The following is a 72,089-nucleotide window of genomic DNA, read 5'->3' on the forward strand; positions in this document are numbered from 1 at the left end:
TTGTTCTGTGGTACACTCCAGTTGGCTCCGCCTACCTGGGGAAGTATAAAGGTCACTGCACTGCCTGGTGACCCTTTAGTCTGGGATTGTATTGTATATAGTGTGCTCCATTCTTGTTAGTAATAAAAGCCTTTATTTCCCAGGTACAATCTAGCCTCCTGAGTGATTTAATCGCACATCACTGAGGATGAGCACAATGTTATGTAGCTGCAAATGCACAGCTTCCAAAATGAATAACCCATGTGGTCCTTATACCTAAGGTATTAAATATCTGCTAAGGAAGATTATATGTGGTGATTGTCCCTTTAAGGATCCATCTGCAGCGTAAGGGTCACATGACCCAGGGAACCAATCAGGGAGCAGTGGGGGGATCACCCTGGTGAACTCAAGCATGAGGCTGCAAGCCTGGTATTATAGTTAAATATATAATGAACATTGCAGTTTACCTGTTGAACAGGAATTATTACAATATGTAAAATCTTAGTGCTGTCTAGCGATATCTATACGTAATTTGACTAAACATTATTTTATTCTATAAAACTAAATGAATAGGTCACAGGAAAAAAGTTGATTGTAACTTTAGGGTTGGGATTTTCCGGCCGTGCTCGCCCCAAGACTGGAAAATCCCATCCAAGGTTAACGGACCTTTGCATGGTCCGACTCCAGCACCCCACCCCCCCTCCCCCGGGATGGGAAAATTCTGCCCTAGGTGCACATTAGGGCGGCACGGTAGCACAGTGGTTAGCACTGCTGCTTCACAGCTCCAGGGTCCCGGGTTCGATTCCCGGCTCGGGTCACTGTCTGTGTGGAGTTTGCACATTCTCCTCGTGTCTGCATGGGTTTCCTCCGGATGCTCCGGTTTCCTCCCACAGACCAAAGATGTGCAGGTTAGGTTGATTAGCCAGGTTAAAAATTGCCCCTTAGAGTCCTAAGATGCGTAAGTGAGAGGGATTAGCGGGTAAATATGTGGGGGTAGGGCCTGGGTGGGATTGTGGTCGGTGCAGACTCGATGGGCCGAATGGCCTCCTTCTGCACTGTAGGGTTTCTATGATTCTATGATAGATGGAAGGCATAAAATGCAACTGTACGGGTACATCCTTGCTGAGAGGCCTGAGCTATTAACATGGCTGGACTTTATTTTAATATGCACAATGAGCTGCGAGCTCTGAATCAAAGGTCACAGGTCAGTTCACCATTCAGCTGGAAGGCAGGCAGTCTGGCGGCTATTAACCAAAGCTGAACCAGAAATGCTAACATAAATTGGGAAGGCAAATGTGGGAGGCATGTAGAGAGGGGCCCTGTGTGGCGAGTAAGATTTTTTCAGGACATAAGGAGGCTCCTGGCTCTAAAATAAACCTTTAAGATTTACCTTTCCCATTTTTCTGAGCAAACGGTGGCAGTCCCTGTAAGGATCACCAGTTAGACCACACGACATGAGGTATCTATGGAGCATAATCGGTGATCTTTTGGGAATGGATAACTCAAAATTGCACTGGATTCCAACATGTGTCATAGAATACCAATTCGCTTATGACCAGTAAACCACTGCCTGAAACAGCCAGAGGCCAGGCATGCTACTGTAAAGATTCCAAGTAAAATGGCAGCTGAAGGAATGGAGTCAAGGATGGGGCATTATGTTCAAAGAACAAAGAACAATACAGCACAGGAGCAGGCCCTTTGGCCCTCCAAGCCCGCACCGCTCCCTGGTCCAAACTAGACCATTCTTTTGTATCCCTCCATTCCCACTCCATTCATGTGGCTATCTAGATAAGTCTTAAACGTTCCCAGTGTGCCCGCCTCCACCACCTTGCCTGTCATGATTTTAAGAACACTGTTTCTTTGAATGTTGCCTGATGAAGGTCATGAAAATCAACTCTTATTTTTGATATTAATTAACATTCTTAGTCCAGTGACTTGACCCTCAACAACTAGCACAAGGCAGATTGTAAAAGTGGCTGCCTAGTTAACGGATCAATGGAAGGCATTCGGGGAGCTAACAGTTCAGGTGCAAACTAAGCATATTCCTTTGAAGGGAAAAGATTGAGCTTCCAAAGATAATGTACCATGACTGACAAAGGAATGAAAAGTTAGTATAAAACAGAAAAAGGATACTTATGATAAATGTCAGAAGCAAGATTCAGTTAATAAGCAAGAAGATTATGGAAAGTATGGAGAGAATTGAAATTGCCAATGCTGAAGTTACAAGAAAAGGCAACGACAAATTGAATTCTAAAACATTTTACAAACAATAAAAATGGAAACATTAGATACCCGCAGCATCCATAATTTTGCTACAGCAGCCACTTTGCTTCCAAAGTGGTGTCCATGTCCTATGCACACACTTCTGGTATGCCCTGTGTTGAGCACTATGTTTGTGAAGGCATTAGGGTGGGTGATGTAAGTATAACACTGACTTGATGCCAATGTTGCTATTTTGACCTCACCACTCCAGTGAATGCCCTTCCTTATTCACTAGCTGGAAGGAACCCTTCCATGCCTCTTTCTCTGCTCCTCTCGCGATTAAATCAGTATCTTATAAGTAAATAGTAGATCAGGATCTCTTCCTGTCCCCTTCCTGCGACACTTCTTGGCAATGGTTCTCCACTCCCCGTCACATGACTGGGATTTTGTGCCTTTATTTTTGCACAGGCACACTGGGCCTGTGTCCTTAGCCTGAAAGACTTTGAATGTTGTACTGTGCATGTGCAGCCCGCTCCCGGTCTGTGCATGTGTGGAAACTCCCAAAGTGTGCTGGGAGCTGTAATTCTCAGCCTCCCAATGACAAGATAAGTCTGGATCTCATAATCAAAAGATACTCAACCACTTTCAGGTTAGTTGCTGATTAATTTCTATTGGCTCTCTTTGACTGTGTAGAGGCGCTTAGTGGTTTTCAAAACTGTTCAACATTGGTGAGATCAGCAGGAAATGGTGCTGTAAGTGAAGAAGGCCTTAGTTTTTATTTCAAGGGTCCTGGTCAGACTACCTGCTCCTGGTTGCTGTAGTTGCCACCCCCTTGGCCTGTAATTTGAGTAAGAAGTCTCACAACACCAGGTTAAAGTCCAACAGGTTTATTTGGTAGCACAAGCCACTAGCTTTCGGAGTGCTGCTCCTTCATCAGGTGAGGAGCAGGGCTCTGGCTTGTGCTACCAAATAAACCTGTTGGACTTTAACCTGGTGTTGTGAGACTTCTTACTGAGTTTACCCCAGTCCAACGCCGGCATCTCCACATCATGGCTGTAATTTGAGAACAGGGCAGCACAGCAGAGAACAAGGAGGGGGAAGAGAGGGAGAAAATCTCTGAATGGGAAGGTCTTCTTTGACCTATCACTGTCCATTTATGTCTTTCCATTCATCATCAAACAACTAAAAAGGCCACTTACCAAACAGCAACAAAGTATGAGCAAGACAGTAAAGTGAATTAATAAGTAAAGTAAAGTTGATTTATTAAGTGTCACAAGTAGGCTTACATTCACACTGCAATGAAGTTACTGTGAAAATCCACACTCCGACGCCTGTTCAGGCACACTGAGGGAGAATTTAGCATGGCCAATGCGCCTAACCTGCACATCTTTGGATTGGGTCTTTGGAAACTGGAGCATCCGGAGGAAACCCATGCAGGCACGGGGAGAACGTGCAAACTGCACACAGACAGTGACCCAAGCCGGGAATCAAACCCGGGTCCCTGGTGCAGTACAGATCCTTGTGCAGCTAAAATATTTAATCATCCTTTTCTAACCACAGCTCGGTAGTGCATCCTCTGTGGCTTCAGTAGAGCTAGAGGCAGGCTGTTCAGATCTCTGACTGCTGAGATGTTCTTAGCCAAAGTTCTCTGAGTCTTGGAGCCCAAGGAGGTCCCTTCAAGAACTGCTTCGTTTGCACCCATGAAGGAACAAATTGGAACACAAAGCAGCTTGTGGGCTTTTGAACATAGGAATTTGTAGCAGAAGTAGGAAAAATCAGCCCTTCGAGTCTGCTCTGCCATTCAATCAGATCATCGCTGATCTCTCCCTCGTGTCAAATCCACCTCCCCACTTGTTCCCCATTTCCCCTTATTCCTTTTTTATTAGTAATATATCTATCTCCTTCTTGAAACCATTCAACAATTCAGACTCCACCGTGCTAAGGGGCAGCAAATTCCACAAATTCACCACCCTCTGCGAGAAGTCATTCTTCCTCATCTCAGTTTTGAATATATCGCCTCTCAACCTATACCTGTGACCGCTTGTTCTAGATTGCCCCTTAAGAGGAAACATTTGGTCTACATTTACTTTATAAATCCCTTTTAAAATTTTATATACCTCAATCAGATCCCTTCTCATTGTTTTAAACTTCAGCGAGTATAAGGCCAAACTGTTCAACCTCTCCTCATATGTCAACACTTTCATCCCGGGAATCAATCTGGTGAAGCTCCTCTGAACTGCCCGCAATGCCACCACATCCTTCTTCAAATAAGGAGACCAAAACTGGACACAATACTCCAGATGTGGTCTCACCAACACCTTATACAATTGCAGCAACATTTCTCTACTTTTATACTTCTGATTGGAGAGAGTGGGGGGAGGTGCAGCAACAGGTTGGCACTTTTGCGCATACAGTCATAGAGGTTTACAGCATGGAAACAGGTCCTTCAGCCCAACTTGTCCATGCCGCCCTTTTTTTAAACCCCTAAGCTAGTCCCAATTGCCTGCATTTGGCCCATAAGCCTCTATATCCATCTTACCCATTTAACTGTCTAAATGCTTCTTAAAAGACAAAATTGTACCCGCCTCTACTACTACCTCTGGCATCTTGTTCCAGACACTCACCACCCTCAGTGTGAAAAAATTACCCCTCTGGACTCTTTTGTATTTCTCCCCTCTCACCTTAAACCTATGCCTTCTAGTTTTAGACCCCACTACGTTTGGGAAAAGATATTGACTATCGAGTTGATCTATGCCCCTCATTATTTTATAAACCTCTATAAGATCACCTTTTAGCCTTCTACTTCCAGAGAAAAAAGTCCCAGTCTATCAAGCCTCTCTGTATAACTCAAACCATCAAGTCCCAGTAGCATCCTAGTAAATCTTTTCTGCACTCTTTCTAGTTTAATAATATCCTTTCTATAATAGGGTGACCAGAACTGTACACAGTAACCCAAGTGTGGCCTAAAACTTTGCTCCACATTATGGGTTCTGAACAGCCAAGGCTAGAGTATCATTCATCCGATTTAATGCCAAGGTCTGAAACTATTTAAGGTGATATCTAGTGTTTGCAAACACTGCACTGGGGGAGGCACAGTGGCACAGTGGTTAGCACTGCTGCCTCACAGCACCAGGGTTCCAGGTTCCATTCCGGCCTCAGGTCACTGTCTGTGTGGAGTTTGCACATTCTCCCCGTGTCTGTGTATGTTTCCTCAGGGTGCTACGGTTTCCTCCAGCACTCCAAAGATGTGCGGGTTAGGTGAATTGGCCATGCTAAATTGCCCTTGGTATCAGTGGGATTAGTGGGGTAAATGCGTGAGGTTGTGGGGATAGTGCCTGGGTGGGATTGTTGTCGGTGCAGGCTTGATGGGCTGAATAGCCTCCTTCTGCACTGTAGGGATTCTATAATTCTATGAAACCACTGCTGATAGCCTGCATGCACTAAGTACAATTACCTGCCGGTTGCTTTATGCCAAATTGCTTCAGCATTTTCTGCAAACTACAGTGACAAACAAGTTGTGCTGTATACTCTTACCACAGAACAGCAAGTGGTGAACATCAAGTCCTGAACTGCTGAATGGCCAAACCTCAGAAGGTTTACTAGCAAATAACAAAAGAGTGATTTTACGAACTCAAATGATGGTTATTATATACCTTCCAAATCAATTTTCAGCATAGTAACAGGAATTTAAAATGTATCTTTAATGCAAAATGTGAGAACAGAACAAACAGTATGGTAATTGATGCAATTTCGTGAAGATGTTGTTCAGCACGGTACAAAAGAGCAGTCATGCCTAGATACCACTGCCACATATCTTTGTAATATTGCTGCCTCTGCTCTGCAGTTTTTTTTATTTATTGGGCATTATTAGGTAAGTCAAAGTCATCTTCGGCAGTTTCAGAGTCTGTTTTCTTTAGCTGTTTAGTACTTCACGGCTTATGTTATTAGATTTTAAAGTTGTTCTGAATAAGCTTTCACTATTGTCATTTTGCATCGTTTGATTTTGCTTTTTTTCCCCTGAATCGGTTACGGTGAACTTGGAAGGTCTCTTCACTCTCCATGTCAAGTTGAACTTTTTCATTTAATTCTCTTTGCCAGAGGCTTTTATCCATATTTACAAATATATTATTTTCCATTTTGATATTGAATTTTAATGAGCTATTTCTTTTTTGGAGGGAGAAGACCTTTACTTTGAAAAAAAATCTCCTGATTCAATTGCCAATTACTCGTACAGTTTCAATTGGCTCTGAAGTTGTCATGGCTGTGATTGCAGAGATTGATTGGTTACATTAAAAAGTGTGGCAGATTGGTGGCAATGTGGTTGCTAAGGGAACATTTATTATTTAGAACAACATTTCACCAGTAGTCAGAGGTTAATCTTTGAGCGTGTTCTGTCACACTCAAATGGACAAAACGAATTTCCTTGTGCGTTTGGTGAAATAAAATTATAAAATTAATAAAGAATAGGTTTACAATGTAGTTACATATATCACACAGAGGGAATCTTTTCCCATTGGGAATAAAAATATTCCAGTGAAAATTGATTATGTTGAGCATCATTTTATGGAGTTGAATAATGTCATCCACAATTGAATTCATGTAGATTTCTATATAGTTATAGAATATTTATTTATCATTCTATAGATTTCCCCAGGCAACATAAGATAGTGACATTTGAAAAAGTAAGTGGCACTGTGAAGCCTTTATTTAAATGGAAATACAAAATCTACGGGCGATTTTCCTAAAAAAAATTGTAAGTGCAGAATTCACGTGAAAACTGGAGTGACTCCTGCTGATTATTTTTTTTAGCGTGATTTTCAGAATGAATCTCACACTCTGAGCACTGCAGAGTGCCCTAGTATTTTTCTCTCTGAAAATCAGGGGGCTTGGCCTATTCCCGCTGGAGAGGCCTGCAGTATAGCGCTGAGTGGGTCACTGCGAATGTGCCGATCTGTCAGAGCAGAGACCGGGGTATGCGCACTGGCCCCACACTGTCAGCCTCCCAATTGCTGGCCAGCTTGATCGCCAATTACTGCGATTACTGGCCTCACAGACCTTTCCGGGCAAGCCCCAATGTCCCAACCCCCTCCGGCCAGCCCCGATCTCCCCAATAGCTGACCTATTTCCCTTTAGTGGGGAGCTGTTGTAAACCCTGCTGGATGGAGCCATTTCTGCTGGGGTAGGTTTGTGGGGGGAGACGCTAGCAGGCCTGGGACTGAAGTCGCTACTTTATAAACCCGCTAATGGTATTTAAATGTGGATTTAAATATTGAAATCAGCTCCGCACTACTAGAGCAGCACAATGTCCTGGGAGAATCGTCCCCCGAGTCCTGAACTTCACCCTCCATTAGTTTCTAATGATTACAGCTAATAAGGGGACTATAAAATGACTTGTCCACTGTAATTTTTACAGGAATCCTCATTCTCGTGGTTCAGAAATAAAATCATGTCACTAAAATGTGTTGTTTAATGAATATTTCTGATCCTATCAGCTTTCCATCTGCTAGTGTCTGTTCTTTATGGTCCCTTATTAATTGCATTATTTTTCTCTTGTTTGTTCAAATTCTGTGTGCAATAATATCAACACGTTTATAAACAATCAGCTGTGAATAAAGCCTAATTACCAAGAGCTCCAAACGCATTGCCATTTTAGGAGAAGCAGAGAAATCTCCTGAAGTTTGCAAGCTTAAGTATGTTTAGGAGGAGGCTACTCAAGTTGACCATGACTAAAAAGTAATCATTTGGGATCTTTGAGAATGTCGCCTCAGTGTTGCACAAGTTTGAGATCTTCAAATTGAAGTTGAAATGTACCTACTAAGAACTACTAAAGTGCAAGAAACAAAAAGAAAGTTATCATTCAGTACCCAAAATCCTCCATAATGCCATGTAATAAATTTATATACAAACAAATTCTGATAACTGGTAATTGCCTCATTTCAGGATTGCTGGCCATTTTCTTTCTCCTGCAAAGGGTTTTGGGATTGAATTTTACTTTTTAGTTGTGTTTTAAAATAAAAATAGAGAGACTTGCATTGATATAACACCTATCACAACATCAGGACCTCTCAAAGCACTTTACAGCTAATTAAGTATTTTATTTTAAAGAATAGCATGTAATCACGTTTCAGAAATACCTCAATGCACTTCATTGGGGAAGTTTTATTTGGAAGGTTATTCACCTTTAATGAAATGAGTTGGGAAATATGGGAGCATGTTGTGGATGGCAATTAGTGTGCGTGTGAAATGAAACAAAAGTGACAGTGATTTTAAGAAGAAAAATAATAATGGATGGAGGTCAGAGAATATGATCAGAGTAAATATACACCAGGGACGGAAGATACAGACCAGACCTGCTGAAAGGTCAAAACCTGAGGCTCATTTAGAAGTCAGCAAAACTTCGAAGGTCAATCAGGGACAAAGGTAATTGCAAAATTGCAAGTAACCTTCAAAACTGTGGGAATAACTAGGACAAGCTGTGTATCAACTTGGTTCCTGAGTGTAATGATGCAATTTCATAGACTTGATTAGAAATACAAAAGGTATTTATTAATAAGAAAAACTGTACAGAGGCCAGCAGCCACATGGCTACTGGTAGGTCCCTCCATGTCTGCTGCCTAGGAGAGGACTCCACCCCCTTGGGGTGATTATCCCCTGGGGTGATTACCCACTCTATGTCCTAATTGTTCCCCCAAACCAGATGACCCTTACTCTGCTGTGTTGCCCATAAAGAGACAATCACCAAAAATCACCAAGTTAAGATTTGAAGATTAACCTATGAGGAGCATTGACTAAATTGGCTTGTACTCCATGGTGTTACAAAGAATGAACGGTGATCTAATTGAAATTATTCAAGTTTCTGAGAAGGTTTGACACCCTAAATGCCGAGAGAATATTTCCTATTGTAGGGGCGTCTTGAACTAAGAATCGAGGGAAGAATTCTCCGACCGTTGATGCTGGTGGGATTATCCGGTCCTGCCGGCAATGCACCCCTCCCATGGGTTTCCCGCCAGCATAGGATGATGTCAGTGGGAATTCCCATTGACAGTGGTGGGACCAGAGAATCCCACTGCGAGCAAACAACACGCCACCTCCCGCCAGCAGGAAGCATGTGGCTGGGAGGCTGGAGAATTCCGGCCTTATTCCCACAATAAGGGGTAGGCCATTTAGGACTGTGATAAGAAGAAATTCCACCACTCGGAGAGCTGTGATTTTTTTTAACTCTTTACCCAGGAAGTTGGTGAGGGTGAAATCTTGGCGGGTGTACCCCGATATACACATCTTCCAATTGATGAGCTTCCTCTTACTTCCCGTCTTTTCAAAAAAGCCTTTCAAAAATGGCCTTTTAATTTTGGCCCACCTGCCACTGCCCAGCGTTTTATGCCAGTGGAAGTGGATTAATGCCCCTAATTGGGCAGTTAAGGACCTCAATTGGTCCATGGGTGGATGGCCTAGTTGATGTCTTACCACCTCCCCCCCCCCCTCCCCCCCCCCCCCCCCCCATTTTATGGGGAACAATCAGGAATGGGCAAGAAGGAGGTGGGCTGGACACCTGGCATATTTTAACAGTGTTCATCAAAAATATGCCCAGCAGGGGACCATAAAATCCAGCTCCACATTTGAAAGCAGTGTTCTGAGGCAGCATAACCACTGCTGAAATCTGGGCAGCAAATCTAGCTCTCAAGCGAAAGAAAAGGATTGAAATGTCAAATATGGACCAGAAATTCTTGAACCAAAAAAATCTAATAACTGAGAGCAACATTCTGGTACCTTTAACAGTTGGAGATAAATCAGTGAGATTTTTTTTATCTTACTGATACACTATTTTATAATACTCGGAGCATTATACCATAAAATAGCCTAACCACTTGCCCAAGATTTCCAATGATTTTATGATTGCTGAATGTCCAACCATCAACATACCAGGGTCACTGTTGACCGGAGCTGAACTGATCAGGGTCATTAACATTGGGTTGGAATTTATGTCCCTAAATGGGGCGGGCTGCCCCTTACTGCGCTGACGGAAAATCTGCCGTGGTGACCTCAGGCCGGCCACCCAATATCATCATACCAATCTCCCATAATATGGGAGGCGCATGGGCACCCAAAATGGGCAGCTCACCCCACCATTTTGTAAGTATTAACTAACAAGCTGTTAACAGCCCAAACAGCTACAATTTTTCATTACCTGCTGCATTGTTTACAGGTCAAATGTTAAAGCTATTGGCAGTTTTTTACGTCAGCCAAAATGAAGCCGCACAAGGGTGGTAGAAAGAGCCTGCCAGTGGAACCACGGTTAAATGTACCAGTAGATTCTGGCAGTATCTGTATGGTTTTTAACAACATTTTTAAAGATCTTTTTTGTTCTTTCAATGAATAATAGGAATGATTGTGAGGGCAGGAGGCCTCAGCAATTCGAACTGTGGCCACAGCATTAACCCTCTGCTGCTTGGTATTCAGGTGAGTGCCGATTCCCACAAGTTAGGCTTTCACACCAAGTTGTGTTTCATTTTCCACTGTGCAAGTAGCTGCAACAAAAGAAGCATCTTTATATTAATTTTGTATATTCACTCAAAGTCACAAGAGCTGACTGTTGTGGCACTGAAAAACATGCATGAGAACCTGACCCTGATAATAACTGAAAGGTTGAAAGGAAACAAGGAGAAATATTTAGTGGTCAGGAAGTAAATTTCCAAGACACTAATAAGTAGCCTCCTTCCTGCAGGGTGGCTGCTTATTGGCCACAACGCACATTACTACCTATAAGAACAACGTGAGTTTTTATAGCACGTTGGAAGTCGTAAAACATGCCAAGCCTCCTCACAGGAATGTTGTCATTCAAAATTTGATACCGCCCAACATAATGAAATACACACCGGTTACCGCAATGGGTGGAACCATGCTAACATTCACACCATCCAGCAGAGTGCAGTCCTCCCAGCTGGTTGCCTTGATATTTGATTCAAAATTAATTTGCTTCATTGTGGCTGCAGTTTGCAAGATGCGATCCAGCACTTCCTAGTCTTGAGGCCTCTACTACTAAAAAGAGCAAGAGCAAGTTTCCCTCCTAACCATTCACTATCTTGTTTTGGACAGAGGGTGGAATTTTCCCATTTTTGCACAGAGTGCTGGCTGAGGCAGGAAAGCCAGTGAACAGCTCATCAGCTGCACAACCGGTTTTTCCCTCCTCATTGTACAAAAGAAATCTCCAGGTGTGGCCCACGCCATCCTGCTAACGGAGCAGGGCCGGAAAAAGCTGGCAATGTTGTGCATCCTGAGGTTGGGGTGCCCTTTATAAAGGGTGCCCTGATCTCTGATAAAAAACAAAGAATTTCCTCGCCATGTACATGGAGACAACATGCACAAGAGGATTCCCCCGACATAGATAAGGGGAACCTTGCACCCAATGGAGCTCCTCAAAGGGCCCCTCCTTGGCGCTGCTCCCTGGAGGTGTCAGGGGGCAGTGCCAGGGTGCCAATTGCAGGGCACAAGTGCCAGGAAGCAATGCCAAAGTGCCAGAGACAGTGCCAAGAGGCAGTGCCAGATTGCCAGGCTGCAGTGTTAGAGTACTGGCCAGGCATAATCCTCTTCCCCCCGGGGGTTTACTTACCCCCTATGCACCCCCATGTGGGTTCCCTTCACCTGGTTCCATTTTAAAAAGCAATTGTAAATCTTGCTGATGTGATGTGACACAGGCAAGGGGGAAATTCCAAATGTGGGGAGAACATATGGTGGGGAAGCCCTTTAATGAGATGTTAATTTATTGAAATAAGGTTTCCCAACCTTTCTAGGCAGGAACCTTGTTAGGTCACCGACAAGAGTGGGGAAAGGAGATCTTGTCAGCGAGATTCTCATTTTCTGACTCTTGTGATCACCGTTATGCTCGCGGCGAATGTGGCCACAAAATTGAGCCATAGCTTTAGCTTCCTAATTTCTAAGTTAATATTGTGAGATTGTCAAAGGTTGTCAATAGCTTTGACAAAGGGTCATCTGGACTCGAAATGTCAGCTCTTTTCGCTCCTTACAGATGCTGCCAGATCTGCTGAGGTTTTCCAGGATTTTCTCTTTTGGTTAGGCAGTAAATACAGCCTTTCCAAGATCCCAAGAACAAATTATTAAAGTGTATTTATTATAGGTTGCTTTTCCCCGGTGTTGCTCACAGACACAATGAAACTCCTTTAATTGTCTTTCTGCCTCTTTGCCACTCTAATTCTTTTCAGATCACTTTTGTTTTCTCTGCGGGGCCGATGAAAGGAAACTGGAAAGCAGTTTACACTGGACCACGGACATGAACATGGGGATTGGATCAATAAAGAAGCTGTGGAAGCAAAATTAAGAAAGGATGTGCTTACTTTGATGGGATGGACTGCAGAAGTTATGTGAAATCGATAACAACAGAAAACATTAAGAAAATATAACTCAAATTTCCAGAAAAGTACTCCATAAGTTCTGACACAACAGCAGGCTGTTAAGTCTGAATAATCACTTATATTTGTGTGTTATAACTAACTGCCTTTATCCCCAAACCCTCTAGAAAGGTTTGTCCAACATGTGCCCAAATGCAGCCTCCAAAGGCTTTCTATGCAGCCCCAGAGTCAGTTATTAAAATACTGGCCAAACAGGTAGATGTGAAAAATCTGCAAGGAGCTGCTGCTCCAACCACAAGCCATTTCTTTCACATGTTTGTTCCTGATAGACTCACTAATGATTGGAGGAGCAGCAAGCACCAGCGGTGGTGACTTCGGGGCCTGGGGAGCTGAGGGCCGTGGAACTAAGGATCAAGACCCACAGAGCTGAGAGCCAGGGAGCCAGAGTCCAAGGAGGGGGCACTGGGAGTCAAGGGCTCTGGAGTAGAGTGCCAGGTCGCAGGGCCCAGGGTGTAGAGATGCCTAGGTACCAGACCCTGGGAGCAGAGATGCTGGGCAAGAGAGGTGCTGGGGAGCAGAGATGGCCCAAGCACACTAAAGCAGAGCGCGAGGTAACATGAGTGGAGCCTCCTGGCATCCGACTGAGTGACTATCTGGAGAGAGTGTGAGAGAAAGTGTGTGAGAGAAAATATAAGGGGGAAGAGAGTTTAAGAAGAGGATGAGAGAGTGTGAGGGGGGGTTGAGAGATTTTGAGTGTGTAGAGAGTGTGAGAGGGAGTTAACATGAGGGGGGTGGTGAGAGTATATGAGGGGCTGAGAGAATGTGGGGGGTGAGAGTGGGGGGGTGGGGTGCTGAGAGAATGTGGGGGGTGAGAGAGTATGAGTGGGGGTGAGAGAATGTGAGGGGGTGTGAAAGTGTGGGTAAGTGAGAGAATGTGGGGGCAGGTGGGAGTTTGCAGGGGTGTGGGGGCAGAATGTGTCCATAAGTCTGGCTCACGTCCAGTATCAGGGTTCTCACTCAACCTCACCCACGCACGCCATCATCCACTCCCACCCACTCTCACACTGGATGAGGATGAGTGAGTGAGGTCCCTGAGCCTGGAAGTGAGCCAGAAACATACACTAGCACTTTATTTCACGCTAATATTCTGCTTTATTTATCACCTTTTTTTGCTCAGCAAATTTGTTTTTTCATATCTCGGTTTTTAAAATATTTTTGTTTAATGTTGGGCCAAATGTTATCTTTCTGAAATTTGCTCATCGGGCCTTTGGGCATGAAAAAACTTTGAATTGTTGGGCAAGCCTGATCTAGAACATTCCCATCATAAACAACAAAGGGCAGCATGGTGGCACAGTGGTTAGCACTGCTGCCTCACAGCGCCAGGGACCTGGGTTCGATTCTGGTCTCGGGTCACTGTCTGTGTGGAATTTGCACATTCTCCTCGTGTCTGCGTGGGTTTCCTCCGGTTGCTCTAGTTTCCTTCCACAGGTGGATTGGCCATGCTAAATTGCCCCTTAGTGTCAGAGGGACTGGCTAGGGTAAATATGTGGGGTATGGGGATAGGGCTTGGGTGGGGTAGTGGTCGGTGCAGACTCGATGGGCCAAATGGCCCCTTCTGCACTGTAGGGATTTTATACAAAAATGTAATTGTTGCAATATACTTCCTCCCATCAGGGTAGGTTGTTCTGGTCATTTCCAGAATGTATCGGCAACCTTTTGCTTCTGAATGTGCATTTTATACTGAATCGTTTAACTTTTTAGAATTTCTTACACAAATAAGTATATTTACCACTTAATGAAAAATCAATATAATGAGCAAAGTTTACAAATATTATTGTCCGGCAATCTGATTATACAGATTTTTGTTGCTTATTCAGTCTTCACTGTACTTACTGACTGAATCAAAATGCTTGGGGTCAATTTTATATCAAATGTAAATTAGGCAGGCAGTTGGCAGAGCAACCCTCCCACCCAATGACATTGTCAAGAGATCTGTACCAATGATGATCAGGTTTCACCTACTGGTGAATGACAAGCACCATGTGCCAACTGCTATTTGCTAATTCACTCAGGTGGTGTTCAGCACCAAACTGCAACAAGAAGCATCAGAAGAGAAATGGAGTGGGACAATTTTAAAGGACAGACCAGCATGGGAATTATATCATGGACATCTTTAAGGCTGAAACGCTTAAAAGAATGAAATAACAATGGATGTTTGATCTGCTTCCAGTTTTCTATGACGGCAAGTGAGGACCTTTTCGAATAAAACAACAACTTGTATCTCTATAGCACCATTTACCTGATTGGAGTCATACCTAGCAAAATGGAAGATGGTTTTGGTTGTGGGAGGTCACTAATGGAGGTCCTCAGGATAGTTGCCCTAGACCCAACCATCTTCAGTTGCTTCATCAATGACCTTCCCTACATCTAAGATCAGAAGTGGGGATGTTCACTGATGATTACACAATGTTCAGCACCATTTACAACTCCTCAGAAACTGAAACAGTCAATTTCCATATGCAATAAGACTTGGACAACATTCAAGCTTGGGCTAATACATGGCAAGTAGCATTTGTGCCACTCAAGTGCCAGACAATGACCATCTCCGACAAGAGGGAATCTAACCACCTCCCTTGGACATTCAATGGCATTAGCAGCAATGAATTTCTCACTGTCAACATCCTGGGGGTTACTGTACCAGTCACATAAATACTGATGCTACAAGAGCCGGCTACAGGCTGGGTATTCTTTGGTAATATACCTACTTCCTGACTCCCCAAAGCCCTTACATTACATTTTCTTTATTTTTTAGAAATTATTTTATATAATGGACATTGATGGGTAGGCCAGCATTTATTACCCGTCCCTAGTTGCCCTTGAGAAGGGCGTGGTGAGCTGCCTTCTTGAACCGCTACAATCAATGTGATGTTGATATATCCACAGTGGTATTAGGGAGGAAATTCCAGTCTTTTGATCCAGCGACAGTGAAGGAATGTTGCTAGTGACGGTGAGTGACTTGGAGCGGAACTGCCAGTTGGTGGTGTCCCCATGTATCTGCTGCCCTTGTCCTTCTAGGGACATGGGTTTCGAAGGTGCAGCCTAAGGAACCCCGGCGAGTTCCTGCAGTGCATCTTGTAGCTAGTACACACTGCTACCACTGTGTGTTGGTGATGGAAGGATTGAATGTTTGTGGAAGGGGTAGCAATCAAATGAGCTGATTTGTCCTGGATGGTGTTGAGCTTCTTGAGTGTTGTTGAAGTGACATTCATCCAACCAAGGCACTAATTAGGAGTCAAATTCAATACTTTCCCATTTCCTTGATTTGGGCAAAAAATTTATATCCTCTTCAATCAGCCATAAATTGTTTTGCTGAACTCCTCCCACACACCCTGGGAAGCCTACACTATTAATTTCTTCTAGTTCATTTTACAAACTGCGTCATTCTTCATTGATTGTGAACAAGTTGGACCAGCTTCCAAACACCAGCCATCACCCACCAAGCTCTTCCGATCTGCCCCCATTGTCACCTCCTCCTAATTCCCATTCCTCCTGTCGCTATCCAGCCTCCCCATTACCCTTGACCCAATTATTATTCATGTGAATATTCCTGTTTCAGCCCCCCAAAACACTTTGATGTTGATGTCCCCATGACTCCTCCCCTTCTCGGGCCCACATGCACACTTCGGGAACCATGCCACCTGCTCCTCTACCCCGACCCCATTACAAGACAATCCAATATGTCCCCATGACTTTTCAGCTACAGGCATACAGGATCCAGATGCCTCCTTTGAATATTACTGTGCCCTCTGTCTCCCAATGTCATGACTCAAACCGCCCGAATAAAATGCTTTAGGTGACTGTTATATATTTAAGGATTGCATGAATGATTTAAGAGTGGGTCACATGATTTGACGATGATGTAATCTCGGTGTTTCACAGGTTTCAGTTTCGGTTCATTTTCAGTTCTGTGCAGAGAACATCTCTTTCAATAAAACCTGTTTTTTGTTACTTTCAATCTACATGTGCAAACCATATATTTTTCTTTTAGTTTAAAACCCACAACTCCTAACATAGTCAGCATAGGACATCACAAAAAGAAAATTGGTAACGAGTTATGATTTTGTTTCATCGAGAACATCAAGTAAAGATTCTAAGTAGGAAAAAAACCTTGTGGATCCTCACGTTTCGAACATTAGAAGGCTGGGAAAAATCAACAACAGGTTAAAGATTGAAGTGCCAGTTAAGAAAGACCAAGTAAGTAAAACAAAAGGTGGGAGCACTCTGTGTGGTTTTAAAAGAGGTTTTATTTTCCTGATCAGAGTGAGTTTCCAGGCAGTATCTGGCGTATTTGAAAAGGGTCCCAGACTAGGATCCCAAGGTATATTATGAAGCCAGACTAGACCCCCAACAATCTTTCCACTTTGGCAGAAATGTGAGGAAAGTTAGTTCCTTCCTGGAATTATTCCACTGACAAATTGGGGACACTTTATAGTAAAATAAACTTTATTTAATAACACAGTTTAAATATAATGCTAACAAATGAAGCACCCTAACTATTAAAAGCTGAATGATATTTAAAATGCAAAGGAAACAACGTTAATTTCTAATTTATCACTGTTCCAGTTCCAAATAAGCAACATTCCTCTTACAAATGTAAAATGTCACTTTAAATATAGTTAGCAACCATATATATGTTTGCTATAATGAGTGTAGACAGCCTTTCAGGGAGAGAGAATGAGTTTCAGCAGCTTGCGGAAAACTTCTGTCTCCAAGCAATTCCCAGCCAAAACTAAAAATCGGTATCTCTGTTACAGACCTAGCTCCTCCCATTAACCACATCATCACATGACCCTACATACCTAAACCCACCTTCCATTCCTTTAATCAAAACCCCAGGGGAGACCTCCAGCTATAAAGAAAAACCATTAGCTCTATCCTAAGTAAACACTACATTAGTAATTATCCCACTCTCCCAGCATCTGAGCTGTATTCCTGCCAGACATACCGATTACCTGTAGCATGAAGCTGAATTTTTAAACATTCTCCTTAAACATAAAAAAAACACATTGGGCAGAATTTTACGGCCGCTTTACGCCCGTTTTGCGATGGGAAAATATCATAAAATCGGACATAAAACGGCTAGCGTGAATGGTGCAGGTTTTCGCACCTGTTGTGATTTTATGACACCGGAAATGGGTGCGAGGCTGATTAATTTATTTAAATTTGTGTATATGTTCATTTTAATGTGGTTAGCGAGCCCGGTACTCAATCGTCCGGGCTCACTTGTCTTTATGGCCGCGTCGGGAGAGTTTCTCTCCGGTGAAGAAAATACCTGCTCCCCATGAACGGGGAACAGTCATGTTGGCCTCACCATTGGAACCAGAAGCCATTGAGGCCCCCTCCCCCGGGGAGGCCAAGTGCAAGGCCGGGGTGCCCCTTGGGCAGTGCCACCCTGGCACATGGGCAATGCCCACTGGGCAGTGCCTGGAGTGGGGCAAATGGGGCGGAGCCTGTGGGGGCAGACCAGGGGGTGGGGCCAATGGGGGGGGGCCATTCGGGGAAGAGAGCCCCTGCCACTCTGCATGCAATCAGGGAGGGGGGCCATGATTGGTCTGGGCGGCGGGGGGGGGGGGGGGGGGTGGTGGTGCTGGGGGTCAGCGGGGGTTGCATCATGAGCCGCAGGCCCCTGTGATTGTGCGGGGAGCTAGTTGAGGCTGCCTGCAGTAGCAGGGGCATGACAACTCTCTCCCTGTCTCTCAGACCCCTGCTACTGTTAATGTGCATGCGCAGCATCAGAGGTCTGCTCATGCGAAATGCCTCCTTCTACAGGCTGGCTGGCGAGTTAAGCCCTGCCCACAACCTCCCTGGCTAGAAACTGACTAGCCCATCTTTTTAGAGACAGAGTGCATAAGATTGGGCGTGAAAACTCGCCCAAAAACTGGATCTGGAACTCTCCTATTTTCAAACTAGCTGGACACTTAGAAAAAATCTTGTAAAATTCCACCCACTATATATATATATATAAATTTGCACACTTTAATCACAAAGGAATGCTCTACTGTATGGCTGGAGCTGTTAGAAAAAAATAATGCATCGAGTCAATGGTCTCCTGGGTAAAGGGACGAGTACCTGGGAAGACAGTAAAAAATATGTACTGGGTAGTCTCAAGTTGCTAATGACTGCAAGAGAAATGGCGAGTCAACTAGGTGCCATGGATCCTTTCAATGAAGAAAATGAATCATGGAGATCGTATGTGGAGCATTTTCAGTACTTTGTACAAGCAAATAAAATTGCAAATGAGTTGATTGTACCAGATTTTCTCAGTACAGTAGGAAGTAAACTTCCAATTTGATACAGGGCTTGGTTAATCCAACAAAGACAAGAACCAACATTTATGATGACTTATTGAGGAGCCTTGAAGAGTATTACTTTCCAAAGCCACTGATCATTGTGGAAAGGTTCAGATTCCATTGAAGGAATCAGGTAGAAGGCAAAAACATTGCTTAAAAGGACTGGTACAACACTGTGAGATTGTTGAGTCATTCGAAGATATGCTTCGAGATCATCTAGTTTGTGGTCTCCAAAATGAGGTTATCCAAAGAAGACTGCTTACTGAATATGCTTTGACTTTAAAGACAGTAGTAGAAATCGCAATGTCGATGGAACTGGCTGCGAAAGAAGCCTCACAATTTGGTGCAGGAATGAAGGTCCACACATTGCGACCTCCCGATAAGAAGTCAAAACAGCATCAAGTATGTCACAGATGTGTCAAAATGGGCCATTCAGTGAGTGAATGCTGGAGTAAGGATAGTCAATGAAAGAATGACAAAATGAGTCATATTGCAACAGCTTGTTGGACTAGACCAACTTCCCCTAAGAACAATATTCAGAAAAAAAATCTGGGTACCACCAGGAAGAAGAACAAGTTGCATTCTACAAAAAGAATTTACAACATGGAAGATGACAATCATGAGTGTGAACAAGAAGAGAATATCCAGAAATATGATGAAGAGCTCCAACTAAACATTTTATCCATATAGGGTGAATCATTTAGATTCTGGGTGATTCCATAGTTAAATGGACAATCTATTAGGATGGAGATTGATACTAGTGCTGCTGTGTGTTTAATTTCTGAGAGCACTTACCAGCAAAAGCTGAAGATAGATAAATTCCCAGGACCTGACGAAGTATATCCCGGACATGGTGGGAGGCTAGGGAGGAAATTGCGGGTCCCCTAGTAGAGATATTTGAATCATTGACAGCCACAGGTGAGGTGCCTGAAGATGGAGGATGGCAAATGTTGTGCCTTTGTTTAAGAAAGGCTGCAAGGAAAAGCCTGGGAATTACAGGCAGATGATCCTAACATCTGTAGTGGGAAAGTTGTTAGAAGGTATTCTGAGAAACAGGATCTACAGGCATTTAGAGAGGCAAGGACTGATTAGGGGCAGTCAGCATGGCTTTGTGAGTGGAAAATCATGTCTCATGAATTTGATTGAGTTTTTTGAAGGGGTAACCAAGAAGGTAGATGAGGACAGTGCAGTCGACACTGTCACATGGACTTTAGCAAGGCCTTTGACAGGGTACTACATGGTAGATTGTTGCATAAGGTTAAATCTCACAGGATCCAGGGTGAGTAGCCAATTGGATACAAAATTGGCTTGACAACAGAAGAAAGAGGGTGACATTTATATTAATGATTTGGATGAGAATTTAGGAGGCATAGATAGTAAGTTTGCAGATGACAGTGAAGAAGGTTGTCTACGATTGCAATGGAATATTGATCAATTAGGCCAGTGGGCTGATGAATGACAGATGGAATTTAATTTAGATAGATGCGAGGTGATGCATTTTGGTAGATCGAAACAGGGTAGGACTTACTCAGTTAATGGTAGGGCATTGGGGAGAGTTATAGAACAAAGAGATCAAGGGGTCCAGATTCATAGCTCCTTGAAAGTGGACTCATAGGTGGACAGAGTGGTGAGGAAGGCATTCAGCATTCTTGGTTTCATTGGTCAGAACATTGAATACAGGAGTTGGAATGACTTATTGAAGTAGTTCAAGACATTGATAAGGCCACACTTGGAATACTGTGTACAGTTCCAGTCACCCTATTATAGAAAGGATATTATTAAACTAAAACGAGTGCAGAAAAGATTTACTAGGATGCTACCGGGTCTTGATAGTTTGAGTTGTAAGGAGAGGCTGGATAGACAGGGACTTTTTTCCCTGGAGCGTAGGAGGCTTAAGGGTGATCTTATAGAGATCTATAAAATAATGAGGGGCACAGATAAGATAGATAGTCAGCATCTTTTCCTAAAGGTAGGTGAGTCTAAAACTTAAGGTGAGAGGAAGAGATACAAAAGGGTCCAGAGGGCACTTTTTTTCACATAGAGGGTGGTGAGTGTCTGGAATGAGCTGCCAGAGGTAGTAGTAGAGGCAGGTACAATTTTGCCTTTTAAAAAACATTTAGACAGTTACATGGGTAACATTGGTAGAGAGGGCTATGGGCCAAACATGGACAATTTGGACTAGCTTAGTGGTAAAAACTGGGTGGCATGGACAAATTGGGCCGAAAAGCCTATTCCCATATTGTAAAGCTCTATGACTGTATCATCCTAAATTGTATGTCCCACCCATGACGATTCCCCCAGTGTGCAGGACTAGAAATTTTACCCCTCCCTTTTAACCAGGACAACCCTCTCTGCTCCCCCACCACCAACTTCCAACAACTTTGCACAGTCAAGTTCAGGGCCTCCCACTCTGATGCGCGACAATCGAGCACGAGACACAAGGCTTCTGCAATTGAAGGCTTTTATTGTCTAACAATGGAACTATTTAAACACGAGTACACCATTCCAGACTGGAGGGGTCCCGCCCGAGCAGAGGGTCTTATACCTCTCCCAGGGGGCGGGGCCCGACTGGGATGTGCCACAACAGCAACCACCACAGGTATATTAATCCCACAGTGTAAACACCCTAGCCCAACAACAACATTATAACAACCCCACAGTGTGAACACCTTAGCCCAACAACAACATTAGAATAACCCCACAGTGGTAACCAACGATGGTTCACCACATTCACCCCTCCTTTGAGAACAAAGGCCGGCGGGGTGCGAAAACAGACTATATATACAAAAAATATCTACAAGTCCAGACTGTCTGGAGGACCACACCGTCGTTGTGACCTCCTCAATACCGGCTGTGACACCGGAGCAGGTGCTTGCGGTGGCGTTCTCTCCAAAACAGCGTCCGGCTGTCCCCTCGAGGACTCACGGGCCGGTTGACCCTGATGAAGCGGTAGTGCAGGGGATCCCGGTACCTTCTGCGATGGCGCCGATCTCCGAGTCTCAGGCAAGCTGTACAGTGGAGTATAACTGTTATGCACTGGTCCCGGTGCTGACCGCGCCACGTCCAGGGGAGAAATAAGTGATAGGGGATTCGTGACTGGGGGTATGGGAGCGACAGGAGTTGCTACGTCCCCTGCGGGCGCCAGGTCTCGGATCGAGACTGTGTCCTCTCGCCCGTCAGGATATGCCACATAGGCATACTGAGGGTTGGCGTGGAGGAGGTGGACCGGTTCGACCAAGGGGTCGGACTTGCGGGCCCTTACATGTCGCCGCAGAAGGACGGGTCCTGGGTACGTCAACCAGGCTGGTAAAGATATCCCCGAGGACGACTTCCGAGGGAATGAGAACATCCTCTCGTGGGGAGTAGCATTGGTTGCCGTACACAGGAGGGAGCGAATGGAGTGAAGCGCATTTGGGAGGACCTCCTGCCAATGGGAGACTGGAAGGCCTTTGGACTTCAGCGCCAATAGGACAGCCTTCCAGACTGTAGCATTCTCTCTCTCCACCTGTCCGTTGCCCCTAGGGTTGTAACTCGTGGTTCTACTAGAGGCAATCCCGTATGAGAGCAGGAATTGCCTCAAGTCGTTACTCATGAACGACGAGCCCCTGTCGCTATGTATATAGCAGGGGTACCCGGACAGGGTAAAAAGATCACGGAATGCCTTGATCACCGTGGCAGTCGACGTGTCCGCACAGGGGACAACAAACGGGAACCGGGAGTACTCATCTATGATGTTAAGAAAGTACACGTTCCGGTCCGTTGAGGGAAGGGGGCCCTTAAAATCCATGCTCAGCCTCTCGAAGGGGCGAGTGGCCTTGACCAATTGTGCCCGGTCAGGTCGGTAAAAGTGCGGTTTGCATTCCGCGCAAATCCGACAGCTTCTTGTTACTGACCTGACATCCTCCACAGAGTAGGGCAGGTTGCGGGCTTTGATGAAGTGGTAGAGCCGAGTGACCCCAGGATGGCACAGGTCATTATGGAGGGCGTTCAAGCGGTCCTCCTGCGTAGTAGCGCATGTTCCGCGCGAGAGGGCATCCGAGGGCTCATTGAGTTTCCCTGGACGATACATAATATCGTAATTATAGGTGGAGAGCTCAATTCTCCACCGCAAGATCTTGTCATTCTTGATCTTGCCCCTCTGCGTATTATTGAACATAAACGCCACAGACCGCTGGTCCGTGATCAGGGTGAACCGCTTCCCCGCCAGGTAATGGCGCCAGTGTCTGACGGCCTCCACAATAGCCTGGGCCTCCTTTTCCACCGCTGAATGCCGAATTTCGGGACCTTGAAGGGTGCGGGAGAAAAACGCGACGGGCCTGCCTGCCTGGTTTAGTGTGGCGGCCAGGGCGAAATCAGATGCATCACTTTCCACCTGAAAAGGGATGGATTCATCCACCGCGTGCATCGTGGCTTTCGCAATGTCGCTTTTCAATGCCTTGAAGGCCAATTGGGCCTCTGGCGTGAGTGGAAAAGTCGTGGACTTAATAAGCGGACGGGCTTTGTCCGCGTAGTTGGGGACCCACTGCGCATAATAGGAGAAGAAGCCGAGGCATCTCCTCAGTGCTTTTGCGCTAGCGGGCAAAGGAAGTTCAGTAAGGGGGCGCATACGGTCGGGATCGGGGCCAATGACCCCGTTTTCCACTACGTATCCCAGGATGGCTAACCGGCGCGTACGGAATACACACTTCTCCCTGTTGTAGGTCAGATTCAGGCGAGATGCAGTGCGCAAAAAGTTCTGGAGATTTGTGTCATGGTCCTGCTGGTCATGGCCGCAGATGGTGACATTATCCAGGTACGGGAAGGTAGCCCGCAGCCCGTTCTGGTCCACCATTCGGTCCATAGCACGCTGGAAGACCGAGACCCCATTGGTGACACCAAATGGAACCCTAAGAAACTGATACAGACGACCATCCGCCTCAAAAGCCATGTAATGTCGGTCCTCTGGGCGGATGGGGAGTTGGTGGTAGGCGGACTTAAGGTCTATGGTGGAGAACACCCGGTACTGCGCAATCTGATTGACCATATCAGATATGCGCGGGAGAGGATACGCATCCAGCTGCGTCTGACTGTAGTCGATGACCATCCGGGGTTTGTTCCTGCTCTTAACCACCACGACCTGTGCTCTCCACGGACTAACGCTGGACTGTATGATCCTTTCTTTGAGGAGCCGCTGAACCTCAGATCTGATGAAGATCCGGTCTTCAGCACTGTAACGCCTACTTTTAGTAGCGATGGGCTTGCAGCCTGGTACCAGATTCTTAAATAAAGAGGGTGTGGTGATCTTTAGTGTGGAAAGATTGCATGCGGGGCGCTTTGGACAATTTGGAGGCTGCGGCTGATCCCCTACTGTCAGCGAAGGGAGTGGCCCACCGTACTGTAGGATCACACTCTTCATGTGGACCATAAAGTTTAGTCCGAGGAGAATTGGCGCGCAAAGATGCGGCAACACAAGGAGCCTGTATCGCTCGTAAATTGTGCCCTGCACTTTCAGAGTTACCACACAACGTCCTTGGATCGGTACAGACCGGGACCGTGATGCCATAGAAATTGTCTGTTTGGCAGGTAGAACCCGGAGTCCACACCTCTTTGCAGTGTCAGGGTGAATAAAACTCTCGGTGCTCCCGCTGTCAAACAGACAATAAACAGTACGACCATTTACCTTAATGTTCATCATTGAACAGTCAAGCCTGTGGTGCTTAGCCTGGTCCAGGGTGATCGACGCCACCGTTGGCCCTTGGACGTCACTGCAGGCAGCCGAGGTTGATGCTGAGGACCCCTGCTGGTCGGTCCTGGTCGTCGTCGACCAAGATGGCCGCCCCCATGAATCGCACATGGTTGAGGGCGCCAAGCGTAGCGACTCCTGGTGGTCATCCTCCTCCGACTCCGCCAGCCACAATGGCGTCGTCCTGGGCTCGCACGTGGACGGACCTCGTGGGTACTGCGACGTCGATGGAGATGATCTCCGTTCTGGAGGGTCACAGGCTGCACTGCCGTTCTTGGGCTTCGATCTGCAGACTTTCGCGTAGTGCCCCTTTTTACCGCATTGATGGCAGACCACCGTTTTAGCAGGACACTGTTGCCGTGGATGCTTGGCTCCTCCGCAGAAGTAGCACCGCGGGCCGCCTGGGGCTGCCGCCGTCGTCGGGTCGATATGGGAGCGCGAGCCCGTGAGGCGAGGAGGGATTTGTGCCTGCTCCTGCCACGTTGTCTCCACGTGGTCCTCCGGATACAGGGCCAAGCTTTTCGACGCCGCCTCCAGCATTTCAGCCATCTCCATAGCTTGGGTCAGGTTGAGATTCCCCTTCTCCAACAGCTTGAGCCGGATGTACGAAGACCCTACCCCTGCCACAAACGCACCTCGGGCGAGGTCGTACATGTACTGCTCAGCCGACACAGCTTTGCAGTCGCAGCCCCTGGCAAGCTGCAAGAGCTCATTGGCGTAATCCTCCATGGTTTCGCCCGACTGCCGACGTCGTGTAGCGAGGAGGTAACGAGCGTGGATCTCGTTGGGAGGTCTCGTGTATCACTTTTTCAAAAGCTCGAGGGCCCTCGGGTAAGTGGTGGCCGCACGAATCGCGAGGTAGACAGTGTCGCTTACCCTCGCATGGAGGACCTGGAGTCTGTCGTTATCCGTGATGACTGCTGCAGAGGCTGCCAGGTAGTCCTCGAAACACTTCAGCCAGTGGTCGAAGGTGTTAGAGGCGCCGACCGCACGTGGATCCAGCGTCAGACGCTCTGGTTTTAGCATTTGTTCCATACTCTCCTTTCTGTCGAGAGTTTCGTGTTAGACAATAAAATTGATGCGCGACAATCGAGCACGAGACACAAGGCTTCTGCAATTGAAGGCTTTTATTGTCTAACAATGGAACTATTTAAACACGAGTACACCATTCCAGACTGGAGGGGTCCCGCCCGAGCAAAGGGTCTTATACCTCTCCCAGGGGGCGGGGCCCGACTGGGATGTGCCACAACAGCAACCACCACAGGTATATTAATCCCACAGTGTAAACACCCTAGCCCAACAACAACATTATAACAACCCCACAGTGTGAACACCCTAGCCCAACAACAACATTAGAATAACCCCACAGTGGTAACCAACGATGGTTCACCACACACTCCAAACACAACTTTCTTACTATTGACTATTTCACCCATTTTACAAGGAAATGGAGGGCTCTTTGTTTAGAGATGCTTACATTGGCATTGTGAGTTTGACACCTCATTAAAAAAATCTTTAACTTCACAAAGATGCTGCCTTCCTTTAAAGCACCATTTTTTCCCTGCTGAGTTCTGGCACTCATTCCAAAATCCTAAAATCAGTTTATAGATGGCCAGATCCTGTGTTCCCAGCAGTCTCACAATTATAAAACTAATGCAGCTGATTTTACAAATTGGATGGAAAGGAGAGGAGAAACACCCCATAATTTTGCAATACATCCTCCTGGCAGGCAGAGCTCCATTCTGGCAATGTGCATTTGTAAAATTGGACTGAAGTATAATTTTAAAATGTGAGATCCGCTATGTTATGAATAGTGATGTTTACTCTATGATACATGGAGCTGTTGCTGAAATGCTTGAATTGATGACTAGTTTGAGGTGAAATATTTTCTGGGCTCACTGAGTTGAAAAATGAATGTTCTCTCCAGCTTGCTAGTTGCAAGAATTAGACTAACCACATCTGCGATATTTCACTGATCCTCTGCATTCTTGTTACATTTATGGTCTGTTACAAATCTTCTGTAATCTCATCCGAAGTACAAGAAATAGATTTTAATGTTCTCTGTTTAAATTACAACAGTACTTGCTAAGTAAACATTCATTTTGGTTGAGATCAGATGGGGAAGGGGGGAATCCGAGGATGGAATTTTGAAGAGGCAATTGGGATGTCAGCTCCTGGCTGGAGACTAGGTGGGAGTCTCACATTTCCTCCTGTGGGGAAGACTTGCTGAAGCACAAGCCAGGCATTGGAGAGGCCAGAGGTAAAGCTTTCCCCAAATCATGACTGCAGCAAGAGAGGTCCTGCCTACCAAGATTGGCTGGCCAGTCAGCAGCCGATAACTCTTTTGTTTGGCAGTGCCACAGGGGAGGCTGTAGCTGCTGCAGGAAAGGCATCTCCTGCAGGCCCAGGATCACAACCACTGGTAAGTAATTTCAGGAGGAATTTCACAGCGTGGGGGTTACAGGGTAGAGGGTGCAGGGTTGTGTAGGAGGGGCCAGCATCAAGGGCCAGAGGTGGCTCGCTGCAGGGTGGGGCCATTACCACAGCCATTAAATTCAACCCGCGGTACTGTTCCTCAAGCTTGTACTGAGCTTCATTGGAACACTGTACTGGAACAAGAACAGAGAGGTCAGAGTGGGACCAAGGTGGAGATTTATAACGACAGGCAATGAGAAATTTGGAGTCATGCTGTTGGATTGAATGGCCGTATTATGCAAAGCTGTTACCCAGTCTGCTTTTAGTCTCTCCATTGTAGAAGAGACCACATTGTGAGTGGTGAATACAGTACATTAAATTGAAAGGAGTACAAGTGTACACTTTTCAACTTTTTTTTCATTCGTTTATGGGATGTGGGTGTCACTGGCTGGGCCAGCATTTATTGCTCACCCTTTAGGGCAATTAAGAGTGGCTCTGGAGTCACGTGTAGGCCAGACTAGATAAGGATGACAGATTTCCTTCCCTAAAGGAGATTAGTGAACCTGGAAGAAGTATTATGGAGCCTTGGACAGTGTGGAGGTAGGAAATAAAGAGCAGATATTGCATCTCGTGTGCTTGCGTGGAAAGGTGTCATTGGAAAAGAAAGGCTGTTAATGGTTACTGGATAAGGGAATCACAAAAGGAAGGTTCTTTCAGAATGCTGAAAGGGAATGAGAATTTTATGTGGTGATGGCATTATACTGGAGGTAGCTGAAATGGCAGAGGATGATCTGGTGAATCTGCTGGGGTGGAAGATGAAGACGAGGGAAACCTGGAAGAAAGGGAAGCAGGAGTGCGTGAAGTAAAATGGACAGAGCAGAAAATCTGTCAACCACGGTGGGGAGGCAATCCTTAGTTGAGGAGAAAGGAAGAAATATCAGAAGCATGAATTTGAAAGGTTGCATTGTCCAAACAGTTGTGATGGAGACAGGGATACTGAAAGAATGGAATAGAGTCCTGACAGGAAACTGGTTGCAAGGAAGTGTGGTCAAGGTAGCTGTGGGATTCTGTGGGCTTATAGTAAATATTGGCTGATAGCCTATCCCCTGAAATAGAGACAGAGAAGTCAAGGAAGAGAAAGTAAGAGCCAAAGATAAACCACGTGAAGGAATGAGAAGGTTGAAAATTGGAAGCAAAGTCGATGAAATTTCCCAGTTCAAAGTGAAAGCAGGAAGTGGCACTGATGCATTCTTCAATATACTGGAAAAAAAGAATTCAGAGAGGGAGAACTGAAGAGAAATTGTTCCACATATCCACAAAAAGGCAGGCAGAGCTAGGCCCTTTGCAGGTACCCATAGTAACACCTTTTATTTGGAGGAAGTGAGTGGAGTTGAACACAAAGCTGTTAAATGTGAGGGTGCTGAGGACTGGTTGGGCTGCTGAAAGCTCACAGACTTGAAAAGTTAACTCTGTCTCTCATTCCACAGATCTCCAGAAAGTTCTGCTTTTATTTCAGATGTCCAGCATCTGCATATTTTGCTTTTGTTTCGGGTAAATGTGTCACTGGAGGGAGAGTGGTCCAGATGGAGCTGTATTTTGACAGTAAACTTTGTCACCTGGATGTAGTACTAAACATACTGAGTGCTAATAACCTTGGGACATGCAACCAGCTACATAATGACCTGTTTCTGGCTTAATGATTTGACCACTAGGCTGGGGTGGGCATGGAAGAATGGAAGTTGGAGGCAGAGATTGTGCTAATGTTTGTCCATTGCCTTATACCTCAGATTGTGATCAACAGTTAAATAGATGTGGTATAAGTAAAAGTTTCTGCAAGTACTATGCAACTACATGATGGTGGGAATAAATTTTAACATGCAAGAAAGTCTGGGTTTGGAGTGCATTTGGAAGATTAAAACCAGGAAAATGACAATGTATCAGGAGACCAATTCCAATCCACCTACTTCCTTATTTCACTCCAGTGTCTTCCCCTTCTTCTTGAGATCGAGAATGACTTGCTCCCACTCAATTCACTGGTTTCTGAGATGCTTAAAAGTCCAATGTATGATCCGCAAACTCTACCACATGTGGGCCAGATGGCATTTGAATGATCAGGCAGATAAGGTGGTTGGAGGTTTGTACACTCTCTCTGATATCTTGACTTCGCCTCTGTGTGCGGCTGACAAAGTCTTTCAATCTGTTTGTGCCTTTCCAAATAAACTTTCTCCAAGACAAAGGAATCCCATAAGTCAGTGGGGATGTTTGACCTTTTCATGGATACTTGTAGAAGATCCTGAAAGTGTTTCAGTTGTCCTTCTGGGAGCCTCCTGTCATGACCAAGTTCTGAATAGAACAATTGTTTCGCGAGTCTGGTGTCCGGCATATAAACAATGTGTTCCACACAGCAGAGCTGGTTTTGAGTGATTCATGATGCCTCAATGCTAGGCATGTTGACCTGGCAGAGGACACTGCTGTTAAACTGTCTTTCCTGAGATTGGATTTGAAGGATTTTGTGAAGCCTCTGTTTGTGGTATTTCTCCAGTGCTTTGAGATTGTCCAAATGTCCAAAACTCACAGACTGACAGGAGTGCAGGGATCACTGCTGCTTGGTAAACCATGACATAAGTCTTGGGTTTGAGATGCAAATCCTCAAATTCTCTTTACCCCAGTCAGCCAAAGGCTGAGCTAGCACCTTGGAGGTAACGATGAAATTCATCATCTATATCTACCTTTATTAAGAAACGCTCCCAAGATATGTAAAATGGTCCACAATGATCTTGCCATTAATCTCAACTGGCGGGAGAGGTGTTGCGCAATGGGAGCACAGTGGAAAAGGATCTTAGTTTTCTGGGTGTCAAACATGATGGCTTATGGAGTATCCTCCTCAAATTTGGCAGCCCGCAGAAATTTATCAGCATCCTCTGCCACAATGATATGCAACCCATGATCTTCTCACCAACAGAACAACCACAGGACCTATCCCAGTGAAGACTGGGGTCAAACAAGGCCATGTCATTGCACCAACACTCTTCTCCATTTTCCTCACTGCAATACTGCACCTCACCTCCAGCAAATTACCCACCGGCATGGAGATAATCTACAGAAGAACAAATAATTCAATCTTCAAGGCAAAGCTGGAACCACTCTAACCTCAGTCAGTGAGCTTCAGGGTACAGATGACACTTTTATGTGTGTTCACTCAGGGCTAGTGTGTTAGGCTCTATGTGTGCAACATCCTTAGGACAGGTGGTTTGATAATTAGCGTATGTTAATCATTCAATTAGAGTGACATTTACACAGACTTTTGACATTAACGTTTGGTCTATTGTTTGTCCAGGTTCACCAGTAAAAGCAAGACAAGAACACCATAGCAATTGAGGAGGTCAAATCAAATCAAATCAAATCAAATCATGAAAATTTGATAATAAATGCACGGTACTTGAAGCTGCTTCTCACCAGATTGTTCGCTGTACTATTGTTGAGAGTTACTCTTCAAACTTTGAACATTTGTTTTTTCACATTAGGATTGCTGGTGTTTTGGACCTCAGATGGGAGCAACATGGTCAGCAATAGCTCCTACAGCAGCTGCAGCAACCCGCAGGTCACAGAGCTGCCACTGCATGGGATAGAGCAGAGTCGGCAGCAGCTGAGTGGTGCAGCTCAAGGAGACACTACCTGGACACAGAGGCTGGAATTTTACCACCCCAGGAATCAGAATGGGCGAGGAGCGGACAATAGGAAGGTCTATTGACCTCGGGCGGGATTTTACGGTTTCGGGATGAGCGAGGCCATAAAATCCTGCCCAGAGTGTCCAGATGGATGCTATGTTTCCTCAATATGTATGCACGGTGTCTCCAGAGGCTCACACACTCACTCCAGGTGGTGGCAGACGTCTGCACCTCCTAGGAGAAGACTCGTTCCCTGCTGGATTTTTTCACACAATGAGGGAAAAAAACAGACCTTTGAGTGACTATAAAAACAATCCATTAGTTGATGGATGGACTCCACTTGGTGAGGGTGAGTATCAGGGAGAGGCATGAACTGACATAACATTGCGGGTGAGTGTGAATGGTTGATAGCTGGATGGGGTTGTGAGGAAATGCAAAGCCAGAGTGGACTGGGTGCATCTTCAAGGTGACTATATGTGAGATGTGAGATATGATGGAGTAGGCTGGAGAAGACAGGGTAATGGGGTTGGGAAGGAGTGATGTGCACAGTAGAATATGGGTGAATATGCAGCTGTAATCGTCTTTATTGTCTGGTTGGGTCATTAAGGTCATTCCTGCACTGCATCCGAGAGCTTGTACTCTCCTGCTGCTCATCTCCCAGGCAAACTCTAACCATACACTCCTTGTCTCTGCCATAGGTTTCTTCTTCTCATTGCTGGGGAATAGTATGGCCCCTTCAACTCTTCACAGCCAACCCCCAGCAGCACATTGGAGGAGGCATCGGTGAACAAGGACTCAGCCTCAGAATATCTCAGCTCCCCTCTTTAACTTGCTCTTTCTAACTCCAGTGCCTCAAATTGCATCTTTGGATTGTCCCTTTAAATACTGAAATTGAAATCACACCCACTGCTGTGGATTGGATGACAAACCTGTATGCAAAATGTTAATGAGGTGCCTTATATATGAAACTATTAACTGATGCATTAAACATATATCTATATTTGCCATACAATACCAAACTCCTACCTCTAGCTCCCAGTACCTCTCCCTGTTAATATTGGGGATATTGATGCTGTAATCCCATCCTATTGAGATAGGCACTGCACATACCAATCTTAATTGAATAGATGCCCTTTACAACAAAACTTCAGTGCATTTGGTGAAAGCTTTGATCTATGAATATATTTCAGACATGTGTACCTTTCTAAAATCAAAATAAGTACAGTTCTTCTTTATCTATTTGAAAAAGATTATTGCCACATCATTGTAGCAAACTGAATATTAATAGAAGGTAATTTTAGTTGACAGGTTAAATTTAGAAGAAGCATGCCACATGCAGACACCTCGCACACTAATTTAGTTAAGCTGAATGCCTTCAATAGTACTCAAAGGATTATCACATAGACAAGACCATCTGTTCTTTGGAATGTAATAACTCCTAATACTAGCTCAAGGCATTACAGTGCAGAAATGGAATACAGCTATTGATAAGGAGATTAGAGCTTCGTCATTTTACTGTTTAAACAGTGTTGGAAATGACTAGATGTGGCTATAGCTTAAAACAACTTTCGAGATTCAGATAGGGAAATGTGGTGTATTCTTTTATTTGTTTCTTTATTAAACAGCTGCACAAAATTGCGGTTAATCTGTAAGCCTGAATGTTGTTCTAATGCTCATTGGATAAGGCACATTTTCATTGACAGTAGATAATCCTGTTTTGCCACTTCAACCGTAAACAGGTTATGGAGACTCTGCTTTAACATTTACGAACTTTTCCTGAGAGGAGAGAGAATATAAACAGCTACCTACAAATGAAAATTAAGCCTAAGTGTACCATAAATAAGTGTCCTCCTGTCAATCAAAAGAAGATTATTTGGAGTCCGGGAATATTTCCAACTTTCCTCAATGTGGAGAAGATTCTCCACTCAGGTCAGAGCTCGGCAATATGCTGAAGGTTGCCAAGCAACGGAAATCATCCAAATTGAAAATGAGCAAAAAAATGAAGGGCTACAGCTACTTAAGGTAAATGTTGTGTAAGACCACTTTAATAATTTAACATTGAGATGCTATCTGTCAGTAACATCTAAATGGTGAGTATATGATGAAGTATTATTTTTGACATGGCCGTGTCATTTTATTTGAAACCAATAACATGGAAAATATGATATTTTGCCTTTACAGTCTCTGGCCTCTTTTTGTGTTGAATAAATTGAACTATATCTGTACATGTACCAGAAAATGTAGCCCATACTAACTGGACTTTAATGAACTGGTTTAGCAGAGGAGATTATATTGGTCTGGTTGCTACTCAAAGTCATATTTTTCTCTTTTCAATAATATTATCAAAAATCTAAGCGGTGTTATGCTGATAGAAAGTGCAAAGTAAATGATTGCCTGGGTTTCATAATGCCCTAAGGATTCTTCCTGATCTCAAGCGCCCTCATGGTTTTTACCAAACAAAATATTTCACTTATTCAGGACCTGTTATGGCTGATCATGAAAGTCTAGTGCATATTTAGATGGTTGTAGGATATAACCTCTTTAACCATAGGGCAAGCTTAACATTAATGAACTGAATGAATGTGAATGTTGTGAGCTGTCACCACAGCAGTGGAAAAGTTGAATAGTATAGATGAGTTTTTTTGCTCCACACCATGGAAGCAGCGATTATCTGGCAGGAACAGAACTGTGCTTGCTCTGTAGAGGAAATGAATTGGAGCTGATAATGTGATCCCAAAATTGCAAATTGTCCATGGGCCACATGTGTATTCCAAATCAGTTGACCTTGCATGACAGTGCAGTTGTTGGAATCAATAGAAATCGAGGGTCAGAGAAGGGCTGTTTCTGCCCCTAATGGCACCAACATTTTTGTTTTATTGAAGCCTGTAGGTTTTTCCGGTTTTGTTTTCAGAATTTGACAATTGGAGACCCAAAAAATTAGATAGCAGTCAGGGTGGTCTTGCAAGGAGTCGAGGGGGCATATAAAATCATTTGGTTTCTAATCCATCATTCAATTTCTGTATTTTTCTACTTGATAACTGAACAACACTTCATTTATGTTGCCATTTACTGGGTTCACCAGGAATTCATCAGCAGTTTCTATGAGTCCCTGAGCATAAGCCAATATTTACCACTGGACCATGTGGTAAATTGAACACATAAAACTTTCGGAGCATCCTGCTAAAGACATTTATTTTTATTGCTTACATGCAGTAAAAGTTTTCTGCTGATAGAGTCCATTATTTGTTTTGTGTTGTGTTGTGCAGATATGTACTAGTTTTGTTTTTAATCTATGAGCATTGTAGATTAAAACAAGATGATTTGGCCCATAGGAATTCCTTCTTCCAGTACATTCTCTTTGCAACTGTTTTATTGCACCATGTGTAAGTCTGCTATGTTTATGTGTACTGTCTTAATTGCTACATTATTAATAACATTCCTCTATGTGACTAAAACATTTTGGCCTATGTATTTAATGATAGCTTTCCTTCATGCATCATGTGACACTGCTATACAGTAATATTGCTGATTTACTTTTCTGCTCTTTAGTAAATCATAAAACTACAATTCTTGTTATCTTTAAATTATTTTTGAGGGCTGTCCTCATGCGATAAAAATATCACTGGCTTTTTTTATCCATCTTCATCTTCGCAGCAATCTAGAGTCATAGAACCCCTACAGTGCAGAAAGAGGCCATTTGGCCCATCGAATCTGCACTTATCACAATTCCACCCAGGCCCACTTATTTACCTTGCTAGTCCTCCTGACACAATTAACATAACTGACTTTTAGGACTGTGGGAGGAAACTGGAGGACCTGGAGGAAATCCACGCAGACACTGGGAAAACGTGCAAACTCCATACAGACAGTTGCCCAAGACCAGAATTGAACTCAAGTTTCTGGAGCTGTGAGGCAGCAGTGCTAAGCACCTCAATGCCCAGTGTGTAATCGCAATAATCTGGTGGGGAGTGGGGGAAGGGGGTAGGGGGGCATGGGATGGGGGTGCTGGGTTGCAGCACACAGAGCACCTTCCTTGTTGTATATCCTGCCTGTCTTTTATTCCATTTATTTCAATTGTTCTACTCAGGGTCCACTCCACCAGTTTACTGATCAGGGATTAAAATTTGGTCCGAACACTAGCTGGACCAGGTCACTAAAATTGACTTATGTCTGTGGATATTCAGCCATTATTGAAATAATTGGGTCACTCCACAGCTACATTAGTTAACTTTTCAAAACTGATGCTGGTTACAGCTCCACCGCAGCCCCCCCCCCCCCATCCCCGCCCCATCCCCACCGGCAGCCTCGCCCTTCCCAACCCAGATGGCCAGCCCTGATCACTACTTCCCTCCCACTCCCAGTCATTTCAAGTGCAGAGTGGCAGTGGGTCCCCCCACCCCCACCGATCATCCCGCTGTATGCCCCCCTCTGGTCTCACCCTGGTACTGCCCAGTGCCCAATGGGCAGTGCCAAGGTGCCCCTTGGTCGGTGCCAGGGGGCCAGGCTGGCACTGCCCAAGGGGCACTCCCTACCCCCAAGCTCCTTGGAGGGTGCCTCAATGGCCTTTCTTCCCTCCTGTGGGGTCGGGTTGCCTGTTCCCCGTTAGTGGGGCAGAGGAGTAAATCCCACTGGAGAGAACCACTCCCAACAGGGGGTTGGGGGAGATGCTAATGGGCCTGGAGACTTCAGTTCCAGGCCCATTATTTAAATGAAAATGGGGCTTTCCATATTGAAATCAGCTCTTCGTTGATTTCTGGCATGGCACTGATTACGCTGGAAATCTTAGTCGTGGACACTCGCAGCAGCTGTGGCACCCAGCGTGAAGCCCCACGAAACGGCCTCCGTTGATGGCTCCTGGCCTGCTGCACTGCTGAATCTCTCCCAGTATATTTGGTGCACACATCCAAATCCATTGTATAGATTGTGAACAGCTATGGCCCCAGCACTGATCTTTGTGGAACAATGGCTAACAACCTGCCATCTTGATCCATTTATTCCTCTCTGTTTTTGGCTATTAACTAATTCTTAATCCATACTCATATATTACCCTGTTTGACTGATCGAATCAAACCGCTTGTTCCTTTGATCGTTCATAAAGGCAGAGTACTGACCACACTCAACTAGCCAATGCTTGCAAAACCCAAAGTGAAATGTTCACTGTTAGATGTGATTCCACATTTGGGTAGCATTTGCTGAACAATCCTGATTGCATTCATAAATACAATGACAAGCAATTTAAGATAATCAGTCAAGCTCGAAGCGACACCCATTCTCGTGCGGGGCTCCATTCTTTGCAAACAAAAGGAACATGTTCAAGTCTTGCACCTTTTTGAATTAGCTAGGGAAGCCATGAGTTTCCCATTGCTTTTACACATCACACATCAACCAATCGAAGTTGATGCCACCCATTCAGCACCCTTCTCCCCTGCAGTATAAATTGTTGCAGTCATTTGAAATTTGATATTTTTGCATTTGTCTTGGTGAGTGCAAGATGGAAAGGTTCAGCACCATGTCTGTCTTTTCAGCAATATTCAAGTTCTGTACTATCAAGCAATTAATAGATAGCCTGTATTAGTGTACTCGTAGAGAGGGATAAGAGTGATTTCTGATTATACATCTGGTCGTGGTTAAATCTGGTCTGTGACTGGAACTGTAAGTGTACATACAAACCCCAAACTAATGATAATATTGATACAAATCTGAAATTAATCTATTAATCGTTGCTGATTACCTTGGAAAACAAGCAGTGCAGCATCATGCTGGGTGAACTATTTTGATGAGAAAGCTATTGATAATGGGGAGCTATCTTAAAGTATGACATTACGTTTGGCTTTTGAAAAATAAATTTCCAGAAAATAATTTGTATATTATAAGAAAAGAAGTTTCAATTTTCAGAGACACTGTGGGAGGAACTAAGAGCTATCCATTTTGCATCTAAAAACTGAACAGCCAGGTGTTAAAAATCAGGAGGGGGCTGCTGCCCATTTGTGCCTGAAGTCCCCCCGAAGCTAAATTAGACATTTCGTAAATGGATGAGTTGTAGGGCCCTAATGCAAATATTAGTTGCAAATGGGCAGTGCGTGAACTATACAAGCTCTGCTTTGTTGTGCCAAGTCTTCAATGGCTTCACCAATAGATGTTACACCAACAGATGTTACAGCTGTTCAAAAGTAGCAGCAATACTTCTTCAAAATGTTATTCCTGTGGCAGCAGAAGAAGCAGGATTCCACTTTCTGTCTCCAGAAATACGCAATAGGCAGTCACCAGCCTGATATCGATCAGCACCACCATCCTCCACCTCATCTTGGCATTGCCTCACCACCACCAGCAACCCCCCGCACCTCCCCATCCTTAGAACCTAGTTGCAGGCTGAACCAACCTCAATTCATGAGGTCTTTAGTGCCCTCATGAGTAGTCCTTTCTTACTTGAGCACATCTGCTTATCCAGATCTACAAGAAAGTTGAAAGCCCCCCCAAAAGCGTTCTCCCTTTCCTACACAATTGCCTAATTGCTTCATTTTTGCACTCTTGCCACTTCACAGCTGCTACTAGGGGACCTACACACAATACCCATTATTGCTTTAAATCCTATTTCTATCCATCAAGTCTCCATTGCCTGCTTATCTCTTGTTTTATCTTCTCTTTCTATTGAAGTAATTTCATCTGTAATTATTAAGACCGCTTCCCATCCTCTATCAGTTTTCATAACTTGGTAAATACAATACCCAGTCCTGATCTTCTTGTAGCCGTGCCTCATAATGGCTAAAGTGTTGTGCCCTCTAAGTTGAATTTTCTCCTACAGTTCATTCAATCTGTTCTGTATATGTGTAAAAAAAGTATTCTTATTTGACCCACGCACTCTAACCTGTCCTCCTGCTCTCATGGTTTTCTCACACGTTCCTTATTTCTCATCTCTGATTTAATTACTTCACATCTCTTAGTTTTCCCTTTACCCATCGAGCCAAACACATTGATTCCTGACTATTACAATAATTTCTTCCTGTTTGTTTTAGATTTATTGTTTATGGTACCTTTTCTACCTGAGCAATGGCCACAACATGTATTAGTTTAAAGTGTGAATGTCAGCCTCTTTCCCTCCAGCCCTGCAATGTTTCTTCCCTTCTCAAGTATACATCCAATGTCGTTTTGAAAGTTACTATTGACTTGGCAGTACATTCAGCCTAAGCTGACAGCAAAATATAGACCTGTTCTTACCACTCTTACCATTTATTCTACACATTACATTTCATCACTGTGCATTTCTAACTATAGGTATTTTGCTGTCTCAGAAGGTTGCATGTAAGGAAATGTTAACCCATAATCTTAGCAGCTGAAGCTCCAAGATAACTGTCCAAACTGCAGTATCCCTGGAAGGTGTTTTGCATTCTAATTCCTTGCCCAAGTTCAGTTCCTCTTCAGTGGTATATCAGAATGGCAGTTTACTTTTGCTCTTTAAGTACTACTCTCAGTTTTGTTTTTACAAGTTACTTCAGGCAACTAATTAGTTTCTGAGAATCTCAGGCAGTTCATCGAAGTTGAACATTTAGTTCTTTCATTTTCCATGTATTTCCATTCCTTCTGATTACAGATAAATGTGGCACTTCACCATCTGAACATTGCTTAGATTATGAAAAGATGAGACTGGTAATTGTGTCTTCGCCTGGACTCAACTGTGTTGCATTTTCACCAGCACATTTCATATGCATTTCTGACTAAATTATGTAATAGGTGCAGAACACTGCAGATGCTGAAAATCTGAAATAAAAACAGAAAATGCTGGATAAGCTCAGCAGGTCTGGCAGCATCTGTAGAGAGAGAGACAGAATTCGGATCAAAATGAATCTGCTGAGTTTATCCAGCATTTCTGTTTTAACATGTAATAGGTGATTGTGGCAGTAGATTTTAAAAATAGCAGTGAGATTTTGATTGGGAACCTTAATTTACTAGCAGCTGGTTTCCATTAATCACTGCTTATCTATTTGAATGATAACAATGGCCTATTTTTGGCTCAACTGTTTCCAACAGTGTTTTTATTCTACAAATGAGATCAATGCAAAGAGCTCCATTGTTGACTGATTACATTTTAATATTTGGCAAAAACAAATGACACTATACCTTTTCGCCTGTGATTTTTAAAAAATTATATAAAATTTAATCAGTGTAGTTACAGTGAAATAAGAACAGGAAGTGCAGGAAAAACTCTGCAGGTCTGACAGCATCTGTGGAGATAGAAAAAGGGTTAATGTTTTGAGTCCAATATGACTCTTCTTCAGAACTGAAGAGAGGTGGGAAGGTGATAATGACATGCTGTTGAAGAGTCGGGGATGGGGAAGGTGGAGAAAAAGAGAAGGTCACAGATAGATCAGAGGGATGAGGAGATTAATTAGCAAAGGTGTCATGGAACACAAGGCAAAGTGGTAATGATAGTGTTAAAGCCACAAAGCATTGGTCCAGAGTAGGTGTTAATAGTAGAATAAAGCTTAGCGCTAACTGAAAGCAAACACATAACATCAAGATACAGACTGGCACTTGAGGGAAAAAAATTAAAAATGGAGGGCAGAGTTCTGTAATAAGTCTGCGGAGGCAGAAGTTCCTTCACCAAAATCCTTTTATCTACCAACTCTAACAGCAGTACACAGAGCGCTATCAGTTAGCAGTCTACCTCCGGGGAGGTGGCAGAGGAACTGACACTCCCGGTTAAGTACAAGGCAAAGAGTCCCAGATTGGCCCATCAATTGGGTCCTTAATCATGGACATCTTTTGTGTTGAACCAAATAAGCGAAATCAAACTGACTGAAGGACAACTCAAAAAGCTCCCTAAAAGGAGGGGAACAGTCCGAAACCAAAGACAAAGCAGAAAGGAAACTTAAAACATCAAATCAAAATGTGATTAAGGGGGTCAATAATATACCCCAGTCCCTGCGGTGCCCAACGGGCACAGAATTGGATCCTTAATCAGGGACATCATACTCCAATAGGCCAACCTCAATGGCCTGATTGAAGTCATTACAAGTTCATGGTCTGAAGTGATTGAACTTAGTGCTGAGTCCCGAATGCAGTAAAATGCCAAATTGGAAGATGAGGTGCTAATTCCTCCAGCTTGCCTGTTTCATCATTACAATGTAGCCAGTGGCCAAGCAATACAAAGAGCAAAGTAGCAATGTTTTCACTGTCCTTTAGTGTAGCATTTCCCAAAGTGGGTTCCACAGGATCCTGGGATTCGCCAATCCTGTCTCTATTTCCCACAATATTGAATATGTCAACATGTGGTAGGCCTACATTACTATCCAAGATCACCTCCCATTGGAAGCAGTTTTCTTAAACGTTGAAAAGCTAGGTTACTTTTGATGGCCTATCATAGGCAAAGCAGGAACCATAAAAATTCCTAATCAGCTGAAAAGGGCCTGTTTGCTTCATGTCGCTCTGTTTGCTCCGCCCTACCAAAGCGAGTCTCCACAATGAATCTCTCCTCTAGCAAGACAGCAGAAATAAGTTCTGCTCTGCCATGAATATGACAGCAGAACAGGCATGTTAGTTTTTAGGCCCTGAGATTATCCCATTTTGGGGGGCAAAAATAGTTAGTCCTCTGTTAAGACCCAGGCCAGAAACTCTGAGGTGTTCTGTGAAGTTAGCCTAGACTCTATGTTTTACATTTGATTTTGGCCTTTGTGAGCATAATTTGTTTCACTCCAGGTATGATTCAAGTGACTCATTGGGAAACTTTTATCAAACATAGTTTATATAAGAACACAGTTAGAAAATAACAAAAAGAATTGGCATAACTTTTATCTATTACGAGACTTAAACATGACACAGTATAACTCTTAACAGCTAGCTATCTCTGTTATTCCAATGTAAAGCAATATCCCACAAACATACACCCTTCTCCAGCATTAGTTCGCATTAAAACAAGTATGCTCGCCCTGATATCAGATTTCCAGTTTTTTTAACACTTCTGGACAGCAAATCTGACAGCTGTCTTCAGAGAAGGAGATTTCCTCCAAACAGCAAAACCTCAGAGGGAAACCCACTCTGTGGCAGCTTCCAACACAGCAAAAACTCCAATTCCAGATAGAGGAAAGAAATACTGCAGTTTCTCTCAAATTCAAACAGTTTCTGAAAAACCGAAACTAAAACTTGAATGCTCTGTGAAAAATGGCTGTCCCTCGGTCACCCTCAATCATAGAATCCCTACAGAGCAGAAGGAGGCTATTCGACCCACTGAGCTTGCACCGGCAACAAACCCCCTGCTAATTCCCCTGACACTAAGGATCAATTTAGCATGGCCAATCAACCTAACCCGCACATCTTTGGACTGTGGGAGGAAACCGGAACACCCGGAGGAAATCCACGCAGACACAGGGAGAACATGCAAACTCCAGACAGACAGAGGAGCTGTGAGGCAGCAGTGCTAACCACTGTGTCATCATGCCGTCCACTCCACTCCACTCAGCAATCCCAAGGGAACAATTAAAACTGCAGAGCACTGCATTAGTTCAGATTAAAATCAACATGATTTAAATGATACTGCTTCAGTAATAGTAAAGGACACCAGCTACAGACAACACAGTGCTGACAAAACATCCTGCAGAGAAACACAATTAAAATACATTTCTGTAAGTCACCTATAAGAAAGGTTTTACCCGCTTTGTTTCAGCCCACACCATGCTTATCTGAAATGTTGCAGGTTGGAGTTGTACAGCATGCATTTCTTTGTATATTTTTATATGCTGAACCCACAATTCATTGCATGATCAGTACCATTGAAACCATATCATTTTTCAGTGTTTATCTGATTATGTTTTCTGTAAAACAAACAGTCCAATAGATTTATTGTTTCCATTTTATGAGAGATTCTGATGCAACGTTTTAGTTTTCCATTGTTCCAGTGAACCCAGACTGAAGTGGAAGAACTTGGGGCAAAATACTGCACTGCAGAATCCAAATACTGCAAAAAAAAAATCAACAGCACCAGCTACAATCTACTTGTCACTTTCTACCTGATATGATTGGTTTTAATTTCTTTCAGAAGATAATCATACCTTGTTTGAATTGATACTGCAATATTTATTGTACTTTCTGTGAAATTTCCTGTGGTTGGCATTTCCTATTGTTTAAAGTAATCCTAATCAATGATATTTCAAACATTTCTTTTTTAATAAACTACTCGTCAGGTAAAAATGATAATTAAAATTGGGATCAGTTTTATAACAAGACGTAATAATAAGCGTATTTAAACAAACTTGCTGGAATGGTCAAGGGTGAACCTTTTGCCAAAAATAGCCTTGCAATTTGCAACAGCTTTGGAAATTAGCCTGTTTGTGATGCTATTCTGTGTATCTTTATTTGGTAACCGCCAGCAGCTGCTGAGAATATTCTGTTACAGTAAGAATTGACCTCAGTCATTATTCTACTCTATCCATTGTCCTGGACCAATTATAGGACTGTAAAGAGAGATGATAGAAGCTACATTTAGGACTGAATGTTCATGCACATGGAGATTCTCTCTGTCTGTGTGAACTTGCCAGCAGAGGCTCGCACCTGAATCTGGCCTCTGTCATTTTTGTAGAGCTGAGGAATAGGGGCAGGTTACAAATTGCACATCCGTGGTTCATGGAGGCAGCTGACCGTATAAATAAGCAACTGCCTCCACTAATGTGATTGTAGCTGTCTGAAACTCAAAATGTGCAGATTTTACCTGATAAGAACCTGTAAATGAGGCATAAAAGCAGACACCCTGCGCATACTCAAAACCATGACCAGATGGCTTAGAATGCCATCAGGACTTCTGATTTTAACTGAACACATGCTGATATGATTGTACGTGCCATCTAAACCTTTTGGATTTACTTTGCCCTTTTAGAGAGGTACTGTACTGTTTTGGATGTGGTCCGGGGAACCTTTGGGGTCAGATGAGGCACCATTTTGGAGAGGCAATGAACCCTAAAGGGTAGGCCAGGTACCTTATGGGATTGTTATAAAAAAGGATATGATTGTGCATATAAAGTGCACAAACCCATTGGAACTGTCACAAAAACTTTGAAATCTGTGAAAGAACCGACAAAATCCATGAGAACTGCCAAAGCCGTCGGGAGTTTAATTCTACTGGGCTGTTTTTACAGAAAAATGTTCCGGGTTTGAAAAAGAAAATCAGTGCCTGCTGTTTCATTTTGGCTATTGACATATGCCTGAGGGTTACCATTGCAGGATAGGTGCTTCATGACTAATTTTGCAACACAACATTATTACAGTGTCATGCCTGTTAAGAGAGACAACTCCAAGTGGTTATAGAATAGAAATGTTTGCTTTGTAAGAGATTAGTTGAAAGAATTTCAATGTATTGAATATTATTTTTATCCAAGAACTTTTTGTTAATATGAAGTCATCAATAGACACATAGGGCAGGATTTTCCAGCTGCAGTGGTCCCAAGATCAGAGAATATCACCTGAGGTCAACAGATCTTTGCATGATCCTTGTCCTGCCCACTACAATTCCCGTGCCGGCGGGACAGGAAAATTCCACCCATAACATTATTTTATTTCTTTATGGGTCCTGATGTTTCCCCATGGTGGATACTACATGAGCTGATATGGAAGGGGTATGGAGAAAGAGTGGTGGGTGGTGGCATGGGTTGTCATGAGTTGGCACTAAGTTGGAAAAGTGCTATCATGGTTACATTGGTTGCCATAGGAGACATGAGGGCCATGGGGGTTGGTTTGAGAGACAAAGGGTGGAATTCGAGGTCTGAGGAGCTATGGGGGTTGGTGTGAGCATGAGATGGCATAGGTTGGCATGGGCGCAGCATGGACAGTGTGTGAGGGTTCAGTAAGGTGAAGGGTGAGGGCTTGAAGGATTCTGTTTTTCTTTTCATTTAATCGTGTGTTGGATAACATTAACAAAGTGCCAGAACACAGAGGCAGGTCTTCTATCCAGCTCCCCTCTGCACCCAGCAGCCTCTGTGTCATTCCAGGGGTGGCAGGCTCAATTTCTAACCCAGCCTGTCTCCCAGAAAGAAACTGACCTACTGGGCCTCCCTTTTCTGGATTGGATTGGTGAAGCCAGGAAATGTCCCATTTCTGCGCGCCCAACTGGGGAATGAAAATCAGGGCCTTTGTCTAAATGTACATGGATCAGTTGTGATTCTAATGTTAAATTAACCTGCTACTTACAAAATCATTATTGATGAATTTGATCACAGTGAATAGAAGTGGGTATCTATATTATCTACACTGCCAGCCTTGGCATTTGCCTGACTGTGTTCCCACCTCAGCTTGCTTCTGGAGGAGGTGACCCCGACTCCAGCCTGACCCTGGCTCCCTGGGGAGGAGGGAGCACTGGGGAGGAATTGGAAGTGTATGTGGGTTCATGCAGAACTCAGGAACAAGGGGTGGAATTTTTCTGTCCTGCCCGCCATGGGAATCTTAGTGGGTAGGACACGGACATTACAAAGGTCCGTTGACCTTGGGTGGGAATTTCCGGCCTTGGGGCAAGTATGACTGGAAAATCCCACCCGAGATGTCAGGAAGTAACCCAACTCATCATTGTACCCTCTCCAGTGAGTCGATATCCTTTTTATAATATGGTGACCAGACCTGCACCCAGTACTTTAAGTGTAGTTTAACTCGGGTTTGACACAGTTTTAGCATAAGTTTACTACTTTTCAATTCTACTCCTATAGAAATAAAACTAATGCTTGTTTGTTTATGGCCTTGCTAACCTGCGATGCAACATTCAGTGATTGATGTATTTGTACTTTGAAATCCTTCTGTTCCTCTAATCCACCTAGACTTTCAGCTTGCAAATAATAAATGATCTCCCTCTTCTTCCTGCCAAAATGCGCTACCTCACATTTATCTGTGTCGAACTTTTTGCCAATTATTTGCCCATTCTACGGGTTTATTAAGGACATTCTGTGATTTGTTGTAGTCCTCCTCTATACTGACTATTCCCCCCCAATTTGTCATCCACAAATTCAGAAATTTGTGGGGGAGATTTTATGGAGTCTGCAAGAGTAGGAAAGGTGGCATTAGGTGGGTGACTTAATGAGGCTGGATGCAAAATTTTGATTTCCCGACAGTGGGTAGAGATGCAGAGGTAAAGTCAGCAGCGTGTCGAACATTATGCCAACCTGAAGTGGGTTCTTACTTGCAATATATTTGCATGGCATGATACTCATTCGCTTGAAATAGTTTTTAATATTGTCCTACCTGTGGGATAATATAAGTGGCACATAAGAATCTTGTGGCACCTGGTTCATGATCATGTGATATACACCAGTCAGCTTTCTGCATTTGTAAGATTTTCCTTGTTTAAATCTGCAGCATGCGGGGGTGGGCAGCAGTGTGACAGAGGGACTCGGAACCAGCAAGGATGAGTCAGTGGTGGGAGGGGAGTGGAGTGGAATGGGGAAAAAGGAGGAATGGAGGATGGATCCAGAGGAAGACAGAGGTTGGAGTCAGGGGCATGGGAGAGTAAAGTGAAAAGGGCCTGATGTCCTGTGTGTGGTGGGAACAGTCTGTCAAGGTAAGAAAGTGAGGGACCTAAAGGGCACGGTCAGTATTGTCCACCTGCGGATCCATCTCAGTGTGTTGACTGACGGAGTCAGTCACAATCAGGGGGAGATCTATTTGACAGGAAGACAGGCCCAGCCTAAGGTTGGGATAGCCAAAGGTCTTGTACAGTAAGTCACAAGATCTAACAAAACTCAAACGATGATGCTGGCAGAGTCTAGGGTCAAAGGGGGAATGTCGGCACAAGGGGAGAGCTGACATGTACAGTTGCAGGGTGACCAGGTCCAGGATAATTGGATGACTTTGAAGGGTTATGGGCAGGAGGTGCAATGTGATGTTGGGAGGATCAAGCGTGAAGGTGACAGGCGGAAGAGAGTGCAGTATAACAGCTTTTAGCACAAATGTTTACAATGGCCAGTTTTGCGATATCTCCAGAAGTACATGCAGTGCCAGGATAGACGTGATGGGTCGACAATGGAGGGAGTTAAAATTTTCACTGCTCATCAATTCTATGGTGAAACCCATGGACACACACATTCTCCTATCACTCTCTGCCTTCTCCACATTCTTCAGTTGCTGGAATACCTATGGGTCTCATATACCGATCATTCCTGCAAACTCAGCAACAGGAAGAAACACTGTAACAAATGAGAATTCTTGTCGGTCAACACCAGCAGCAGGCAGCACCATAGGGGGAGTCTGAATAGAATGCAGCCATCTGGGAAAGATAGCCCCAGCATTTAGCAACCATGTTGTTGTTGTGATGCAGAGCCTCCCTTTGTGCCCAGGAGGTTCTTTTAAAGACAACCAGTGTGGTGATTATCCCTTTAAGGATCAATCTGCAAACTAAAGGTCACATGGTCTGGGGAAACCAATCAGGGAGAAGTATGGGGGGGGGGGGGGGAATCACCCTGGTAAGAATGGGATTTTGTACAAAGAATCATCTCAGGAGCTGATTGCAATAGCAACAATCTCACCCTATCCCTGTATTTACCCCTCATATTTACCCTGCTATTCCCATTGACACTAAGGAGCAATTTATCATGGCCAATCAACATAATCTGCACATCGTTGGAGTGTGGGAGGACCCGTGCCATTCTGAGTAACTATTCCTTAAATTTCACCGTCTGCTTTCTTTCTTGAAGCCAATAAGCAATCCATTCTGGCACTTCTCTCCTGACTTTCCCCATGCTCTAATTATTCATTAATCTATTATCAAAAAGCCATTTGAAAATCCAGATAAATTACATCCACTACATTACCATTGGCTATTCTCTCTGTGCTTATTATTCTTGCATGGGATGTGGGTGCCACTGGCTGGGCCAGCATTTATTGCCCATCCTCAAATGCCTCAGCACCTTTGGACTGAATGGTTTGCAAGGCCCATTTTGATGGGTCTGGAGTCACAGGTAGGCTTGAAGTCACATGTAGGCTAGACCAGGTAAGGATGTCAAATTTCCCACATTAGTGAGCCAGGTGGGTTTTTACGACAACTTGAAATAGTTCCATAGACTTTTGATTCAAGACTTTCATTTAATTCAAGTTTCACCATCTGCCATGGCAGGATTTGAACCCAGGTCCTCAGAACATTACGTTGGGTTCTGGGTTACTAGTCCAGTTATAATATCACTACGCCACTACCTCTGCCTCCCCTGTTACTTCCTTGTAAGTTCAACAAGATTGGTCAAGCCAGGATTTCCCATTTGGGTTTCTTCTATTCTCTCCTTTATTTAGGATAATGTTAATCTGACTGGTCTATAATTTACTGGACCTTTTCTGTCTCCTTTCTTAAATATAGGAATTATATTGGCTATCTGCCAGCTCTCTGGCACTACACTTTTTTCGAATGGATCATTAGATATGATAGTAATGCCTCTCTATCTTTTCCTTAGATTCACTTAAAATCCATGGATGCAATCCAGCTGGACAGCTTATTTCATCCATCGCATCCTTTTTTATTTTAAATGCATTTATCTTATTACTCAGTTCATCACTCAATGTCATGTCTCCCTGTTCAATCTTCCGCGTAAATAGAGAAGTGAAATAATTGTTTAATATTTCTGCCATCTCTCTTCCTTACCTGTGGATTATCCTGTCTATCTTCTAATGGTCCCATTACCATCACAGTTTTTCTTTAGTATTGAAGTGCCTGTAAAATAGTTCTTCATTTTGTTGTATGTTCCTCGATCATTTAATTTCATTGTTCCTCTTTGCTATCCCAATTTTTTGACTTATTTCCTATTCTCTCTGTATTCTCTTTTATCATGCACTTGTCTCTCTCTGTGCACTTAATGTAAGCCTCTTTCCTAATCCTCAATTGTTCCCTGATGTCTTTATTCATCACTAGTGTTTATTTTGTTCTCTACTTTTAGCAGAATATATTTTTCCTGCACTCTGTTAAACGCTATTTTAAATGTTTCCCACTATAGTTATCTATCATCTCACAATGTTAGTACTCATTTTATTTCCCCAGCTTTATTCTCAGACTCTCAAATCTCAGTTTTTCTCCAGTCTATTAACTTAGTTATGTCATACTTATGTCCTTCTCTATCATTGCCTTAAGGAGTGATAGATTATTGTTAACCATTGCCTCAGTGTTTCCCTTCTTTTACTTCTCTTATCAGCTCTGGTACATTCCCCATTTCCAGATCAGTTTTTCACATGTGGGTTATAAAGGAGGCTTGGACACATTGTAGGAACTCCATTCCCTAATTTCCTCTACCTAACCCTTCTATCTAATTAATATCAGGGTAGTTAAAATTCCCCATGATTATTATTCTATGTTTTTTTTTAATCAGTTCCCTAACTTTCTGCATATTTCTTCTGCTACTTTTCTTCCACTATTAGTTAGTCTGTAGATTACACCTATGAGCATGATTGATTCTGCATTCTATTTTATCTTTCTCCATATGGATTCTGTTTTGTTTTGCTGATAGTTGCATCCTTTTTTTCTAGTTACTGTGTTATCCCGAATAATTACAGCCATACCGTTTCCTATTTTTCCCTCTTTATCTTTTCTAAATATGTTGTGCCCTCAGTTGTTTAATTCCTAATCCTGAATTTCCTGTATGCCTCAGTAATCCCATCTATTAGTCTTTCCTCCTTATGCATGATTACCTCTAACCCCCTGTTTTATTATGGACAATATGTGCATTGTACAGACATTTCAACTCATTTTAAAGAGGATTTTTTCACATAATTTTAACTATCTTTTTAGACTCTGTTCCACAAATCTACTTATTCCTCTGTCATCCATGTCCTCCTTTACTTTTACCTTTCCTATACTCTACTACCCTGTTCTGTTTTCATTTAGGCTGCTTATGTTTCTTGTAGCTCCCTCCCCCGATTTTACTTAAAGACTTGCCACCTCCCCATTACCGTGACATAGATCCCATCCCATTGGTACAGCTCCTTCTTGCCCCAGAAATGGTGTTAGCGTTCGACAGCTCTTTAGTCACATGTTAATTCTCCTAATCTGTCTGCTCCTGTGCTAATTTGCACATGGTTCAGATAATAATCCAGAAGTCGAGACCCTTTAATTCCTACTTTATAATTTAGAGCCTGACTCCTGATTCCCTTTCAGCAGGACCATCTCCCTTTTCCTATGTATCTAGGTAGTTGCTACCAATGTTCACGCACATCCGACAAGGTTACTGGAAGGTAGAAACTTTGTGGGGTTCTAACCAAATGCCAATCTCAATGGTGGAGAGAAGGGAAAGGGAGCGTTATTGCATTGAGACAATTAATGTATGGGATATCGATGTGATTGTGCCTTTAAGGATCAATCTGCAGAGTAAGGATCACATGACCCAGGGATTGAGAAGCAGGGTAGGGGAACACCCTGGTAAGCGTGGCCTTCCTTACTTAGAGTTATTTTGGGAACTGATTGCTGCCACAAGGTTGTAAGCCTCTCTATAGTTTTATCCTGTAAATAAACAAGTGGGAGGTGATTCTCCCAGCCTGCTGTGCTGCTCTAGCAGTGCAACAGGCCGGGAAACATCAACAGAGGCCATTTAGTGGGTTCCCAGCTGGACGCCATGGCCTCCACGCATCTCTGGGGCCAGGATTTCTGGCAAGATCAGCTCTGCACTGGAAATTGGCACGGGCTGAGTCAAATGTTAAAATTACCATTTACGTCCTATTAGCAGGTCTGGGACTGAAGTCTCTGGGCCCACTAGTCTCTCCCCACCATTTCCACCAGGAGTGGTTCACTCCAGCCCGGTTTACAACAGATCCCCACTAATGGGGAGCTGGTGGCCCGAACCCGCTGGAGTGAAGGGAGGCCATGGAGGCCCCGCCCAGGAGGTTAGCGGTAAGGGGGGTCCCACCCTGGCACTGCCCAAGGGGCAAAGTTGCAATGCCCAAGGAGCACCTTGTCACTGCACACCAGGCACCGGGCAGAGCCAAGGGGAAGGGGTCACTGGGGTGGGGCCTATGGGAAGGAGATTGGTGAGGGTGCTGCGCATGTGCTGATCTCCGCTCTGACAGATCGGTGCATGTGCAGTGGCCCACTCAGTGCTATGCTGCCAGCCTTTCCAGCGGGAATAAGCCCCCCCGCCCACCCAGGATTTTCAGCATGAATCTCTCTGAGGCACTCTGCAGTGCTCAGTGTGGGAGATTAATTTTGAAAATCCCATTTTTTTAAAAAAACAGCGGAGGTTACTTTAATTTTTATGCGAATTGACTTAGAATTTTTTTGGAAGAATCCCGGCTGTTGTGTTTGCACTAAGCTGGTGAACGATTATCTTTACAGATTTTATTTCAGACAGGAAGGAAGATCACGTTCTAAAGTTATTGGACTCAGTGTTGAGTCTTGAGGGTTGTAATGTGCCTTATCAGAAGATGAGGTGTTGCTCCTTCAGCTTGCACTGGGCTGCAGCTTGCGCTGGAGCACTGCAGCAGGCCAAGGATGGATGTGTGGGCATGAAGGTAAGGTGCTGAGTTAAAATGACAAGCAACAGGAAGGTTGGGGTCAGGCTTGCAGATGGAGTGAAGGTGTTCTGCAAAGCAGTCATCCTGTTTGCGTTTAGTCTCCCCTGTGTAGTGGAGACCACATTGGGAGCAGCGAATACTATAAATCAAATGAAAGGAAGTGCAAGTGAAATTGAAAAGTGTGTTTTGGGCCTTGAATAGTGAGGAAAGGGGAGCTAAAGGGGTCGGTGTTGCTCCTTCAGTGATTGCAAGGGAAGGTGCTGTGGGAAGGGCATGGGGAGTTGGACATGACAGAGGAGTGGACCACGTGTCATGGCTGAAGTAATCCCTGTGGGGTGCTGACAGGGGTGATGAGAGAAAGATGTGTTTCATGCTGGCATCATGCTGGAGTTGGTGGAAATGGTGGATGATGGTCCCTTGAATGCAGAGGTTAGTGGGGTGGAAAGTGAGGACAGAGGGATCCTACCATGGTTCTGAGAGAGAGGGGATTGAGTCAAACTCGGTTGAGTGCCCTGTCACACTCCTTGGTCCAGTCCCACTCAGGCCCAGTCCTGCACGTTTTATTCCATTACATCGATGATTGTATCAGTGCCATTTCATGCTCCCATATGGACCTGGAAAAATTTATCAATTTTGCTTCCAATTTTCACCCCTCGCTTCTCTTCACAAGGTCCATTTCCGATACGATACTTCCCTTCCTTAATCTCTCTATCTCCATTTCCAGTGATAGACTGACCAATATTCATTATAAACTTATAGCAACCTTGGCTACAACTCCTCATACCCTGTTTCCTGTAAAGTCTCCATCTTTGGAGTGGGAGAGCATAAAATTCTGCCCATGATTTTCACCTTCAGCAGCACAATTGTTTGTTTTGCATAGTGGAAGCATTATTTATAATCTGAATTATGTGGCACACCCCAATTTTGTGGGAAATTCTAATTTTTACAAAGTCTGACACGTTCGATTTCCCCTGTGGGCTGAGAATGCTGACATTGATCTTTATTGTTTCCCATGGCAACAAATGAATCAGCAGCCACACTGGAAGAATAATGTACTGGGGTTGGAGGTGGATGTGGCGATAGAATTGCAGCATTTCTGTTCACAAACTGGGGTAAATCAATCAGGGAGTAATGTTACTCGATGGTTTTGACAGTTTCTTGATGAATACAATTTATTTATGTCAGTGTTCAAGAATACTGCATATCAGTGCTGCAGATGTTACTTTTGGTGCAGGCTAAACTTAAGTGCTGATATCCTGTGGAACTGAAATGTGTGGTTAAAATGGGATTGTAACTGAATCGGACACCATCACGCACTGATGTCTAATGAGGCTGGTGGCAGGACCAATGCATCTGATTCGTTCCACAGACGCTACCTGATTTGCATCGCATTTTCTGGTTTTCGTCCAATACACCTGAGGACTTGTGAAGGAAACATTCTCATGATTATAGTCAGATGCTTGTTCATTTATCCCTTTGTTTCCTTTGCAGCTTTCAAATATATAAATCATGAACATTTAACAAAGTGCTTTGCTGTGAATCGGAAATTATGAAATATCATAAAATAGAATGTACCGAATCTTTTATTCAGTAATTTCTTCAAAAATTCTATTCTCCTTCATTTCATTGTAAATAATAATAGTGTTGGCTTCTTATAAATAATCAATGAATAGACAAGCAAAATAAGTTGTATAGTCATTTGGTAGTACAGAACTTGAGTTTGGTGAAAAAAAAGACATTCTGTTGAAGCTGTTCATCTTGCACTCATTGGGACAATTTGCGTAATAACCAATAGTAAAGGGAATAACAATTTATACTGCATGAAAAGGGAGTGCTGGTTGGCTGCCAAGTGGATGCTGATCGGTAGAGGTGTTGCCATGGAGAATGCACTAAGGGACAGTTGTTAACTGCCCAACATTGGTTTAAATTCAAACCAGGCAAGTTGATCTGATTGGTCAAGACATTGCCATGGGGAATGAACCAGGGAATAGTTTTGCTTTGTTGAAAAAAGTGCAATGTGTGGACATGCTCCCTCTGAGTGCAAAGGGCAGTGTGGCTTACATATGCTAGAAGCTACATATATTCACACAAGAGCCCTGTCCTTTGCAGACAAAAGGAGCATGCCCAAACTTTGCACAATTTTCAACTAAACGAAAGCTTGGTGGACAGCCATTCCCCAATTAATTCCTCATAGCAATGCCTTGACCAATTAGAGTTGACCTGCCAGGTTTGAATTTGAACAAACAATTGGCAGTTAACTGTTCCCTGGTGCATCCTCTATGGCGATGTTTCGACAATCAGTGTCCATTTGTTAAACAATCAGCACTCTCTTCTAGTGTAGTGTAAATTGTTGTTCCTTTTTCAACTGGTATTCATGCAAAATGTCCAGATGAGTGCAAGATGAAAACCTTCAACAGCATGTCTTTTTTCATTTAATTTTTTCTTTTATAATTTTGTAGGTTATGAATCCTCAAAGGACACATTTTATAGCTGATGAAACAATTTCCTTAAGGTTTATAATAATACCTAAAATGCCAGCTTCACACTGTTAACAGAATATTTTCGTATTCCAGTTTTGACTGCCAGTCATACCAGTATAGTCATTTGTCAATTTAAGTGTCATTGACTTATGGTTCCAATTTGACTTCATTTGATTTAATTTATTATTATCATATGTATTAATATACAGTGAAAAGTATTGTTTCTTGCGCGCTATACAGACAAAGCATACTGTTCATAGAGAAGGAAATGAGACAGTGCAGAATGTAGTGTTACAGTCATAGCTAAGGCGTAGAGAAAGATCAACTTATTGCAAGGTAAGTCCATTCAAAAGTCTGACAACAGCAGGGAAGAAGCTGTTTTTGAGTCGGTTGGTACGTGACCTCAGACTTTTGTATCTTTTTCCTGACGGAAGAAGGTGGAAGAGAGAATGTCTGGGTGCGTGGGGTCCTTAATTATGCTGTCTGCTTTGCCGAGGCAGCGGGAAGTGTAGACAGAGTCAATGGATGGGAGGCTGGTTTGCGTGATGGATTGGGCTACATTCACGACCTTTTGTAGTTCCTTGTGGTCTTGGACAGAGCAGGAGCCATACCAAGCTGTGATACAACCAGAAAGAATGCTTTCTTTGGTGCATTCTACAAAAGTTGGAGAGAGTCGTAGCTGACATGCCAAATTTCCTTAATCTTCTGAGAAAGTAGAGGCGTTGGTGAGCTTTCTTAACTATAGTGTCGGCAATGGGGGGGCCAGGACAGGTTGTTGATGATCTGGACACTTAAAAACTTGAAGCTCTCGACGCTTTCTACTACTTCACCGTTGATGTAGACAGGAGCATGTTCTCCTTTACGCTTCCTGAAGTTGATGACCATCTCCTTCATTTAGTTGACATTGAGGGAGAGATTATTGTTGCTGCACCAGTTCACCAGATTCTCTATCTCATTCCTGTGCTCTGTCTCGTCATTGTTTGAGATCCAACCCACTATGGTGGTGTTGTCAGCAAACTTGAAAATCGAATTGGAGGGGAATTTGGCCGCACAGTCATAGGTGTATAAGGAGTATAGTGGGAGGCTGAGAACACAGCCTTGTGGGGCACCGGTGTTGAGGATGATCATGGAGGAGATGTTGTTGCCTATCCTTACTGATTGTGGTCTGTGAGTTAGGAAGTTCAGGATCCAGTTGCAGAGGGAGGAGCCGAGGCCCAGGCCACAGAGTTTGGAGATGAATTTCATGGGAATAATGGTGTTGAAGGCTGATCTTATGATCTGTGAATGACAGCAAGATTTCAGCGAATGTTTAGTTTAATGCACACTGCTTCTGCAAAACTCCCATTCCTTTTTGAAACAAAAGGGTAGAAACCATTGTTGACAAAGTTATCGCACAAACATTTGATGCATTCAAGTTCCTATCTTGGCTATTTTGAATAGAGGCCTTACTTTATTTTAAATGGATTAAAGGATCCCTCAAAATATCTGAAATGAACTTGATATGAGTATGTTAAGTATTCATATAATAATACTGACAACAGGAGTGTCTACATGGATTGAATTTCATCAATCTCTCTAAAAGCTACCCCAGTAGAACAATTGTTACTTACAAAATGATTGTAAGTCATGTCATTTTCAGCACATTTTTCAACTTTTAACCCACTCACTGATATTACTATTTATTCAAATGAGTGTATAATATTGTGAAAGGATCAAGCAGGCTGTTGGAGCTATACTGTTTGGGTAAGAGTGGCTACCAAAATCTTCAAGTCATATCTTGTTTATTGAAATGGGAAATGCAAATCTTGGGGGAACCTAAATAGAAGGGCAAAGCAAGTAAAAATGAGAAGGAAGCAAATGTTCTAAATCAACATCAGCAATTGGTAGAATTTTGATTCTCTCTTTGGGAAGTGCAACACTATTTCTGGATAGGTTATTCAGAAATGAATAAATGCTGCAAAGAAGTAAAAGTTGGGAACACTGACCTTACCGACATCTTCCATTTTCTTCATAGCAGTGGGCATTTGTGATGTTTGTGGAGAGACTGTTCAGTACTTTCCATGTCATTTATCCATGAGTTCCCTTGCTGTAATTATTGTATCTGCTGATTCTCTCCTCTCCCCTTCCCTCTCGTTTTCTATATTTTTGTCCCAAGTAAATAAAATGTTCATTTATCTTTCAATATTCAGTTCTCCTAAGTACATCCTAACCTGTCCTTTCTCTTTACAGAAATTGATGGTCTTCTTCTATACTCCCTGTGTTTCTAGTTATCTTTGAGAATCTCCAGTTAATGGCAACTGCTTTTCTGTTTAGATCCTATAAAACTATAATGAATACTTTCCCGGAAAACCACTCGAATGTAACTCAATTTGGTTACTCCACACAATATTTTACCACAAAATGTTTCCAGCTGTCCTTACAAGCAGATTTGTGCAGTTCAAGTTCTGTTATAATCTGTATTTTGTTCCCTAAAATGTTGGCCGAAGGTGCCAAATTTTCAATAAAATTCTTATCCGTTTAGTGAGTAATGTAGAAGGACACAGATTTAAATGGTAGGTATTGACCACAATGTTCCCACTAATGATGTGGCAGATCCTGCCTTGAAGGTTTCCTGGGGTGAAGAGGGTTTCAGGCTTAGCCAAAATGGCACCGGAGCCTCGATTCCACAGTCTTGTCTCTGAGCACAGAACATACCATTTTCAGCAGGGGATGTGGAGGGGGGTCATTGTTTGCACATCTGTGGTTCATGGAGGAAGCTGCACATGTAAAACTGCAGCTGCCTTCACCCAGATGTGATTTTCATCACCCAGATTTCTGAAAAATAACAGGAAAAGGCCTAAACTTATCAGCATTCTTTGACAAGGTATGGTACCAGTTTGGAAATGTAAGGGACCATATTACATAGGTCCAGGGACCTCTTTGGCCAAGGGACACAGTGGTTGGGGAATTTGGGTTTGTGGGGTCTTGACCGCGGTGGTCTAGTGGCTGCCCTTGTTGTCCTGGAAAAAGTGATGTTCATTCTCAGGATGGTGATTTCAGACACCATTCTAGTAAAGAGATTCATTATTGTTTCTGTCCTTTAAAACCTTTGAATTGGCCGGGTCACATTACAAACCATGCCCCATGAACACCTGGAAGCCTTCAAAATCACCGCAGCACTCCATTACACAGTAGATATTGACCTTGGTTCATGTCATAAGCTCCAGGTGTTAAATAACCTCTTTAAAGTGCTCTTGTAGAAAGGACCTGTCAGCTTTACCAGGGAGATCCCCATGCTTTCTATGATAGAGCCCAGCTTTCTGAAACATCTTTGAAGTGCTTTAATTGACAGCAGGTTATTAGATTCACTGGAGAGATCCCCCTTTAACATTGAAAGAGCTGCTCCTGCTGCCTGGCCCCTTTGAAGTAATTTGATTGACAGCAGGGATTGAGTTTCACTGGGGAATTCCCCTTTTCACATACAATGAGTAGCCTCTAGGCCCTTTGAAGTGCTGTGATTGACAGGAGGCGGCCAGGTTCACTTGTTCTATTAGAGTTTATTTGCAACATCACCTTCTGCTCTTGTTAGTTTCAGGATGCTGCTTGATTGACAGGTCCACAGCAGATCAATCAAAGGATTAGCCTTTGTTTCCAGAAGCAGCAAGTGGTCCACTAATTGTTTGACTTTTTAGACTGACAGCTCAAACCACATCAAAGAAAGGATTAGCCTTTGTTTGTTGACACAGGGAGCATTAGTAGCTAAAGCTTTTTGCCTGAAAGCCCAGGGGAGATTAAAGCTTGCTTGTTGATGCAATCACCTCATGCCTTATTAATTGTGAAGCACTGCCTCTTTTCTCCACAGCTGTTCTATCTAGTCCAATTTTTTTAAACACTGCACTTATTCTCAAGCCTCTGAGCCCTCCTAGAAAGCAGAAGGCTTTCCAGTTCTGTTTTTTTGCCATTTCCTTTCTCAGCTCACCTGTAAAGCTTCTAATTTTTCTGCTTTTCTCATTTCCTGTATTTTTTGCACTCTGCCGAGCCTCAAGATTGGATACACTGGTATATTTGGTCAGGATTCTCCCAAAAGTATTCTAAGTGCTGAATTTATGTAAAAATTGGAGTAAATCCCAGCAGCAACCCCTATCGCTGCCCCGCCAATCCCCCCAAATCTGATCGCTGGCTTCCTGAACCTCCCCGGGCCAGCACTGATGCCCCCCCTCCCCTCACTGACCTGCTTCAATCTCCCCCCTCCAGCAGTCCTGATCTCCTGGTCCCCCACCCCCGGCAGCGCTGGACACCGCCCCCCCACCCCATCACCAACCGCCCCCCACCCTGCCCCGCCCCAACCAGCAAACAACCGACTCAAGAACAGCTTCTTCCCTGCTGCTGTCAGACTTTTGAATGGACTTGCCTTGCATTAAGTTGATCTTTCTCTACAACCTAGCTATGACTGTAACACTACATCCTGCACTGTCTCGTTTCCTTCTCTATGAACGGTATGTTTTGTCTGTATAGCATGCAAGAAACAATACTTTTCGCTGTATGTTAATATAGTGGAGCCCCGATGTAACGCGATGGTTGAGGTCCATAAAATGTTATCGCGAATGTTATCGGGGTCACGCTAAATCGGGGTCGCGCTAAATCACTAAACCGGAAATAGTTAAAAAAAGGATCCAATGATTCATCACGTCACATCCAATTTCGCGCTAAATCGGGGCGCGTTACAATGGGGCTCCACTGTACATGTGACAATAATAAATTAAATCAAAGCCGACCCCCACCCCACCCCAATGGCCAGCCCCAATTGCTGTCCACCCTCCCTCTGTCATTGATACCAAGTGCAGAGTGTTATTGTTTTCAGAAGCAGCAGCTGGTCCACCCCTACTGATGTCACCCCCATAGGCCCTGTCCCCCTCTGCCCTCTGCCCCTTTTCACTGCCTGATGCCCGGTGGGCAGTGCCAAAGTGCTCCCTGGGCATTGCCACTTTGTCCTTTGGGCAATGCCAGGGGGCCAGGCTGGCACTGCCAGGCTGGCAATGCCCAGGGGGCACCCCCTTACCCCTGACCTCCTGGGGGGCCCCTATGGCCTCCCTTCACTCCAGCAGGTTCAGGCCACCAGCTTCCTGTTAGTGGGCAGCTGCTGTAAACCCCACTGGAGTGAACCACTCCTGGTAGGGATGGGGAGAGGCTAGCGGGCCTGGAGACTTCAGTCCCAGGCCCATTAATAAGATTTAAATGAGGATTATTATATTCAAATCAGCTCCACACCGATTTCCGCATGGAGCTGATGATGCCTGAAATCCATGGCCGGAGACGCCCAGAGGCCATGGCGCCCAGCAGGGAGCCCGCTAAATGCCATCTGCTGATATCTCCTGGCCCGCTGCACTACAAATGCAGTGCAGCAAGCTGGGAGAATCGCCCCCTTTATCTTTGATATAGAGGAAGCTGAGGGAAGATTTAATTTAAGTGCATAAAATTCTGAAGGAACATTGACATAGTGAATATGGAAGAAATTATTTCTCATAGCAGAGGAGTAAAAGTGATTAGCTGAAGGAATAAAGGGGAGATGAGGGGAAAATTATTTTAAGCAGAGAGTAGTGATGGGGGGGGGGCGGGGAGTAGTTAGAAGCAGAAAACTTTTACAACTTGCAAGGCATTCTAATGCATTAAAAATTCTAAGATTTACGCCACTACTGCCAAGGGATGGAAAATGGCCACTCTTTCAGATGGCAGATATCTGAGGGACTGATTGGCCATCTCCTCTGCTAATATTCTTAATACATCTATAGCCAATCTCCTCATGCCATCCAATGCGATCCTTTGAAGGACCATTTATGTAAGCTAAGTCAGATATCAAAATAATGTTGACAGTGACATATAGGATAAGGATGTAGCTTCTTGTCCATTTGATCATTGGTTCATGAGGTTTTTCATTGGCCTCTAGAAGTTTTACAAGTCTGACAATTGCTATGGCTGCCTTGGATTTGAAATCCACCTTAAGAGTTATGACAATATGACTGAAAATCACATGACACTATTTTACAGAATCTGTGCCAATACTTCTTTCTCATTTAAAACCACTGTAAACAGGTGAGCTTCTTAGCAATCTCATTGCTCATGATGGGATCTTGTGACGGGCAAACTTGTCACTCCATTTGCCCAGATAACAGCAGTAACTGCACTTTTATGCTCTAATTCATGAATTGGACAATGTCAATGGTATGCAATTTGGGATAATAATGTTATAGTCCAAGCCTTAAATGTTGCGACTTCTGGATATGGTAATTAAACCTCAATGAAATGCTTTGAGACATTGTTGAGTCACATGATAAGGTACAGTACAATTGATGTCCTTTTTTCCCTCCTTCCTTCCAACCCTTACCGCCATTCCATTTCCTTCCTCCCTCTGGTCCTCTCTCTCCTTTTCAATCTTTCTCCTTTTGCAACCTTTCTTTCTTTCTTCTTCTCTCTCTCCTTCACTCTTCCTCTCTCCCTCTCCTGCACTCCTCTACCCTCTCTCTCTTCCACTCTTCTTTCTGTTCACTCCTTCATTTTTTTCTCTCATTTTAATCCAACATCATTTTGCTATTCCCACATGTGATCCACTATGATTTGTAGATCCTGGATGGTGAAACAAGTCTTTTGCTCCATTAAATGTTACAGCTTGTGCATTGAAAAATATAAACACATAACGTCAATCTTGGGAGATGGGTGGAAAGTGCTGAGTCTGAGAGCTGTCCGCTCTAATATAGTACTGAAAAATGTGAGATCTATGTGAAGGAGAAACGCACCCAGCAACACAACACCAAAGCAGAAGGTTCTCTTCTTCACTGTCAGTTACCCTCATATAACCATCTGTTATATGATCTTTTTTTTCTTTCAATGGATATGAGAGTTGCTAATTGTCCTGAAATGTGATGGTAAGCTGTCTTTTTAAACCGCTGCAGCCCTTATGTTGTAGCTAGTCCCACAGTGATGTCAGCAATCAGTGCTGCGGCTGAAGAATGGACAGAAGCTAGCCCACAACCAATAGCTTCCTGGTCCTGAACTCCCACTGCCATCATTTTCTCCTTTACATACGGTCTGTAATTCCTTCAGTAACACTGGAACATATAATTGTTCTCTCACCCCGGGAGTGATATATCTTGTGACAAGTTAAGTGAGTAATGGAGAGTTGTGTGAGGTGTGACCTTCTTCCAATTCGCTGAGAATGACAAGAGCAACTTGAAGGATGACTATAGAAATCAATTTATGTTAAACTCCTGGCTGCAAGCTAACAATGCTGCCATATCAATATACTGTGTTTCATGGGGTTGTGCTTGAGAGTATGAGAGAGTGAATAATGAGTGAAGAAGGAAAAGGATGACATTAGCCTTCAATTTGGGAAGAACTTCAGCTTTATTCACCACCACAACCTCTCACCGAACCCCTCCTACTTCCTGTGTCCTCAATTTCCACTATGTCCAAAGTGGCCTCTTCAATGACTGAGAGCTGAAACTTGAAGACATTTCTCCTGTTTGCTTTTGCTCCTTCATGTAATAAATCAATTTGTGCTGTAAAAAGAGAAGTACTGTTGAGATGTTGAAGTCTCAAATATACCAGTACCCAAGAACCCATCTTGCATTCCAGCATGTATGTGAGTAAATAAGTGTGCTTCATATTTTGTCTGAAGAATTATTCAAGGTGCATCTTTATATGCAATGTGACAAGATGATTTCCAATTGTAATTTGCAGGTAGAATGTTTCCTCACCGTAGCATGGTTATATCTATCAAACAATGAAAGAGTGCAACTGTTATCTTTATGCCTCCCCTGATAAGGCAAAGGCTGGGACTTCATTCCCGCCCCAGTAGCAAGCTTGGAGACCACAACTATAGGTAATTAACTGCCTGCTCAATGTAAAACCCAGACGTCACTTCTGGAGCCAGTGGATCCAGGGCTGCTCCAACTTTCTGACTGTTGGGCAAGCCAGCACCACTCCATTAAATCCCGACCAAAGCCACCGTTTAATGTTACGCCCTAAAGGTGACATGTCCAACAGCACAGCGTTCCATCAACACCACGCTGAATTGTCACTAAGAATTGCGAAATGAGTGCAGTGTTTGTCAAGCGCAAACAAAGGGCCCAATTTTACCATTTTCATTCTAAGTGCTGAATCTGGGCGTAATGCAGATCCGATTTGGAGATCTGCTTTCAGGCGCCCCCATACGCACTCAGCCTGAAAAAAAAATTGCCAATCCCATTCTTGCTGTGGGTGGGGCTTAGCACGGCCGAAACGACCGGAACTCTGAACTGCGCATGCGCAGTTAGAAAAAAATTTGAAAAGGCGCGCCTGTGTCAGATCGCTCCCGGGCCGCAGAAAGCGGAGAAAGCGGCCCGGGAGTGACAAGCGGGAGTGATGGCCCCCACACACACCACCTTATCCAACCCCCCCGCTACCCACACACATCACTGTCCCCTTATCCACCCCCCAACTACCCACACACACATCACTATCCCCCTTATCCACTCACCCGCCCACTACCCACACACATCACTATCCCCCTTATCCACCCCCCAACTACCCACACACATCGCTGTCCCCCTTATCCACCCCTACCCCCTCCCCCCCCCCCACCGATCGCCACAGAGTGGCAGCGGACACCCCCCCCACCAGAGGTCCAACTGCCCCTCCCCCCCCCCACCAGAGGTCCATCTGCCCCCCCCCAAAAAAGAGGTCCATCTGCCCCCCCCCCACCAGAGGTCCATCTGCCCCCCCCCCCCACCAGAGGTCCATCTGCCCCCCCTCCCCCACCAGAGGTCCATCTGCACCCCCCCTCACCAGAGATCCATCTGACCCCCCCACCAGAGATCCATCTGCTCCCCCCCCCCACCAGAGGTCCATCTGCCTCCTCGTCCCACCAGTGAGCGATCGGGCCTCCACCCCCCCCCCCCCCCCGCCCCGCCCCCACCCACACCAGACAATGATCTGGCCACACTCTCATTCTACCCCCCCCCCCCCGCCCCAGAGAATGGTCTGGCCTCACTCCGCCGCCCCCCCCCCCCCCCCCCCCGGAGGAACATCTGACCCACCTCCTCCTCCCTCCCCACCAGTCAACGATCGGCCTTCCACCCCCCCTTCCCACCAGAGATACATCGGACCCGCATCCCCTCCCCCCCCCTACCTCCAACCCCTCAAACAGACAACAATCTGGCCTCACTCCCCTCCCCCCTCCCCCCACCCCCACCAGAGAATGATCTGACCCGCCTCCCTCCTTCCCCCCACCACTGATCTGAGTCAGAGAGCCGTTGGAAACACTGAACGCGCTCTTCAGCAGCTGGAGCGCCCGATTCAGACTTTTATTTAGCAGGTCCATTACGGCGCGGTTCCAGATTGGCAAACGTGGTGGTAAAGGGGGAAATGCTGATAAAGTTGGGTGGGCAGTTCATTAATTCAATTTAAATGCATGCAAATGCATTTAAATCGCCGTTGCACCTGTTTTGGGCGCGGGCGCGGGTCGTGTTAATGGCCTCGCACCCGACTTTACCACGTTTTCGTGCCCAAAAACAGGCGTGATGCAATGGTAAAATCGGACCCAAAGTGTTCCGTTTCTCTTACAATAACTGGTAATAGAAACAGGAAGAGCTAAGATAAAATGCAGTTATTCTGTATTTAAAAAATGTTAGTTTTCTACAAAAATGGTGGAATTGTTATTTAATGTAGTGATAACTATTTTTTTAGTGCACTCAAGTTTCTGGAGTGGATTTTGAAAGCCCTGACTCAGCGACAATAGTGCCACCACTGAGCCAAGACACATTAAAACATTATGCCTTATGCCCTGCAATCTTTTGTAAAATTTTTGCCATTTACAAATGGGGATATAATCAGTTTGATGCATCCATGGCCAACTCTATGGTAACAACAACTTGCATTTATACAGTACCTTCTAACTTGGAAAAAAAAATCACAAGGAGCTTCTCAGATGTGTGAGAGAATACATAGCAATCTGAAGAAGGAAATATGGTGGGGGCGGGATAATTAAACACTGCAAAAAGATGGGCTTAACGTTTTTAAAAAGGAGACCAAGAGAAGGCAGACTTTTACAGAGGAAATTACAGAATGTGGGACCTAGTCATAGAGTCACACAGTGCAAAAAGGCCCTTCAGCCCATCGAATCTGCACCAACAATATCTAGCATTAATCCCATTTTCCAGCATTTGTCCCATATCCTTGAATATTTCAAGTGGCCATCCAAATACTTTTTAAAAGTTGTAAGACTTCCAGCCTTGACAACCTCCCCAATTCCAGATTCCCACCACCCTCTGAGAAAAAAGATTTTTTCTCAGATCCCCGCTGATTTCCTGACCTTTACTCTAAAACTGTGCCCCCTCTTGATTGGCCCCTCAACAAACGGGAACAGCTGTTCCCTACTCTCCCTGTCCATACACCTCAAACATGTCCCCCCTCAGCCCTCTCTGCTCGAGAGAAAACAATCCTAGCCTATCCAGTCTCTCCGTTTAGCTCAAATGCTCCATCTCAACAACGCCCTGGTGAACCTCCTCTGCACCCCCCCCCTCGAGTGCTATCACATACTTCCTATCGTGAGGTAACCAGAACTGCATACAATACTCCAGTTGTGGCCTAACTAACACTCAATATAACTCCAACATTACCTAGGGGCCTAAAGACACAACCATTAATGGTGGGATGAACGGAGAGCTGAGTGGGTGTGTGGGGTAGGTGGATGGATTCATAAGAGGCTGGAGTCAAAGAATGGAAAACTCAGGGGAGTTGTACTTCCATGGGAGCTGTTTGCAATTTTTCTTACTTGATCTACAAAGTACTGTAACTTCCTTATGTGTCACAGAATATAAATTGTTAGCTATGTTTTTCAGCCCATTTGCAGTAGTAGATTTCATTGATTTAATGACCCTATTAATATATAACAGCTGCGTTTATATTTCTGACAACTGTTCTCATATAATCCGTACTTATACAGGCAAGGAAACAAGCATCTGTCTGTGCCATTTTTAATTATTTCCAATACAGTTAAATTCTAAAGACAGATGCTAAACGACAGGAACCTGGAATGTGCATGTATTAAATTTTTTGCAAAACTGTTCATAGACACGAGGAAGCTTTCTGCACAGCATATTCTGGACTGGAATCGTAATTTTGCACTTCTACATTTTTTTGACTGAATTGTGAATTTCAATCGTGACATTCACTCACTGGTATAAAATAGGCTCATTTTTTAAAGTTCTTTTTATTCAATGTTTTGTTTATTTCTATCATTAGTTCCCATTCTTCACATGAGGGGTGATTTTCCCACTTTGCCATGCCAGGCGCAGATCTCGCCGATCACAGAAAATAACGTGGAGGTCTAAAAATCGGTTTTGCACCTGACGCTAAACAGTTTGCAAACATCCCAGTCCCTGTCTACTACCGCGAACTGGATCATACCCAGAGGCTTATTAGCATGAGATTGACTGGATTTCAATTGCATTAGCAAGTTCGTCATGTGATCATTCCATCATCTCCCCTCCCAGAATGTTTCCACCTCCAACGGGAGGTCACGCTGGCGCAAATCACTATTGGTCTCCTCTAGCGGAGATCTTGCATGATGGCCACATGGGGGGACTTGGAAGCAATTGAAGCCCTGGTCTAGATGGTGCCCATCGGGCAATGTCCACCTGGAAGTGCCCACCTAGCACACTGGCAGTCCCCTGGAACACCCTGGTAGAGCACACCAGACACCCAGTAGCGCCCACCAGGCACCCCAGCAGTGCCAGTTGTGCACTGCCAGTGTGTCAGGGGCAGTGCCAAGGGGTGGAACCTGAGTAGGACCATGAGGGGGGCTACAATGGGGGACCACAGAGGTGTCTATGACGGGGGGGGGGGGGGGACGCTATGCAAGGGGAGTTATGCAGGGGGAGGCTCTGTTGGAGGGTCATGCAGCGGTGGATCATGTCGGAGGTCATGGAGGGATGGATCAGAAGACCATAAGATATAGGAGCAGAATTTGACCATTCAGCCCATCGAGTCTGCTCTGCCATTCAATCGTGACGGATATGTTTCTCTGCCCCATTCTTCCGTCTTTTCCCCGTAACCTTTGATCCCCTTACCAATCAAGAACCTATCTATCTCTGTCTTAAATACATTCAATGATCTGGCCTCCACAGCCTTTTGTGGCAATGAATTCCATAGATTCACCACCCTCTGGCTGAAGAAATTCCTCCTCATCTCGGTTCTGAAGGGTTGTCCCTTTACTCTGAGGCTGTGCCATCAAGTCCTAGTCTTTCCTACTAATGGAACTATCTTCTCCATGTCCACTCTATCCAGGCCTTTCAGTATTCTGTAAGTTTCAATGAGATCCCTCCTCATCCTTCGAAACTCCAAATACAGACCCAGAGTCCTCAAACGCTCCTCATACGACAAGCTTTTCATTCCCAGGATCATTCTCATGAACCTCCTCTGGATCCTCTCCAGGGCCAACACATCCTTCCTTAGATTGGGGGCCCAAAATTGCTCACAATATTCCAAATGGGGTCTGACCAGAGCCTTATAAAGCCTCAACAGTACATCCCTGCTTTTGTATTCTCGTCCTGTCAAAATGAATGCTAACATTGAATTTGCCTTCCTAACTACCAACTCAACCTGCAAGTTGAGAGAAATTAAGAGAATCCTGAACTAGGACTTTACGCTCCCGATTTCTGAATTCTCTCCCCATTTAGAAAATAGTCCACGCCTCTATTCTTCCCACCAACTTGCATAACCTCACACTTTCTCACGTTATATTCCATCTGCCACTTCTTGGCCCACTCTTCTAAACTGTCCAAGTCGTTCTACAGTCTTCCTGCCTCCTCAATACTTACCTATCCCTCTACATATCTTTGTATCATTTGCAAGATTAGCCACAATTACCTCAGTTCCTTCATCTAGATCATGTTGGAGATCATTATAGGGTCCCATCAGGTGGGCCCCAATGCTGGTGACGCGTGTCGGGGAAGGGGTGGGAGAACATACTGCTGATGAAGGGGGGGCCCTGATGTCCGTGGGAAAAGGGAGGGGGTCTCCTAGTGCATTGAGATTGTGGCGCCCTTGTAAAACGGCACCTGAGCACTCTGCAGCCGGGTTCACTGGCATGATTAGGCCCTGCCCTGCAACCCTCAGTACCGGTGCGCAGCTCACCCCTCTCCAAAAAAGTAACTGAGTGTGGGACACTTGCAGTGCGGTGCGTGCCTGAGAGGCACATATCACTCATTCATTCTCACCATTATGACACTTGGGGAATAATCTTGCAACGTCAGCCTGCCCTTCGTTCAGCAAGGCAAGGTGGTAAGATTGCCTGAGACATGGAAAATCAGTTTCACACCCGTTTCCTCACCTTTCATGATATTACGGGCCCTGATTTGCTGGCGAAATCAGCTTGCTGGGGAGGCAAGGGGGAAGCTCTGCAGGTGGTGGGAAGCACAGTAAGAAGTTTAACAACACCAGGTTAAAGTCCAACAGGTTTATTTGGTAGCAAAAGCCAGACAAGCTTTCAGAGCCCCAAGCCCCTTCTTCAGGTGAGTCAACCCTGCAAGGTGGTGGGAAGGACAGAGCTCTGCAAGGTGGGGAGGCAACAGTGGTGATTGACGGGGAGCGGACTTTGCAGACAGGAGCTGATCGGTGGGGTTGGAAATGGACGGGAGCTCTGCAGATGGGGGGTGATCGATGAGAGGGGGAGAGCAGAGGCCAGCGCAGGGAATGATCAGCAGGGGGACAGGGAGGAGAGACCGGCACATTGAGCGATCAGTAAGGGTTCTCCCAGTTCACTGGGAGATCAGTGTGCCTGAGCAATGACGCTGCAAGCATTCTGCAGCCAGGCTTCACCGTCGAGCTTTGGCTCCTTCCCGCACCTACTGATGAGAATCACATTGGGGATTTTTTATGCACTAAGTAAGATTGCGACTCGCGGATCGCCAAAAAAACCGTTGCCATACTTTCCCGTTTTCTCACTCATTCGGGACTTAGAATTGTTTTTGCAAGATCGAACCCTTAAGTCGTTTTTTTGGAAAGTTCTGACCATGATTTTTTTTACAAGCGTTTTAGTGACAGAGGAGTTATTCTGTTTGATGTAACTTGTCTATTGGTGATAAACGAGTATATTTAGTTTCTGTTTACAACATTTACAGCAGACGCTGTGGAATAAACATGAAAAACTGTCAAACAGCAAGGAAATTAGTTTCATGTCCTTTGGAAAGCATTCGGCACGTCACTGTCTAATTTTATTCTTTCTTAGCTATCGCCCACTCAGGTGCAACATCTTCATTAAGTCATTAACAAAACATAATTCATGCTTGTGAGGCCAAATGCCCAATTTTCTGAGCTGTATTTCCAGTGGAGCCTCAGAGAATCATAGCGAGATTAGCTTTGTCAATGTAAATGTCAATGTAATATATATTTCTAACTTGGCTATGCATTCACTGGCTTGTTAATATGTTAAAATATGTGTCAAGTATAATGAATACTAATGAAGAGCTCAAGATAAGTCTACGAGGAATCATTCATCAACATGTAATATGGATGTATCACAATTCATTAAGAGGATATATTTCTTGAAAAAAATGTAGGAAAGAGCAGAATCAATTACAAGGAAATGAATAGACAAGTCATGCATCTTCAGAAAACTTAATTTATACATTTATCAGCTCCCAGCTTGATTCCTCCTACAGAAGCTCATCTCATTCAGAACTCTCACTTTTATTCTATTCCACACTAAATGGTGCTCTCCTATCATCCCCTATCACCATAGGGGAATTTCATAGCAACTTCACTGCAGTGTTAATGTAAGCCTTACTTGTGACTAATAAACTTTAAAAAAATCACTGTCCATAATGATGTTCATTGGTTTCTTTTCCCCAGCACATTGTTTTATAAAATACCCACCTTTATTTTCAAATTTCTAAACATCCTTTCCTATGCAATCTTCTACCACTGTCCATCTTAGCTCATACCCTCTGTTCTTCCACCTCCAGTGTACTGTGTTTCTCACTTGTCCCTATATTTCATCATTAATGAATATCAATCCCTCATGATTGGGATTCTGTTCCTAAATCCTTCTGCCTTGCTGCCTTCCTCAAATTCAACCACTTTGACTTGGCTTTTGTTATGGTTCAGGTCAGAAACTCAAAGTGTTTTATGGAACCCATCTCGATCATACATTTTGCACCTTGAATTTGGCTAGGATAAGCATGATATGTTTCGCCTCAGGTATGATTCAAATGACCCATAAACAAAGTTTATTTAAGAAACTAATTAACATGTATGGAAAGAAAATTAGCAATAACTACAAACAAAAACAAAATAACCATAATAATGTATAACCCTTAACAAATATATTTAAGATGTTCCAACCAAACAAAACCCATATGCAAAATTCTTCCACAGGTTTAACACAGCAAAGATTAATGTTCACGTGATATTGGAACTGAGTCCTTTGGTTGGAGAATTGAAAATCCTGACTTCTCAGCTTTGTAAATGCCAGCAGCCCTCTGGATACACCCAGAACAGCTTGAAGTCAGAACAGCTTCCCAAAGCTCCAGGGAGAGACTCTGGTCAAGCCACCAACAGCAGATTCTCTACTGCAGAAAAGTGAGAAGCTTTGCTTTCAGTTAACCAGCAGAATTTCCAAAACCAGGGGGAGAGAGAGAGAGAGAGAGGGGCCTTGTTTTCAGTGTGATATCCCTTCGAAAACACTGACTGCAGCCAAACAGAAAATGAAACTTTAAATTCACTAGGAAAAAAAAACTGTCCAGAACACACAGGCCGATATTTTACGACCTTGCCCGGGTGAGGCTGGTAAAATCCTGTCTGAGGCTAATGGAGAATTCTGTTCCGTGAGCCACACCCAACCCGATTCCGGGGCGGGCATGCCAGTAATATTCCGGCCATGATCTTCCTCCTAACAATGCAGGGTCATAAAACAACCCAGAGTAAAAATGAACAAACCCCATTTAAACCAGTGAAAGAGCAATAAAATGGCTTTTAGAGACAACTTGGCAACGCTGAGAGCTGCAGACAGAATGATTTTTTAAAAAATCTCATAAAGGTACACTAACGTCACACTTTTTGCCATTTCCACTGATTTTCTCCCTCTTCTTTCATCCCTTTGTAGAATGCCTTGGGAGGTTTAATTTCATGAAAGACAATATGAAAGAGTAAATATTTGTTGATATGGAGTTTAATGTAGATAAGTGCGAGATGATGCATTTTGGTAGATCGGACCAGAGCAGGACTTAGTTAATGGCAGGGGAGTGTTATAGAACAAAGAGAACCAGGGGTACAGGTCCATAGCTCCTTGAAAGTGGAGTCACAGGTGGACAGAGTGGTGAAGAAGGCATTCAGTATGCTTGGTTTCGTTGGTCATAACATTGAATACAGGAGTTGGGACTTGTTGAAGTTGTACAAGACATTGGTAAAGCCACACTTGGAATACTGTGTACAGTTCTGGTCACCTTACTATAGAAAGAATATTATTAAACTAGAGAGCGTGCCGAAAAAAATTACTAGGATGCGACCGGAACTTGATGGTTTGAGTTATAAGGAGAGGCTGGATAGACTGGGACATTTTTCCTCTGGAGCGTAGGAGGCTTAGAAGTGATCTAATAGAGGTCTATAAAATAATGAGGGGCATAGATCAGCTAGATAGTCAATGTCTTTTCCCAAAGGTAGAGGAGTTTAAAACTAGAGGACATAGAACTCAGATGAGAGGGAAGAGATACAAAAGGGTCCAGAAGGGCAATTTTTTTCACACAGAAGGTGTTGAGTGTCTGGAACAAGCTGCCAAAGGTAGTAGTAGAGGTGAGTATAATTTTGTCTTTTAAAAAGTGTTTAGACAGTTACATGGGTAAGATGGCTATAGAGGGATATGGGCCAAACGCAGGCAATTGGGACTTGCTTAGTGATTTAAAAACAAAGGGGTGGTATGGACAAGTTGGACCGAAGGGCCTGTTTCCATGCTGTAAACCTCTAAGACTATATTGTACCCGTTAGAGATTGTAAGAACACTTATTTTCCTTGATACCATTGGTATTGATCACAATATAACTCAATAAAATATTCAATTTGGCAATTTCTACAACTAGCATCTCCTGTTCACTGCATGAATACAGACAACCACAAGCAACTCTTGATACCTAAATGTTCTTCAAAGAGATTGTCAGTTGCACTGAAGGTGGACAGAGGTATTGTTTTTGCCTCTGTTTGGTAGTCTTTCTGCCTGTAACCAACGGAGCTTGAAAATTAACAGATGGATTTCAATGAAAAATGGTACAGACATAGGATATGGCCCAAGGAAGAACTGACTAGTTCTTGGCAAAGATGCAGATCTAGGCACGGATATATAACCTAGAATTTTTAAAAGATCTGTTAACATTGGGAGATAGAACAAGTTGACTTTTTTCTAGAATGCTATGGGTTGTTTGATGTCGAATGTTGTTGATTGCTTTAGAATGTTGTGGATTGTCTCAGCTGTGAGGTGGAATTTTTCATAGCTGTCAAAATGCAAACAGAGTTTTCAGAGCAGGTTGTTCAATGTAGATTGGTCTGAAGCCTCCTCAGTGAGATAGAAGCTCTGAATAAAAAGAATGATTTTTGCAGCTTTGTAGTTTCAGGACATCAACCAAAGGGGGGAAGATCCACAAAGAAGAGTTTCAAAATTGTAATAACGTTAACATAGCAAGGGGGAGGTGTGGACTCCACCGGGTGCCCGCTTCACTTATTTATCATGTTTCGATTGGTTCTCAATACAGGAAGTACTTGCATTGCAGTCCCAAACCCAAAAGGTATACATGGATAAATAACCAATAACTTGCAATTTCAACATTATTCTGAAGCTTATCAAGAATCTGGTAAGTGGCCTTTCAGAATAATTTTAATGGAGTTACATTTCCTTTTGTGCATACTTCATATTCATATACCAATTAGTGGCCAGCATTGACAACTTTTGGTTGCACTTACAAAAAGAATTGACAAGACCAACTTCTACTCAGCATGAATATGTGGAAATTCAATCAAAAGATCACTGTGAAAACGAGCAGAATAACATCAGATATATAACTGAAAAGGTCAAATTTAAGTGAAGGCCAGTAACAGTGTGAGATTCCCCACTAAAATTATCACACAGAAAGCTAATGGTAACACATTAAATTCTCACAAATAAGAAACACAATAGAATTGATGGAGATTAAAAACTTTCCTGATGCCTATAATTTATATTAATATTTAAAGATGGAAATGCACTATTCTAAGAAGACTCGATAATCGCTCAGGCATCTAAGCGTAAGTACCACATACAAATATATAGCTGTAATAGAACAAAGAAAATTACAGCATAGGAACAGGCCCTTTGGCCCTCCAAGCCTGTACCGACCATGCTGCCCGACTGAACTAAAACCCCCTACCCTTCTGGGGACCATATCCCTCTATTCCCATCCTATTCATGTATTTGTCAAGACGCCCCTTAAAAGTCACTGTAATTCTTTGGAGGGTTCAGACCCCCACATACAGCACAGAGAAATGGTAATGCAAACATTTATTAGAATCAGAACAAAGAGAAGAGTTTACTCGCATGCTTAGTCCTCAGAATAATTCAGGACTTCTCCTCCATTACAATCTGCCCTACATACATACATGCAATATTTTACAGTCCCACTGGATGCAAGGTCTAAGGCTTACTTCTCCTGCATAAGGCCTCACCAATAAGACAGGAAAATGAGACAGGATAATGATGTTACCTCCTCCCATTTAATTCTCTTAGAATGATGGTGGGAAGCAGCTGTAGATGGTTGGGCTTAGGACACTACCTTGAGGAACCCCTGCAGTGATACCTCGAGACTGAAATTATTGACCATCGACATCCACAGCCACCTTCCTTTGTGCTAAGTATGACTCCAATCAATGGAGAGTTTTCCTCTTGATTCCCATTGACTCCAGTTTTTCTCGGGCTCCTTGATGCCACACTCAGTCAAATGATGCCTTGATGTCAAGGGCAGTCGCTCTCTTTTGAGTTCAGTTCTTTTGTTTATGTTTGGACCAAGACTGTAAAGAGGTCAGGAGCTGAGTGATCCTGGCAAAACCCAAACTCAGCATCAGTAAGCAGGTCCTGAGTAAGTTCTGCTTGATAGCACTGTCAATTATATCATCCATCATTTTGATGATGACTGATAGTAGACTGATGGGGCAGTAATGGGCTAAGTTGGATTTGTCCTTTTTTTTGATGACAGGGCGTTAGTGAAAAAATTTAAAAGCTGGGTAGATGCCAGTATTTTAGGTGTACTGGAACAGCTTGGCAAAGGTGGCTAATTCTGGACCACAAGTCTTCAGCGTTATTGATGGAATCTTGTCAGGGTCCATAGACTTTGCAGTATCCAGTGCCTTCAGTCATTTCTTGATACCACATTGAGTGAATCAAATTAGCTGAAGACTGCCATCTGTGATGCTGTGGTCCTCTGGAGGAGGCCAGG

This window comes from Mustelus asterias, chromosome 7 (assembly GCF_964213995.1).
Source record: "Mustelus asterias chromosome 7, sMusAst1.hap1.1, whole genome shotgun sequence".
In the NCBI taxonomy this organism is placed as follows: Eukaryota; Metazoa; Chordata; class Chondrichthyes; order Carcharhiniformes; family Triakidae; genus Mustelus; species Mustelus asterias.